The sequence below is a fragment of the Vipera berus genome, assembly GCF_964194415.1.
Source record: "Vipera berus genome assembly, chromosome: 3".
Lineage (NCBI taxonomy): Eukaryota > Metazoa > Chordata > Lepidosauria > Squamata > Viperidae > Vipera > Vipera berus.
The window spans coordinates 8478509-8550597 of record NC_138204.1 but is presented as its reverse complement, the minus strand read 5'-3'; the positions used below and the strand labels follow the sequence as shown (position 1 = coordinate 8550597).

Sequence of the window (72089 nt, the reverse complement as noted above, 5' to 3'; positions counted from 1 at the left end):
ATAAAACACCCAATGGAAGTTCTTAATATAGATTTAAGCTAGTTTGAAAAAAAGGAGGTCCTAGTTATCTCCAAAATTCAGGAAATTAAAAATAAAACTAGTTTAGGCCACAGAAGACTCTAAACTTCCCCCAAATTCAGAAAACATAACAAAAGTAGCTTTTTAAAAAAACAACAAAAAAAACGAAGGTCTAAAATTCAGGAAATAAATGCAACAACCCTTATTGTGTAGTGGGTTCAGGAACGCAGGAAGACTCCAGGCGGAGGAGTACAGCAAGCAGCTCTTTATTGTAGGTGAAACTGTACTGAGAAATCAGGGTTACCTGTGCCCCTTATATACCTGGCCAGGTACGCATTCAACCAATCATTTCAAACCTCAGATTTCCCGCCGAAAGCTGATCCCTGCCACAGCAGTTTCGGTACAACGCCACCTGGTGGTATTGGCTACGCAGCTGCTGCAATTGTTCCCATTTAACCCAATACATAACAACCCTAATTAAAAATGTTTTTGTTTGATTAAGAAGAGATGTTCAGGTTCTTTCCAAAATTCAAAAAAATAAGTGTGTACATGCCCAAAAACGCAGACACACTGCCCATTCTTGACCCTGTTAATGGTGCCACTCCCTTTGCATCTTTTGTGGTTTTTTGCCCAACTCCTCCAAAGTTGAGCGGGACAACCCTCAACATGGGTTATGTGATCCTGCTCAAGAGAGGGGATGGGGAGAGAGAGAGACACCTGATATGTTTTACTTGCATTAATGATTAGTTTAGTGAATCATTTCATTTATGTATATGCTGCCTTTATTATTTTTATAAATATCTCAGTGTGGTGAACGTATCCAACACATTTTCCTCCTCCTATTTTCCCCACAACAACTTTGTGAGGTGGGTCGGGCTGAGAGGACACCCAGCTGGCTCTAATGCTTAAGGTGAAACTAGATCTCTTTGTCTTCTGGTGATTGGCTCAAAGTCACCCAGCTGGCTTTCATGGCTAAGGCGGGACTAGAACTCACTGTCTCCTGATGATTGGCCCAAAGTCACTCAGCCCTTCATGGCTAAGGTGGGACTAGAAGTCACTGTCTCTTGGTGATTGGGTCTAAATTACCCATCCAGCTTTTATGCCTAAGGTGGGACTAGAACTCACTGTCTCCAACTGATTGGCCCAAAGACACCCAGCCAGCTTTCATGATTTCGGCGGGACTTGAACTCACGGCCTCCTGCTTTCTAGCTTGGAGCCTTAAGCACTAGACCAAACTGGCTCTCTGTTTTCTTTATCAACAACAATACAACCCTCTTCGACTTGAAAAGGGACACATTATCCCTCCCAAAGACATATTTAGCTACTTATTCAGGGCTGTAATGAAGCCGCTTAATGAAGCCGATGTCCTTGAAAATTCTTCATCAATTTTGCCCCTCATCTGTCAGCGGGTCCACTCGCCGACACAATATTAATTAAACACAACATTTCCCGAAGTGCCTAAGTGAAACCCCAACGTTGGTAATGAACAGGTTTAGGAGAATCACATCCCAACAAAATTACTTTTTAAACCAGCCTTATTAAGCAGAAAATTAGAGCTAAATTATCTACACCACCCTCATTAAAAGCCAGTGATCCTTAGCCGCTTCCATGTTCTAACATCTTTAATTAGCAAACTGCGAGTCTGCGTGACATGATAAATGCCATTCATCTTATCCTTTTTTTTGGTTCCTTTTCTTCCCTAAATACCATTGTCTCTTTTTGGGGGGCAGTCCCATACAGAGCCTCACATGTTCTATTTTTACTAAACACTGATCCCATATGCACATTTGGGCTGTTCTGTTACATCTTTCAACATAACACACTTGGAATACTGCCTCCAGTTTTGGTCGACATGATATAAAAAAGATGTAGAGGCTCTGGAAAGAGCGCAGAGAAGAGCAACAAAGATTGTTAGGGAACTGGAGGGTAAAGCATAAGCAAAACGGTTGCAAGAATTGGACATGTCTCAGTGGCTCAGTGGGTTAGGACGCTGAGCTTGTCGATCAGAAGGTTGGCAGTTTGGCGGGTGGAATCCCGAGTGCCGCGTAACAGAGTGAGCGCCTGTTACTCGTCCCAGCTTCTGCCAACCTAGCAGTTCGAAAGCACGTAAAAATGCAAGTAGAAAAATAGGGACCACTACGGTGGGAAGGTAACAGCGTTCCGTGCGCCTTTGGCGTCTAGTCATGCCGGCCACATGACCACAGAGACGTCCTCAGACAAGCGCTGGCTCTTCGGCTTTGAAACGGAGATGAGCACCAGCCCCTAGAGTCGGAAACGACTAGCACATATGTGTGGGGGAACCTTTACCTTTAGTCTAATGGAAAGAAGGACTAGGGGTGATATGATAGCAGTGTTCCAATATATGAGGTGCTGCCACAAAGAAGAGGGGTCTGTGTGTTTGTGAACCTATTCCTCAAAGCACCTGAAAGCAGAACAAGAAGCAATGGATGGTAACTAATCAAGGAGAAAGCCAACCTAGAACTAAGGAGAAATTTCCGGACAGTGAAAACAATTAATCAGTGGAACAACTGGCCTCCAGAAGTTATTGATGTTCCAATACTGGAGGTTTTTAAAAAGAGAATGGACAATCATTCATCCGAAATGGTATAGAGTCTCCTGCTTGAGCAGGGGGTTGGACTAGAAGACCTCCAAAGTCCCTTCGAACTCTTGTTATTCTGGAAAAAAAGTGACTTAGAACTGTTTTTTATGCTCGCAATCATTGTATACCCCCCATGTTCATTTTATCAAAATTTGGACACTTGGCAACTGGACCATATTTATGATGGTTGCAGAAAAACCATTTGTCTGAAATAGTATATAGGCCCTAGGGCAGTGATGGTGAACCTTTTAGAGACCAAGTGCCCAAACTGCAACCTCAAACCCACTTATGTATCGTTGGGTGCCAGGTGGGTGTGGCCTATTGGGTGGGCGTGGCCAATTGGTGGGTGTGGCTGTGGTGGTAACGGCAGACTGGGTGGGACTAAAAAGTTCAATCAATTCCAACTTTGCAAGATCTTTATTTTCCCTGCGAGAAGTTGAAACTGATTGATTGAACCTTTTTTTTTTGGCACACGGCGGCTGAGGCCTAGAGCGAAAAGGTTTTATAAAACCCAGCTGAAGGCCTAGTACTGGGGCGATGGCACGCATGCCCACAGAGAGGGCTCTGCATGCCACCTGTGGCCACCACTGCCCTAGGTTTCCCTGCTTGAGCAGGATGGGGGGGGGTTGGACTAGAAGGCCTCCAAGGTCCCTTCCAACTCTTATTCTGTTATATCCTGTTTCTTAGTTCTTCTATTAGAAATTTTCAAACTTCTTCTCTGAAATGCTGCTTAATCTGTGTTATGTATTGGGCTTGTGGTGTTATACCACGTTGCTGGAGCAGCTAACGGCTCTCCAGCAACCCAGACAAGCCGTCTCCGGTCCTGCAATTGGTTAGCCCCAGGCGGCAAGAGTGGGTTCAAACCTATGGCTGCCACCTAGGGGCTAGACCAGGGGTCAGCAACCTGAAACAGTGAAAGAGCCACTCGGAACCGGTTCCCTCACAAAAGGAAAAACTGGGAGCCGCAAAAACTGTGTGCGCATGCACGTACATGCGTGCATGCTCAGAACAGGGTTTGACTGAAGAGTGAAACCAAGGCGAGATATGCACCTACCCTGCATATTTGAATTGATTGGTTGAACTTTTTTAGTCCCACTTTTTTTTTGGGGACTGCACATGGCAGAGGACTGGGAGCCGCAGGAGACGGCTGAAAGAGCTAGACTATATATTGTGGCTGGTTGTGGCCCAAGTTCCAGTACAGTTCCAGCAAGAATAAAAGAATGAGTTTTCCTGTACTCAGCCTCGTGTCATCATTCCTGCTCACCAGAGCCCACGACTTAACAATCTGGATCTTGATCCCTTTTGGTAAGATAATTGGTTGGCTTTTTTGAATTACAGTGATTGTTGTTACCTGCAGTGCTTTGGACATCCGTACCTGTTTAGCTGATATTTCAACGTTTATACATGTAGTCCCTGCTTTTTGACCAGAACTGAGCCCAAACTTTCCATGGCTAAGCAAGACAGTTGTTAAGTGAACTTTGCCCCATTTTATGACCTTTTCTTGTTTTCACTTGTTAAGTGAATCATGGCAGTTGTTAAGTTAGTAAAATGGAGATTAAGTGAATCCAGCTTCCCCATTGACGTTGCTTGTCAGAAGGTTGAAAAAAGGGACCATAGGATCCCGGGACACTGCAACTGTCATAAATGCATGCCAGTTGCAAGTCATTCTACTGATTAATTGTTCCCACTGCCAAGAAATTTCTCCCTATTTCTAAACTGGTTCTCTCCTTGATTAGAATCTTAGAATAGAGCTGGAAGGGACCTTGGAGGTCTTCTAGTCCAGCCCCCTGCTCAAGCAGGAGAACCTATACCATCTCAGACAGTGACTGTCCAGTCTCTTCTTAAAAATCTCCAGTGATAGCGCCCACGATTTCTGGAGGCAAGCTTTTCCACTGATTGATTGTCCTCACTGTCAGGAAGTTTCTCCTTAATTCCAGGTTGCTTCTCTCTTTGGTCAGTTTCCAACCATTGTTTCTCGTCCTGCCTTCAGGTGCTTTGGAGAATAATTTGACCCCCCTCTTCTTTGTGGCAGCCCCTCAGATACTGGAATACTGCTATCATCTCTCCCCTATTCTCGTTTTTAGACTAGCCAAACCCAAGTCCTTAGTTTCGTCCTTAGATTAGTTTCCATCCATTGCATCATTAAAGATATACTTTGAGAATTTCTAGGGAGGAACCATCTTAACTCTTTCTCCCAATCAAACTATCTACACTTTGCTTTCTCTTGGCCCTCTGGAATGTAGCCCCCCACCGCCCTCATACTCCATTTTCCACATCAGTGCCCAGGAGCATGGTGGCGCAGTGGTTAGAATGCAGTATTGCAGGCTAACTCTGCCGACTGCCAGCAGTTTGATTCTGACTGGCTCAAGGTTGACTCAACCTTCCATCCTTCTGAGGTTGGTAAAACGAGGACTCAGATTGTTGGGGGGATAATAAGCTGACACTGTAAACCTCGTAGAGAGGGCTGTGAAGCACTATGAAGTGGTCTAAAGTGTCATTGCTATTCTTCAAGGCTCAGCGAACCTCATTCTTTATGTTTTTGCTCAAGAACCATAAACCAACTGCACAGATCGTGTTAGCACACACATGAAGACACATATACGTTCTCTGTGGGTGCACCGGATTTATGGAACCATCTTCCGGTAGAGCTCCGGATGGCGCCCGATCTCCGCTCCTTCCGGCGCGACCTTAAAACCCATCTCTTTAACGAAGCGGGCCTGGCCTGATGGGACGGGGTGGGATTGTTACTATGATTTTAATTTTAAATTTGTATTATTATGGGCACTGTTTAATCATGTTTTAATAATTTTAATTTTTTTGTACCTGTTTTTATGTATTGCCCTGTTAACCGCCCTGAGTCTCTTGAGAGAAGGGCGGTATATAAATTAAATTAATAAATAAATAAATTAATAAATATGTGTCCTAGAATAATGTTGCAGGATCCAATCTGGGTTGGTCACCAGGACCAGGAGTTTAATCTTCCGAGCTTTCGGACTCGTGCTGAAGCCCATCCTCATGGAGCTTCTCTCTCACCAGAATGAAGTGCCTAAGTGAAACCTGGATAGTGAACCATCATGTCTTGGGAAGAGGGATGATGTTCCACAGGATGACAGAAAAAGGATGACATGACAGAAAAAGCTCTTCTCCTGTGTCCTGCCAGTTGACCTTCTCTCCTGGACAGGCCCTGAAACATACATTTTGTTTCTCCCACCCTGCAAATCTCTCGTTGATTCAAGGTTCGCTAATTCCCTGAACACACAGCTTTACACGTAATCCTTGGCTTATAACCATCCTCATAGGTTCCTTGAGGATAGGTCCCAGTACGAGTCCGAAAGCTCGGAAGACAAAACCTCTGGTCCTGGTGATTGACCCAGATTGGAGACTGCAGAGTTAGCACAGTACGCTAGATTAAAATGCACGAGGTTTGTTTGTGTTTTAAGTGCGTTGTGTAAATAAGGTAGATTCCGTGTCGGGACATTTTAAAGAAGTGAGATCTGGATTTAAACTTGATTTATGTACCAAGACTTGCACACATGTCTCTTGCAGGAGCTGCATTAGCTGCCGATTTGCTTCCGGTTCCAATTCAAGGTGCTTGATGTCATCTTTGAAGCTCTACATGGCCTGGAACCAGGTTCTTTGAAGGACCATCTTTTCCTGGTCACATCTATCTGAGCCACCAGAGCAGGGAGGCAGGGTACAGGTCTCTTGTCTTAAGGAGGTCCTTTGGGTGGGACCAAGAAGGGCCTTCTCCATGGTGGCTCCCTCCCTATGGAATATCATCTCTGTGGAAATAAATTTGATCTCCATTTTCAAAAGGCCTTGGACATGGTTTGGCCAGTGGGCCTGGGAACCCCAAGGTGATACGGAGCCCATCAAGTGCTATTGGGATTAGTATTGGGGTTTTATTTCTGTAAGTCACCAAGAGCTAGCAGGAGTGAGTTGGGCAGCCATATAAATTTTTGTAGTAAATAATAAAGTAAAATAAATACCGTTAAGTCAGGTCAACTCCTAATAACCACATAGATTTTTCTCCCCAATGATCTAACCTGGTGTTTCATGTCTTCCAATGGAGGCTTCAATGGAGCTCCAACAAATTGTCGACTTGGAGTGGTTCACGGTTAAAAAACTACCTTCACTTACATCACGGTCTGGAAATCTGAAATCTGTCTTTGGTACTCTGTGAGTTTGGTTGTTTTCTTCCAGACATTTCATTACCGAAGCTAACTAACATCAGTGCATAATCAGTGATGTTACCTAGTTTGGGCAATGAAATATCCACAAGAAAACAACCAAGCTCAGAGAGTACCAGGGCCCCACAGTTCAACCCTGAGCTACAAATATTCTCCTTTATCGGCTTCTATTGGCTTTGGCATAAAACTGAAGTGTAGACAACATCATGAAAAGACGACGACACCAATACAAAACTGGCTCTCCTTGACTATCTTTCCATTTACAGAACAAGCATGATTTGCCCTGAATCTCATTTTTATATATCTTTTGGGCCATGCGAGGTGGAAATCTTATTCTCAGCCAAGATGCTCCTTCGGCAAACGAAAGAAAGCAGCAAAAATGTTAACGTAATGCACCAGTTAACGCTGCGAGCAATGTTGTATCTCTTTGGCCTCCCACTTGATGTTCAGTGTTGCAGATTTCTGCTCTCCTGGCTGGCTCAAACTATTCTTTCGGCACTGTATTATTTGTCGTCCTGCCACACTGGATCACGAAAGAGCATTGTCAGAGTAACAGAGCTTGTGGTATAAAAACATAGCCTCCCATAGTTTTCTTCTCTCGAATGTTTGAGAAAGGGATTGAGGCAAAGATGGCAAGAATTATAACAGAATTTCTAACAATAATGTTTAGATTATTTTCTCCAGACATTTTAGACTCTGGAAACGCAAGACATGAGCTGTAGCGTTTCAAGTTAAAAATATCTGCAAGATTTTTGCACCTGCTCCTCCTAATAATTTTCTTTCCCCCCCCCCACCTCTTTCTAGCACACCCTTCTTCACTGTTAGTGAACACTAGTTCACTTAAGGACTGCAGCCTTTGTTTAACAACTTTGGTGGCTGCTTTATGTTTAACAACCACCACAAAAAATGTGGTAACATCGGGTCAGTCATGTGATCAACCCATTTTAAAATTGACATGACTTACGACCATGATGGGCAGGCTCTGTGTCAAACACAAGGGAAATCAGAAGATCCAGGCAGTTCAAATGAGTATAAAGATTTATTGCAAGCTTAAGCTCTCTACAAAAATCTGAACTACTAACAGTCAGGGGAAATTAGCAGGAGTTAAGAACAGAAAAGAATTCAAGGTGGGCTGGACTTAGATCTCTAGTGGTGGCACAGGAACTCATGACTAATGATATGTTTGATCCCTCCCTCAGGCTCAGCTTGGTCATCTCCTACATTCTGTGACAGTCATAAGTCAAGGACTACTAATATATGTATTAGCTTTTGCTAAGGGCATGGATGGCATGGGATGTGCCAGTTGGGGACATTGTTATATCAACACACCAATGGGAAAAAATATTAGTGAAAAGTGAATGCCACTGATGTTACCTAACGGAATGACAATGGAGGTCTTCCAGCCCATCCCCCTGCTCCAGCAGGAGACTATACCATTTCAGATAAACAGTTGTTCAATCTCTTCTTTAAAAGCTCCAGTGTTAGAGCATGCACAACTTCTGAAGGCAAGTTGTTCCACTGATTAACTGTTCTAACTATCAGCAAATTTCTCCTTAGTTCTAGGTTGCTTCTCTTTGATCAGCTTCTGTCCATTGTTTCTTGTCCTGCCTTCACATGCTTTGGAGAATAGGTTGACCCCCCCTCTTCTTTGTGGCAGCCCCCTAGATATTGGAAGACTGCTATCATGTCACCCATAGTCCTTTTCATTAAACTAAACAACTAGGCATTCACTAAACCAGACACCTAGTTGAATAATGAAACATCTGCAAGAAAACAAGCAAGCTCAGACAGCACCAAGGTTACCCCTTGGTTACAACGGTTAGCTAGCTGGCTTTTTCCAAATGACCAGCTGGGACACCAGAACGTATGTCTATCTATGGGTGAATCTATCCGGGTCGGTGTTGAATCAAGCCTTTCAAGTTTCTGAGTTTGTAAACATTGATATCTCTTTTTGGGGAAGAGGATCAGCTGTGTCTAATTTGGGGGTGGGGGTGGGAAGGAAGCTTTTCTGCAGTGTATTCACACACAGAGCAATTTTAGCTGCACTCCTCTCATTCTCACATTGTTTCTCAAGATTATTTTACACTCAAAATAATCTCCCATCCACCTAATTTTTGTCAAGGTATTAACAGTTAACCAGCTCATGTAATGTAAGATATAAGATGTAATGATGGGAATGACTCAGCAGGGTCTGTGTCTCTTTAAGAGCCTTTGCATAAAGGGACGGTTCTGCTGATGTGTACTCTCTCTTCCGTTTCCTGCTGTAACTGTAGTTTGTTGGATCCTGCTGTATTAGCACGTGTATGTAATATTGTTCCCGGTGTATGATATTGTAGATAGTGTAAGATAAACCACCATTTACTATAGACTACTATTTACTCCTGGGTTATCTCACACAATAAGACTGTGCACGCTCTGACAATTTTGAAGGTCAGAAAACTGGACTGGCTTTCTATGGAGATAAGACCTTTTCCCTCCTGAAATCTCCATTGCATCACTTCTATGGAGATTGTCTTTTTTTTTTTCCCGGAGGGCAAAAAAACTTTTTTTATTGAAAAGTTTTAAAGTACAATTTTCCTTTAAAAATCCCCCCTTCCCCCTCCCTCCTCCCCCCCCTACCTCCCCCCCCTCCCAGAGCTAAATACAAGGTATATATATAAAAAGCAATCATAAACAATCATATGCTAACAACTATAAACTCTAAAATCCAACACTCTCTAGCTTATATAGGATAAGACAAGCCTTAATAATATCAAATATGTGTAAAAAGAAGCTAAAATAAGAAAAGAAAAGAAAAAAAAAAGAAAAAAATACGAAAGAAGACTCATTCAAATGCTACATAAAACTTGTTAACCCTATACTTGATCTGGATAAACTCAATCCATTTTCTCCATTCCATAATATAGCGTTCTTGCGAGTGATCTTTCAAATAGGCCGAAATCTTCGCCATCTCTGCCAGGTCGGAAACCTTTAAAGTCCACTCTTCTATGGTCGGCAGTTCCTCTTTCTTCCAATATTGGCCTATCAAAAGTCTTGCTGCCGTAATTAAGTTCAACATCAACTTAGTGTCCACAACTGTAGCGTCTGCAATTATTCCCAACAAAAAAAGTTGCGGACAAAACTTTATCCTCTGTTTAAAAATCTTCTGCATATTCCACCAGACTTTTATCCAAAAAGCCTTAACCTTCTTACATGTCCACCATATGTGAAAATATGTTGCATCTTCCTCTCCGCACCTCCAACATTTAGGCTGATAATTCGGATACATACTTGCAAGCTTTTTAGGATCTAAATGCCATCTATAAAACATTTTGTAAAAGTTCTCCCTTAGATTTTGAGCTTGAGTAAATTTTACGTTCCTCACCCAAATCTTTTCCCAAGTGTCCATTGTGATAACTTCCTGGATGTTTTGGGCCCATTTTATCATACAATCCTTAACAAGCTCTGTTTCTGAGTCAATCTCTATCAATGCAAGATATATCCGTTTGATATGTGCTGGTCCCTGATTTCTAATTTGCTTTATCAAATTTTCATCAGTCATTGTAAATCCATTTTTCTGATCTTCTTTCCACCTGGCCTGTAACTGAGTATATTGAAACCAATTTTGAACAACCTTCTCATCTTCTATGGAGATTCTCAATCATCCAGGTCATGGTTGTCCCAAAGGTGCTTTTGAAAAGAAACACCCACTCAAAGCACCCCCACCTCCAGTTGCCTTTTGAAAAGCTTCTTTGGGTTTGCATCACTTCATTGTAACTTTCAATCCACTGGATTTTAAAGTGAGCTTGAAAACTTCATGGGGAAACCAATACCACCTAGCACCTTTGGATGTCCAACTACTAGACAGAGGGCAAAATAAATGGGATCTACATTCTGATAGAGAGACGTTCTCTGAGGATGTACTCCAGCACGGGTCCGAAAGCTCAGAAGACTTAACCTAAACAACAACAATAAGTTGGAAGGGACCTTGGAGGTCATCTAGTCCAACCCCCTGCTCAGGCAGGAACCCCTATACCATTTCAGACAAATGGCTGTCCAGTGTCTTCTTAAAAAACCCCGTGATTGACCCAAATTGGATCCTAAAGTGATGGTGAGCCTTTTAGAGACCAAGTGCCCAAACTGCAACCCAAAACCCACTTATGTATCGTCAGGTGCCGGGTGGGTGTGGTCCATTGGCTGGGTGTGGCTATGGTGGTAAGAGCAGATTGGGTGGGAGTAAAAAGTTCAATCATTCAATTCCAACTTGGCGAGAACTTTTTTCCTGCGAGAAGTTGAAATTGATTGATTGATTGAACCTTTTTTTTTTGCACACGGCAGCGGAGGCCTAAAGCTGAGCTGATGGCGTGTGTGCCCACAGAGAGGGTTCTGCATGCCACCTGTGGCACCAATGCCATAGGTTCGCCACCATGGGGATAGGCTTTTAAAAATGCTCCCTACCCTTGTAGAACAGGCAAGAACATGTGGATGTATTGATCTCAGCTTGTTTGGGTGCCTTTAGGGCATTTTTCCATCAGAAGAAGCCATATTACCGCCTCCTCAGTCAAAAACATCACTCCTATTTATTTCTTTAATTATTTTTTTTGCATCCTGCCTTTATTATTTTTATGAATGAGTCAAGGCAGCAAATATATCCAACACATCTTCCTCCTCGGCGAGAAAGTAACCAACATCAGAGCACCAAGGATGCCACAATATTTCCCATGTTGGAACCCCAATTCGGAGGAAAAAACAAACAAACATGTGGATATCAAACTAATCCTGCTAATTTGAAAGCAGGAAACACTGCCATCAAGCACTGGATTGAAGCAGTCTTGGTTATAATCAGGGTTCTGAAATAAAACGCTAAGATAAACCACAGTACTTTATTGATCTGAACAGAAAGCGCTTTGGTTGATTTGATTTTCATCCAGGGATCGTCTTCCAAACATCATCTCAGAAAAATAATTTGGGGTTCCAACTCAAGCTGGGGTTGCACAAGAACAAATCAAAATGAAATCCAGACAGCTATGAGGAAAGGAGATTTATTTATTCCCCAAAGCCAAGAAGTTTTGCCTGTGGGGAAAGAGAACATGAGGTACAAAAGGGCCGTTTTATAAGGGAACTTGTCCTTGGTGTGGGCCTTGAGGTGTGTGTGTGTGTGTGTATTTGCTGGCTCTCGGTGACACTTGAGGGGTGTGGGGGAATGTCATCTACGATGCTTATTCTGGTGAGCATGCAATTCCGCTGGGAGACAGTTTTAATTAACTCTATTTGTGTTTACAGACCTTCTCCTTTGCTATGTGGATTAAGTCTGGACAACCTATTTGCGGGTTTAAGGAAGTTTGAGTAAAAGATTTTCCCCCGTTTGCTATTTTTACCTGATTAACTTAGTTTCAAGCTTGATTGTCAATTATCTAGCAGACGCCGATTCTCAGTCCTCTGTGGATCCTGTTAATGTTTAAGGGGAGACAATACAACGAATACAATATATATTGATCTAAAACTTCCCACAATCATTTACATTTCTGTGCCCACCATGGAATGAACGGTAGTCAATTGCTGGAAGGAAAATGCACAAACCTCTTTTTTTCTTAGCTGGTTATTCTGTTCCATAAGCTTCGCAAAAGCTCACGTCTTGAGATTTCCAGAACCCCATTATCATGATTACCTTCTCTTTGGGGATGTGTCTGCCCCACTGTCATTTTTCATACGATGTCAAAAGGAAGCCAGGCCATTTTCCCCCAGTAATATTGCCTAAGTATGACCTTTTTCCGGTGACTGTGCCTGGATCCTGGTTAAGGGTTATTCCCCCTTCCTTCCTTCTTCCTTTGCGAATGCATTAACAACGTGGAAATTGCACATCCCCACCTCCTCACCCACCCAGCCCGGAAGTTTAAAATATGCTTTCTCGGTTTTTTTTTTTTACAATTTTGTTGTCACTTGTAGCAACTGGGGAAGGGAAAAGAGCATCTCCCGATGTGGCAAATGTGGTTACGCCAGATAATGGCGGCGATCCAAATCTAACCTGTCATCTGCCTTGTGGCCATCAGCAAGCATTTCTCCTTCTGCTTTGCATGTTAACAGTTTGCAGCTAAGGAAAACCTGATTTACCAGTACCTCATTAAAATAATGCAGGCAGGAGGAACAAAGCTGCCGTGCCTGACTGTACGTCGCACTAAATCATGACGCTCTGGGGGAAGCAATTGACTATGGCCTCATTAGTTTAGACAAAAGTGGGCTTGGAGGATAAAAACCCCCAAACCCTCCACGCTGAGGGGTGATGCATTTTTTTTCCCCAGCCAGGTTTTCTTTCATGTACTTCAGGCAAAAAGAATTGCCGGCATAAAATAAAATAAAATAATAAAATAAAATAAAATAAAATAATAAAATAAAATAAAAATCCCACAGAACCGCTCTTATTTATTTTCCAAATAAACCCTTTTGGAACAACACAGCAACGATAGAATTTCCCAGTTGCTTACATGCTTTTTGGGGTGTTTTAAATTTTTAAATTTGTTCTCCAGAGTCAATTGGCCTGGGTGATAGAATTACTAGAGTATTGAAAATATCATGTAAACAGAGGAAAAAACTCGACAGAGATTTAAGAATAGAATAATAAGAAGGTGATTGGCATTTTAATAACTGATTTTACTTGCATGTGGGAGAACCGTGATACATGCAGGTGGTTTTTTTTTGTTTTAGTCGCGTCTTTATAAAACATTAGCAAAACACCTTCAAGTAGCTGAAAAATAGAAAGTGAATGGGTGAGATCTTAAACTTACTAAAACATACCATTGAATGTCTGTGAATACAGGTGGTTCTTGACTTACGGCCACAATTGAGCCCAAGATTTCTGTTGCTAAGTTGTTGTTTGAGTTTTGCTCCATTTTATGACCTTTCTTGCCACAGTTGTTAAGTGAAAACATTTGTTAAGTTATAGTAACATGACTGTTCAGTGAATCAAACGTCCCCATTCACAAAAAGGGACCACATGATCCGGCACTGGACGTTTTAAAGAAGCGATTGGACAACCATTCGTCTGAAATGGTACAGGGCTTCCTGCCTGAGCAGGGGGTTGGACTAGAAGACCTCCAAGGTCCCTTCCAACTCTGTCATTCTGTATGAGTCAGTTGCCAAGCATCTGAATTTCCAAAATGGGGATGCTGCAAGTGTGAAAAACGGACACCGGTTATTTTTTTCAGAGTGGCGTAACTTTGGTCAGTAAATAAACTGGTGTAAGCCAAGGTCTTATCTGTACCTAAGAGGGGAAAAAAACCCCAACAACCCCAGAACTTAATTCACAATCATTCTTTCTAAGAATTTTATCCATTGTGGGTGGAAATGAAAATAGCTCTTCTGGACATACGTAAATACTTTTGTTTCCACTTGGAAACTGCTTCTGGACTTTGTGCTTGAGGTGGAAAAAAAACCCTTTGATTTTGGGTTTTACTTCTTAGGTTGATTTGCTATTATAGAACTGGTGAGTTTATTGTATTATAGAAAAGTAAAAAGTTGAGGTTCGACGTTAATGCCTTATTCTACTGCAACAGAGTTGGAAGTCAATGCCTTTTTTTTTCCCTTCCCCCCCCCCCGTCTTCCACACTTCTCTTTCCCTTCCCTTCCCCCTTGTTGCCCACTGCTTGCTTTTGTATTTTTGAATTTTATAAGTTAATAAAAAATATTTTGGAAAAAAGAGAAAAAGAGAAGATGGCAGCCATAACCATGTAACTGAAGCCCCACCTCTGCACATAAACATCCTTTAGTCGCAGCTGCCATCTTGACCTTTTTGACCACCTTCCCATGAACGGCCCTTCTCTCACATTTACATTAAAAAATAATAATAACAGGGCACGGTTAAACATGATTGTTCTGCCTGCATGTGCCAACAACTGAGCCAAGACTGCATATATTTATTTATTTATTTATTTATTATTATATTTATATACCGCCCTTTCCCGAAGGACTCATGTTTGATTTAGATATTCCTGAGATATTTTTATGCTATGATCCTTTAAAAAAAGGAGGAGAAAGTAATAACCAGCCGCAGAATTGAAAGCAGAATAAATCCTTCATTTTCCATCCTGCCCCCTCAACAAAGGAGATTAAAAAATGAAAGATGTATCATAAATAAAATTTGTATGATCAAAATTACGGTAGTAGAGTCTTCTTGGCATTAACCTGGATTTAGGAACTTTTGTGCTCTATAATATGCTTGGGGGGGGGAGAAACCCCCCACTGGGGCTGCCACTAACATAAATGATACGATTTGCAGTATTTGTCTTCCCTTTTTAAAAATGTACTGTTCTTTGTGTGTTGTGTATGTGTTTGTGTGTAATTTTTATTGGGAGAATGAGGTTTTACAAAGATGGAAGCTAAGAAGAAAAAGAGAAAACATAGAAAAAGAGAAGAAAAGGTGAACGAGGAACACAGAAGTAAAAAAGAAGAAATACTTAAAGTGATTTCTAATTACCAGTTATAAATATAATATAAATATAATTAAGGGACGCGGTGGCTCAGTGGGTAAGGATGCTGAGCTTGTCGATCAGATGGTCGGCAGTTTGGCGGGTCGAATCCCGAGTGCCGCGTAACAGAGTGATGAGCGCCTGTTACTCATCCCAGCTTCTGCCAACCTAGCAGTTCGGAAGCACGTAAAAATGCAAGTAGAAAAATAGGGACCACTACGGTGGGAAGGTAACAGCGTTCCGTGCGCCTTTGGCGTCTAGTTATGCCGGCCACATGACCACGGAGACGTCCTCGGACAAGCGCTGGCTCTTTGGCTTTGAAACGGAGATGAGCACCGGTCCCTAGAGTTGGAAACGACTAGCACGCACGTGCGGGGGAACCTTTACCTTTTTAAATATAATTAAACCCTATTTTCACCCTCTCAAGATTACATAACCTAATTCCCTTCTCATACTGTATACAGTACATGCCTTTTTAGTTAGTCACCAAGTCATTTCTATCCATTTTCAGCAAAAAGTCCATAAAGAGTTTCCAGAGAAGAGGGAGTCAAGCCATTCTCCAAAGCGCCCGAAGGCAGGACAAGAAGCAACGGATGAAAACTCATCAAGGAGAGAACCAACCTGGAACTAAGGAGAAAACTTCCTGACAGTTAGAACAATTAACCAGTGGAACAGCTTGTTTTCAGAAGTTGTGGGTGCTCCAACACTGGAGGGTTTTAAGAAAAGATTGGACAGCCATTTGTCTCAAATTGTATAGGTCGGGGATGTCAAACTGCCGGCCCACGGGCCAGATGCGTCATACAGAAGCCACGCCCACCCCATTGCTGGCAATGGCAAAACCGTCCTGATACGTTGTGCGACATCACGCGACATTGCGAGTTTGACCTGTCTGGTGTAGGTCTTCTGCTTGAGTAGGGGGCTGGACTAGAAGATGTCCAAGGTCCCTCCTGGCTCTGTTATTCCGTCTTTTCTAAAAGTAATTGTTGTTCCCTCCTTAATCAAACAAGTCAAGTTAGCCATTTCGGCAAGCTCTGCCATCTTCACGAACCATTCCTCCATGGTTAAAAAACTGCTTTCTTAGATTCAAAATATAAAAATGTTGAACCTTCCGGCCAACATTGTGAACAATGCAGTAGGTTGCGAATATTTCATACAAATATTTTACAGAGTAGGAAGAGTAGTGATACTTTTCAACTTTGGTGTCAGAGAAGTGTTCTGTACCAGCCTACTACCGGCCCTGCAGATAAGGCAGGGACAACCCCTTTACAAGAAGGCAAGAGGCTGGAACTAAGCCTGCCAAATTTATGGACACAAAAGCAAACAGAGCAAAAACAAGACATGAACCATGAAACAGGAGCTAATCAAACGGTTGCCTTCAGCAAACCAGCCCTCCCACGCATTCCCCTTTTAAACAGTTCAGGGCGTGGCTTCTCTCTGCCTCCTTCCGAGGTGCCCCATTGCCTTCCTCTGTTTACTCCTGATTGACTGCCTCCTGCGTTGGGCGTCCTTGAACAGGGCCAGCTGTGGGTCATCTTCATCCACGCTGTCAGGCTCACACAGCTGGGTCTGCGTCATAACCAGGTGGGAGGGGCCTGGCTGAGGGCTCTCATCAGCAAGCTCTCCAACACCCTCAGCAACCTCTCCAACACCCCCCCTCCTCCTCCTCTGAATCGTCCGACCCAAATGCCGAACCCACAGGCTGACCCTGAATCACAACAGAAGTCTCCTAAAAATACTGCAGACAGCCAAGCAAAACCAAGCAAAGTTCTCACTTGAGGCATAAATGATCAGGCTCAACTTAACCTACTCTGGACACATTATTCCAAACCCCAGCTCTCTCATGTTAGAAAAGGTGGAAGGAATGACCAAGACTAATACCACTTTACAATGCTTTGGTAAGGCCACACCTGGAATACTGCATCCAGTTTTGGTCACCACGATGTAAAAAAGATGTCGAGACTCTAGAAAGGGTACAGAGAAGAGCAACAAAGATGATTAGGGGGCTGGAGGCTAAAACATATAGGGAACGGTTGCTGGAATTGGGTATGTGTAGTCTAATGAAGAGAAGGGTGAGGGGTGACATGATATCAGTGTTCCAATATCTCAGGGGCTGCCACAAAGAAGAGGGAGTCAAGCTATTCTCCAAAGCACCTGAAAGCAGGACAAGAAGCAATGGATGGAAACTAGTCAAGGAGAGAAGCAACCTAGAACTAAGGAGAAACTTCCTGACAGTTAGAACAATTAACCAGTGGAACAACCTGCCTCCAGAGGTGGTGAATGCTCCAACACTGGAGGTTTTTAAGAAAAGACTGGACAGCCATTTGTCTGAAATGGTATAAGGTTTCCTGCCTGAGCAGGGGGTTGGACTAGATGACCTCCAAGGTCCCTTTCCAACTTTATTATTATTATTATTGTTATTATTATTATTATTATTATTATTATTATTATTATTATTATTATTATTATTATTATTATTATTATTATTATTAATTTATTTATTTATTTATTTATTAAATTTTTTATACCGCCCTTCTCCCGAAGGACTCAGGGCGGTGAACAGGGCATATCTTAAAACTACAAAAGTACAAAAGTTAAAAAAGAATTAAATTATTGCCCACAATAAAAACAATAAAAATATATATATAAATATTAAAACCCTAAGTGATTCCCCATCAGGCCAGGCCAGCTTGTTCAAATAAATGGGTCTTTAACCCGCGCCGGAAGGAGCGGAGATCCGGTGCCATCCAGAGCTCAACCGGCAACCGATTCCATAAATCCGGGGTGCCCACAGAGAAGGACCTCCCCCTGGGGGCCACCAGCCGACATTCTCTGACTGGAGGCACCCTGAGGAGGCCCTCTCTGTGGGAACGCACGGGGCGGAGGGGAGTCGACGCCGGCAGCAGGTGGTCCCCGAGGTATTCCGGACCCATTCCATGTAAGGACTTAAAAACCATCACTAAGACCTTGATGGTTTTATTATTATTTATTTATTATTATTTACTACTACTACTACTACCGTGGCCAGCAATGGTGATAGGAGCACTATCACCTGGAAGACCAGGTTAGAAAATCTATCCATGTGGTTGCAAAGAGTCAGAATACAGAGTAACAGAGTTGGAAGGGACCTTGGAGGTCTTTTAGTCCAACCCTCTGCTCAAGCAGGAATTTACACCATTTCAGACAAATGTCTGTCCAATCTTACCCACAACTTCTGGAGGCAAGTTGTTCCACTGATTAATTGTTCTCACTGTCAGGAAATTTCTCCTTATTTCTAAGTTGGATCACTCCTTGATTAATTTCTATCCGTTGCTTCTGATCCTGCCTTCAGGTGCTTCGGAGAAAAGGTGGACCCCTTCTACAAAGTACCTCCAAAGCAAAGAATCAACATCAATTTGAGGGGTGAAATCAATCAATCAATCAATCAATCAATCAATCAATCAATCAATGAATCAATCATGTGCAGATTGGGGCTTGTGTGTATGCACGTTTATTTATTGCATACTTCCCCAAATTTTGCAATAGACCACAAAACATAAAACAATTGCTCAGAAACCTTTCCTAATTAATATTTTTGGCCGAGGATATTTTGAAAGGAATGTGATTTTGGGTAGACAGCCAATTCCTATAGACTATGTTCACCCAACATAAAATACATTCAGAATCAAGCTACTCTCAAACCTCTAAAACAGCTAAGCCTGATCAAGGCGCAAGAGTCACACAAAGGTTAATTACATTAAATGACAACAAGTAAGGAGTTAGGGTAGAGAATCTTGGAAACTGGCTGAATAAAATTCCCACCCCAATTTATGAATGAATTTATGAATATGGAGGAGGGGTTGAAGCTCGTTTTCCCAGATCGCAGAACTGAAGGACGAACTGCGCTTTCCCCAGAGAAATCTCAAGCTGAAACCTTCACCTGCTCTTTCTCAGCGATGTTTTGAAACAGGGGTGTCCTATCTTGGCATCTTTAATACCTGTGGACTTCAAATCCCAGAATTCCCCAGCATGGCTGACTGGGGAAATTCTGGGAGTTGGAAGTCCACAGGTCTTGAAGTTGTCAGTTCTTTAAAGCCTTCTTAAAGATCAGCAAGGTTGAGACCAACTAAATACTGTGGGAATAAGGAGACTATTTTATAGGCAGGTGCTATGACAGAGACTCAACATTAAAAGATTGTGGCACCCAGTTCCATCACTTCCTGGCCAATAGAAGGAGAAGAAATGGAAGCCGTGACAGGTTTTATTTCCCTGGGCTTCGAAATCACTGCATGTTGTGATTCAGGGTCAGCCTGTGGGTTCGGCAGTTGGGTCGGGCGATTCAGAGGAGGAGGAGGAGGAAGAGGAGGAGGGGTTTTCTGGAGAGCCTGCAGAGGACAGTCCTGAGTCTTCGCAGAGCCCTCAGCCAGGCCCCTCCCATCTGGTTACTATGCAGACCCAGCTGTGTGAGCCTGACAGTGTGGATGAAGATGACCCACAGCTGTCCCTGTTCAAGGACGCCCGACGCAGGAGGCAGTCAATCAGGAGTAAACAGAGGAAGGCAATGGGGCACCTTGGAAGGAGGCAGAGAGAAGGCACGCCTTGAACTGTTTAAAAGGGGAATGTGTGGGAGGGCTGGTTTGCTGAAGGCAACTGTTTGAATAGCTCCTTTTTCATGGTTTTGCTCTGTTTGCTCTGTTTTGTGTCAATAAATTTGGCAGGCTTAGTTCCAGCCTCTTGTCTTTTTGTAAAGGGGTTGTCCCTGCCTTTTTTGCAGGGCCCGTAGTAGGCTGGAACAGAACACTGCATTTGGCAACTGCAGCCATGAAATTAAAAGACGCTTGCTCCTTGGGAGGAAAGCTATAACAAACCTAGACAGGATATTAAAAAACAAGAGACATAACCTTGCTGACAAAGACCCGTATAGTCAGAGCGATGGTTTTCCAAGTAGTAATGCATGGCTGTGAGAACTGGACCATAAGGAAGGCTGAACACCAAAGAACTGAGGTTTTCGAACTGTGCTGCTGGAGAAGAGGCTTGAGTGTCCCTTGGACCACAAGAAGATCAAATCAGTTTAAACCTAAAAGAAAATCGCCCTGACGGTTCTTTGGGAGGACAGAGAATGAAGCTGAAGCTCAAATACTTTGGCCACCAAATGAAAAGAGAGGACTTCTTGGAGAAGACCCCGATGTTGGAGAAGATGGAAAGCAAAAGGAGAACAGGGGGGAGGGGGGAGCAGAAGAGGAGAAAGTGCAAAGAACATGATTTTGATAAACTGTGAGAGACAATGTACGATTGGGGGTGTGTGGTGTGTTTGCTGGTGTGCTATAATCCATGGGGGTTGTGAAGAGTCAGACATGACTTAGCGACCGAACAACAACAAAATATTAGTAGGTAACAATAGTCTAATAGCAGAAGGAGGCTCTGCTTTCACTACATGGGTATTCCTTAGTGGGGTTACAGTGATGAGCTAGGGCCCCACTACCCCTGCTGAGAGGAGGTGCGTGCCAAAGACTTAAGAGATTCTGCCTTCTCACCCTCAACAATGACCACTTCTACCACTCTCTCCTCACAATGGACCTCTTTGGCATTTTGTTGTTGTTGTTGTTCCTAACGTAGCCCCCCAAAACCCTTTGAGGGATTGCTTTTGTTATTTATCTGACGGGCCTCAACTCCATCTGAGGAGACTTTCTGACCGTGGCTACACCTTTTGGAACAGTGATTCTCTAGAATGGAATGAAATAGAATAGAACAGAACAGAATAGAACAGAACAGAATGCAGAATGGAATGAATAGAATAAATAGAATAGAACAGAACAGAATAGAACAGAACAGAATGCAGAATGGAATGAATAGAATAGAATAGAATAGAATAGAATAGAATAGAACAGAATGCAGAATGCAATGAATAGAATAGAATAGAACAGAATAGAATAGAATAGAACAGAACAGAATGCAGAATGGAATGAATAGAATAGAATAGAACAGAACAGAATAGAACAGAACAGAATGCAGAATGGAATGAATAGAATAGAATAGAATAGAATAGAATAGAATAGAATAGAATAGAATAGAATAGAATAGAACAGAACAGAATGCAGAATGGAATGAATAGAATAGAATAGAATAGAATAGAATAGAATAGAACAGAACAGAATGCAGAATGCAATGAATACAATAGAATAGAACAGAACAGAATAGAACAGAACAGAATCCAGAATGGAATGAATAGAATAGAATAGAATAGAATAGAATAGAATAGAATAGAATAGAATAGAATAGAATAGAATAGAATAGAACAGAACAGAATGCAGAATGGAATGAATAGAATAGAATAGAACAGAACAGAATAGAACAGAACAGAATGCAGAATGGAATGAATAGAATAGAATAGAATAGAATAGAATAGAACAGAACAGAACAGAATAGAACAGAACAGAATGCAGAATGCAATGAATACAATAGAATAGAACAGAACAGAATGCAGAATGCAATGAATAGAATAGAATAGAACAGAATAGAACAGAACAGAATGCAGAATGGAATGAATAGAATAAATAGAATAGAACAGAACAGAATAGAACAGAACAGAATGCAGAATGGAATGAATAGAATAGAATAGAATAGAACAGAATAGAATAGAACAGAATGCAGAATGCAATGAATACAATAGAATAGAACAGAACAGAATGCAGAATGCAATGAATACAATAGAATAGAACAGAATAGAACAGAACAGAATGCAGAATGGAATGAATAGAATAGAATAGAATAGAACAGAACAGAACAGAATGCAGAATGGAATGAATAGAATAGAATAGAACAGAACAGAACAGAACAGAACAGAATGCAGAATGGAATGAATAGAATAGAATAGAATAGAATAGAATAGAATAGAATAGAATAGAATAGAATAGAATAGAATAGAATAGAATAGAATAGAATAGAATAGAAGAGAAGAGAATAGAATAGAACAGAATGCAGAATGGAATGAATAGAATAGAATAGAACAGAACAGAATAGAACAGAACAGAATGCAGAATGCAATGAATACAATAGAATAGAACAGAACAGAATGCAGAATGCAATGAATAGAATAGAATAGAACAGAATAGAATAGAATAGAATAGAACAGAACAGAATAGAACAGAACAGAATGCAGAATGGAATGAATAGAATAGAATAGAATAGAATAGAATAGAATAGAATAGAATAGAATAGAATAGAATAGAATAGAATAGAATAGAACAGAATGCAGAATGGAATGAATAGAATAGAATAGAACAGAACAGAATAGAACAGAACAGAATGCAGAATGCAATGAATACAATAGAATAGAACAGAACAGAATGCAGAATGCAATGAATAGAATAGAATAGAACAGAATAGAACAGAACAGAATGCAGAATGCAATGAATAGAATAGAATAGAACAGAATAGAACAGAACAGAATGCAGAATGGAATGAATAGAATAGAATAGAACAGAACAGAATAGAACAGAACAGAATGCAGAATGGAATGAATAGAATAGAATAGAATAGAATAGAATAGAACAGAACAGAACAGAATGCAGAATGGAATGAATAGAATAGAATAGAACAGAACAGAATAGAACAGAACAGAATGCAGAATGGAATGAATAGAATAGAATAGAATAGAATAGAATAGAATAGAATAGAATAGAATAGAACAGAACAGAATAGAACAGAACAGAATGCAGAATGCAATGAATACAATAGAATAGAACAGAACAGAATGCAGAATGCAATGAATAGAATAGAATAGAACAGAATAGAACAGAACAGAATGCAGAATGGAATGAATAGAATAAATAGAATAGAACAGAACAGAATAGAACAGAACAGAATGCAGAATGGAATGAATAGAATAGAATAGAATAGAATAGAACAGAATAGAATAGAACAGAATGCAGAATGCAATGAATACAATAGAATAGAACAGAACAGAATGCAGAATGCAATGAATACAATAGAATAGAACAGAATAGAACAGAACAGAATGCAGAATGGAATGAATAGAATAGAATAGAATAGAATAGAATAGAATAGAATAGAATAGAATAGAATAGAATAGAACAGAACAGAACAGAATGCAGAATGGAATGAATAGAATAGAATAGAACAGAACAGAATAGAACAGAACAGAATGCAGAATGGAATGAATAGAATAGAATAGAATAGAATAGAATAGAACAGAATGCAGAATGGAATGAATAGAATAGAATAGAACAGAACAGAATAGAACAGAACAGAATGCAGAATGCAATGAATACAATAGAACAGAACAGAACAGAATGCAGAATGCAATGAATAGAATAGAATAGAACAGAATAGAACAGAACAGAATGCAGAATGCAATGAATAGAATAGAATAGAACAGAATAGAACAGAACAGAATGCAGAATGGAATGAATAGAATAGAATAGAACAGAACAGAATAGAACAGAACAGAATGCAGAATGGAATGAATAGAATAGAATAGAATAGAATAGAATAGAATAGAATAGAATAGAATAGAATAGAATAGAACAGAATAGAACAGAACAGAATGCAGAATGGAATGAATAGAATAGAATAGAATAGAATAGAATAGAATAGAATAGAATAGAATAGAATAGAATAGAATAGAATAGAATAGAATAGAATAGAATAGAACAGAATGCAGAATGCAATGAATACAATAGAATAGAACAGAACAGAATGCAGAATGCAATGAATACAATAGAATAGAACAGAACAGAATAGAACAGAACAGAATGCAGAATGGAATGAATAGAATAGAATAGAATAGAATAGAATAGAATAGAATAGAATAGAATAGAATAGAATAGAATAGAATAGAATAGAATAGAATAGAATAGAACAGAACAGAATAGAACAGAATGCAGAATGCAATGAATACAATAGAATAGAACAGAACAGAATGCAGAATGCAATGAATAGAATAGAATAGAACAGAACAGAATAGAACAGAACAGAACAGAACAGAATGCAGAATGGAATGAATAGAATAGAATAGAATAGAATAGAATAGAATAGAATAGAATAGAATAGAATAGAACAGAACAGAATGCAGAATGGAATGAATAGAATAGAATAGAATAGAATAGAGAATAAAATTGAATAGAATAGAGCTGGAAGGGACCTTGGAGGTCTTCTAGTCCAGCCTCCTGCTCAAGCAGGATACCATTTCAGGAAAGTGACTGTCCAGCCTTTTATTAAAAACCTGGGGAATTTTGGGAGCTGGAAGTCCACCCATCTTAAAGTTGCCCAAGCTGAGAAACACTCTTTTAGAGACTACCTGTATACTGAATGTCTATTTTCGTTTTCCATTTCCTATAGAAGCTGTTTTCTCTCTTCAGAGAGCTCTGAGTGTAGCCCAGCTGCAATATATCTTCTTGTAGGAGCTGTTTGTAATTGCACCTTCACTCCCTCATTTTTCACGAACAAAGAGGGCAGAGAAGAGCAACAAAGATGATCAGGGGCCTGGAGGCTAAAACATATAAGGAACGATTGCAGGAATTGGGTATGTCTAGTTTAATGAAGAGAAGGACGAGGGGGGACATGATAGCAGTGTTCCAGTATCTCAGGGGCTGCCCCAAAGAAAAGGGAGTCAAGCTATTATCCAAAGCACCTTTAAGGCGGGACAAGAAGCAACGGATGGAAACTCATCAAGGAGAGAAGCAACCTAGAACTAAACTTCCTGACAGTTAGAACAATTAACCAGTGGAACAACCTGCCTCCAGAAGCGGTGAACGCTCCAACACTGGAGGTTTTTTAAGAAGAGACTGGACAGCCATTTGTCTGAAATGGTATAGGGTTTCCTGCTTGAGCAGGGGGTTGGACTAGATGACCTCCAAGGTCCCTTCCAACTCTGCTATTTTATACTATTCCCCATCCTTCCTGGGTCGTTTTCTCCTTCAGCGTTTCATGTCACTGGATCTGATCTATCTTCCCATGGATTATATCCAAATTTGCTCTTTTGAAGCCCAGGGTGTGAATGTATCTCCTCTCAGTTCTCCTCTCTGAATATCTTAGCGGAAAGAAAAAGGCAAATCTCTCTCCCACAACGCCATCTCTGCTCTGCCGCTTGCTTATTTATTTTTAAAAACCACTCATGGAGTTGCTAATTGCAGGTAATTGCAGGCATTTCCTTCATTTGCCTTTAAGCTGCTGTCAGGACAGAAATAGGAAAAATGCAACTGGATGGATTTCCCCCCCCCCCCCCCGAATAATAGTATTCATCATTCTTGCTTTTTTAAAAAAAAATTAAGAACACCAAATTAATAAAACAGTACCCAAACGTTCATATTGCCATTTCAAAAAGACCACCTGTTACTGTCTTTCAATTACATTTCTTGCATTTCATTTCTAAATACCAAAATCTGCTCTGTTAAACATGCTTAATGGGAAATACGTTCCACTGAAATTAATATGAATCAGGTTGTAGGTCAAAAACATTCACTTCAGAATGGGGATTCTGGAGTCACATTTCACTCTCTCTTCTCCCAATACCAAGGCTTAGTGCACACGGAAATAAACATGAATAATGAAACAGGGATCCGAATTAGTACAGCACTGTAAAACGTGGCAATATTCTTGATATGAAAGAATATCAGGAATAATGATAGAAACCAGACGTGAAATTTTTCTGCAGATTGGAAGCATGTTATAATAATAGTAATAATAATAATAGTAATAGTAATAATAATAATGTTGGAAGGGACCTTGGAGGTCATCTAGTCCAACCCCCTGCAAAGGCAGGAAACCCTATACCATTTCAGACAAATGGCTGTCCAGTCTCTTCTTAAAAACTTCCAGTGTTGGTCCTGATTAATGACTAAATTTATGACTCTATGGTCCCGATTAATGACTAAATTTAACCCACACCCACAGACATATATTCTGTCAAACATACGTATTGCATTTACAGAAATATATCTGGGTAGATTATCGTACAAGGGCACAGAATTTATGCATAAATCGATCAATCGTTCATATTTCAAATTGCTCTTGCTGCCCTTTCAATTGTTGAAATAAGCTTAGAAATCTTCTATAATTAAAGGGAAAAAAACCCTCTTCACTTCACACAGGAGAATGACTAGAAAGTATAATTAGGAATCCCTACAAGAACACGACTGATATATTTGTAATCTCTGTTTATATGTAAACAGGATATTGGGGAATTGTAGGCTCAGTCCGAGAAAGTAATTTTTGCCTTCTCTCTGTCAAGTGCAGTGAACAATTGTGAATTCAGACTCATTTTCTAAAACCACTTTTTCTCCTAAGAATAATACCAAAAACAGCAACCAAGATGAAAACGACAACATTCACTCTGTGTCTTGGGAGAGCACTGGATTTTGCTTTCTGGATCCGCACAGTTTCTTTCAAAAATACATTAGTTAAAGTTTCGAATCTTGCAGAAATGTCTTAAGATTTCTGCTTATTTGAAGGATCATTCACAAGAAAGATATATTTCAGTTTGGAGGAGATGGATAGATTATATTCAGAATAAATATGGGACTAAAAAGTTCCATTTAGCTTATCAGTAGATTTTAGAGGGATATTGTTATTAATTTTAGTGTTAGTACTTTGTATGTATCTATGTTAAAGGGGAGTTAAAGCACATCATGAATTTGGTTAATTTTATATTATGGATAATCTTTAGTTAGAATATGATTATTATAACTATAACCCTGTATTCAGCTCTGGGAAGTGGGGGTGGAAGGGGGGTGGTTTGGGGTGGGTGGGTTTTGGGGATGTATTGTAAAATCTTTTTTTGTAAAACTCTTTATTAAAAAAAAACATTAGTAAAACCTTAAACCTATTTAGCCATGCCGACACTCACACACAGACACACACGCCTGCTTATGTTACAGATGTTCAAGTGGAAATGAAATCCATTCCATTCCATATTATCCTTCTTCTTTTCTTAAAAGAACAAAAACCATCTGCTTATTTAATCCATTTTTGTCCACAATTCCTATTTAAATGAAAAATAAAAAGAAAGAGAATACAGCCACTTGACCTCACTGTTAACGTTCCAATTCCACTTTTATTATTAATACAAATAGCTCAAGGTGGCAAACATATCCAACACACCTTCTTCCTACTAATTCCCCCTCAACAACAACCCTGTTAGGTGGGTCAGTCTGAAAGAGTGACTAGCTTAAAGTGACTTAGCCGGCTTTCATGCCTAAGGCGGGACTTGAACTCACGATCTCTTGCTTTCTAGCCTGGTGCCAATAAAAACAGACCCCCACAAAAGCTCATCACCAGAGTTTGCTAATGACTGCCCAAGAATTAAATAAATGTATGTATACTTTAAGGGCATGCCCAAATAATATTTGGAGTTTATTTATTTACAGGTGAATGTTAACCTTCAACAGATTTGGGATCGCATTTTATCAATTACCCCTATTAATAACATTTTAATTAAAAGGCATGCAACATATTCCTTTACACACAAGAAGTTTAATTCCAAAGCCACATCGAATTTTCACTTGGGCCAAACAGACAGGCATCCTCAAAACCTGGCGATCCAAAAAATTCCATTCAAAATTTACTTGACAAATAAGGTGAGGTTTTAGCCTCAGGGTAGAAAAATACACCATCTCAGCAAACGTTCCTCAGTCTGGGCGCTTGTTCTTTCAGCAGAAAAAGGAGGCACAGCTTAATTCTCTTTCCCTAATCTGCAAATTTTCATTTGCAAGCATCCATTGCTTTTCTGCAGCTGAATTTTCCTTTGGTTTCTGTAGCCTTGATGAAGGCTGAGGAAAAGAGATCAGCGAGAATGGGCACGCTTTCTTCGAACATAACTCTTTCATAGTCGCCATATTTGGTTGAACTATCTTTGTATTTTTTTAAGAAGTCAAATGAAAGGTCCTTGGTGCCCTCTGACTTTGGTTGTTTTCTGGCAGACGTTTCGCTATCTAAACTAGGCAACATCATCAGGCCTAGCAATGTTACCTCAGAGAATATCAAGGACTCTTCATTTCAGCCCTGAGCTACAAATATTCTTTGTTGATAACAAATTCAAGTTAAGACTCTTAGCTCCAGCTTCAGAAAACAGTGAGCATTGCTATACTCATAACTCTAAGCAGAGATATGCTACAAACCTACCTGTATATGTATTGCAAATGCACTCCATTTAAACTAGTAAGACATGCTTTCAAGCAAACCTTCACTGGATTCCACCATTTGACCCATAAATGAATAAATTTAGCTCAGAATCTGACTGCATTTAGCTCACCCGAAAGCCTCACCTCCCCAACTCGATTTAATCAACATTTATAAATTCGACAAGGTAATGGAAAACTCCCTTCACATTACCTCAGTATAGGCAGAGACTCTGACTTCCTTTAATACTACAGATTTTTCATAAACTGTCAGTTGTAGAACAATGCAGTCCTTCTGATCTAAGGAGAGAGCAGTTATAAATTCAACAGTTATTAGTAGAAGTCTGCAATTTAAAAAAAATAATAAAAGCTTGTTTCTCTTAAGAAGAAATTAACTCAGCAGCTTTTTCACTAGTGGGTGCTGAATAATTAAAAAGATTCCACTTTGAAATAATTCCGCCTAATGCTAAGACTTTAAGGCAGAAAAAGAAGTTGATCAGAATCTCATGATAGATTTCTAAATGATGCCACTGTTAAAATATACTCTAAATGTTTTGCCTGCACCCTATCAGTCTGCATACTGACAAATATTGTTAGCTTTTTATTCTGTTAGGTTCTCCTTTTTTTATATAATACAAACAGGTGTTTGTATTTAAATAAACACCTGCCTGTATAAAATGTAAATGTAATGTAGCTTTTAAAAAAAATAAAATTAAGAGATTTGAATGAAAAATGAGAAGCAGCTAACTTGGCATGTCTTTTTTCTTGAAAAGTTAATTACATATTTCTGTTTGCAAACACACAAGAGAAAAAAATGGGGGGAAAGGACAGGAATTAAAATAAAACGCTAAAGACAAGCAGGTTTGAATCCTTCTCACATTAGTCTTAATGCTGGCGACAGTCCTACAAATCAGTTTAATAACCTTAAACAGTTACACTCCCTCTCATCTGTAAAATAAAATAGCTTGGACAGATCAAGCCTGCAGGCATTCACTGGACTAATTTGCGTTTTACTCTAAGGATGAATGGCAAGCTTCTACTTTAATACAAGTCTATCTTGATTACCTCTTCATTGGAAGCACCAGCACCCCTTCACTCCATCCAACTGCTACTTGAAAAACCAACAAGCCGTACATTCATTTTGGGGGAAAAAACCTTACCAAAAGGAAAAATACTGGAATTTAACCAGAATGAATGAAAAGGAGGGTTTCCCCCCCCCCATGTCTAAGGCATCCATTTCACCAATCAAGTCAGCCAGATCCTGGTTTATTTTGTAGAATTATCAGAATTTCAGGCCTCCCTGCTACACCCCATTTAAATCAATAAATAAACAGGGTTCCCAAGCATCCTTAGGACCAATGATTTCAAACAGAGGGACACCACTTTCAGCTGGATTTCAGCTTCCAGCTACAATTTCACAAGCTGGCTCCATTTGGTGAACAGGATAAGCTAACAGGTAAAGAGTGGGAGGGCTCTTATCTACAATTAAAAGCCACCAAAATCAGGACTGAGCTCTGGGTGACCATTTTACCTGGCAGGTAAGCATCCTAAACTACAAAATGATAAGATGCGGAGGCAGCACAAATAACAACAGAATTTTAAACAAAAATAAAAAAAATGCCGGTTCACAAGTACAAACGTGTTCTGAATACCTTAAGGGACACACCTTTTAGCGAAAAGCTTACAACTTGTGCAAGATTTACGGATCGTCTTCTCCAATGATAGAATATCTTAGAACCTGCACCTTTTGCGAATTTAAAATCCATGTTTCCATGTGAATTTTGACTTTCAAGGAAGGAGACGAACCTGATCAACTTACCGAGCTAAAAAAAAAGAAAAAACAACCCCCACATCACTTTTTTTACATTATGTTTTTCTTTTTTTTGAAAAACAGGAGAAAAACAGGAGAAAATAGGAAAATAGGAGGAGGAAGTTGTGTTGGATATATCTGCCATTAAAATAATAAAGGTAATAGATATAGATAGAGATAAAATGTAGATATTATATACACATCTATTCCAGGCCACTCCCCTGAAACAATGCAATTATCCTTTATTTAAATATTCTCCCGCACAGCCACAAAACACTTTAGCTAATCTCCTATATCTAATTACTTTGTAGGTATCTAAAATGTACATTATCTATAGCGTCTCCTTCTACATATACAGGATTTCAGGATAAAGGCAATAATATAGTACTGATGTAGACCTCCCAGGGTTAAACATACATAATCTCCATGGAATTGAATAAGGCTGCAATGCTGAATCCTTAGTGAAATTAAACTCTTTTTATAGTACCACTGACTAGACATTAAAGTATCAACTGCAGACTCTGAATTCTTTCTGTAAGTCAAACCTCATTTTCTCCCAATAAAACATCCCCAAAATCTGCAAAACCTATTACTAATTTTATGTGGGTGCAATTAAACCCTTTAATATCTCATTCTAGGATCAAATTAAACCCTTACACATCTCATTCTAAGGAGTAGATTAATTAGAAAGAAGATTCCATAGCTTGAGAAACTTTCATTGCTTTTAGCTAAAAAACACACCCCAATTGTAGTTTTTTTTAATATTAGCCTGCTGAAGTCAATAGGATTTTAAAGTGTTTCAATTTGCTGGATTACCCATAATATATCTGTTATTATTCAGAATATACTCAGTTTGGTACCATCATTCGTCTAAAAAGGATCCCTGTTTACAGAGTTGATTCATATAGCAAACCGACATTGTGATAGATTTAGGAGAGAGCCACCTGAGTTAATTGATGTGGGTTTTTTTTATTTAATAGAAATACAAATAAATCAGCTCAGAGAATTTTAATGTCCCAGGTTACCAAGATAGAAAATGGTTCAACCATAATGGAAAAGCAAAGAAAAAAAAACATTGAAAAGAGCAGAGAAACAGCAGCTCACACTTAAAAGATTGTAGTTAAGACAAAGAATGCCCCCCAAGTTTTAAGATATGAATGTATCCAATAAACCAATCAACCCATTATCAAGCAAGCTTGTAATTCACAATCAGGACCCTAAATGAAAATGTAAAAATGAAGCATTTTCAACACATTCACTGCAAATTGGGGGAGACTGCTTAAATATTTTGTTTTTTGATTTTTTTCCAAAAGTAACTTTGCATTCACTAAACAATTGCATAGGTTTGTCCTCCAGGCGATTTATTCCCAAAAGGAATCTGGCGCAATTTCTTTTCCCAATTCCCCCCCCCCCCCCCCCCTACTCAAGTTATTCTTTCTAGAGAAAACAGATTTCACCATCCGGTTTACAACTTCACACTGCAGACAAGGTTTTTTGTGTTTTTTTTAAAGTTATGCACAAAAAGTAATTCAGGACAGAGTTGAGAAGGGGAAAAAAAAACCCGGATCCCGGTGTGTGTCTGTGCGTTTGTTTGAAGTCTTAACGAAAATCTCGAAAATAGGCGTTGCAGAAAACAGAACAAAGTGGTGGACGGGGAGAAAAGCATCCGGATTAAACCTGCCAGGAAGGGAAAGCGAAGGAAAAGAGCGGAAAGCAAAGCGGAGAAGTCCAATTAGGCCGAGAAGGTGGGCATAAAATAATGGAGAATTTCTAGGATGCGTTAGGGAAACCCCTCCCCATCCAAAATCCTGGATTTTTTTATTTTATTTTTTTGCAGAAGCGTCCCAAGGTCCCCCCATTCAGGGCTTCTCGCTGCAGTGTTTGCAAAGGCCCGAGGCGGCTCCGGCGAAGGCAGTAGTACATTTGTCGGGACAGTTCGGCAAGGCGGCGCCCGTGAAAGGGTAGACGGCGGCCGATTGTCCGAAGGGAGCCAAGGCAGGCGGGATGGAGGCGCCGAGCGTCTGGCCCTGGTTGAGGTAGGCCACCAGGCGCCGCATCTCCTCCAGGGCCTGCGCCTGCATCAGGATGTAGTTCTTGGCCAGGAGCAGCGTGGCGATCTTGGAGAGCTTGCGCACCGACGGGCTGTGCGCGTAAGGGATGACGGAGCGCAGGCCGTCCAGCGCGTCGTTCAGGTCGTGCATCCGCCGCCGCTCGCGGGCGTTGATGCTGAGCCGCAGCGAGCGCTGCTCCTTGGGTTTCTTGGCCCCGAGGGCGGCCCCGGCGACCGCCTTCAGCTTGGCCTGGCCGCCGCCGCCCCGCTCGAAAGCCGGACTGCCGGCCTTGGAGCCTTCGAAAGCTTCGTCCTCGTCGCCGCTCTGCTCGCCGCTGCTCTCCGCCGCCTTGCCCAGCTGCGCCGCCGGGAAAGCCAGCCCGCCCGCGCCCCCGGGGTAGCCGCGCCCCGCTTCGCCCGCGCCCCGCACGGCGCCGAAGGCGAAAGCCGTCTGGCTGTAGCTCTGCGCCAGGGCCAGGTAGGACTCGCCGCCCAGCGCTTTCAGCTCGGCCATCGTTGCCCGCGACGGGACGGACGGCGCCGCGTTTCTCCAGAAGGGCGCAGCGGCTGGGAGCGCGGCCCCTTCTCTCCCCAGCGCCGGCCCTGCGCGGATCCGGCTAGCCGTGGCGTCTCTCCGAAGACCGGGAGCCCCGGCGCGCCGCTTGCCACCCCGAGGAGAGCCGCTCGGACGTGGCGGGGGAAGCTCTTCCGGGAACCAGCCCTGCGCTCTTGCTCTTGGGAAGGACTTTGCGCCGCCGGGCCGCGCAGGCGAGGATCGGCTCTGTCCAGCTGCGCTTCTCGTTTCTCCCACCCCACCCACCCCTAAGCACGATCCGGGGAGCCTCTCCCGAGATCCGAGACCGGGGAGAGCGCGAGAGGAAGCGCCCGCCCTTGGTTCACCTGATCCGGATTCGCGCCGCGCAGCCGTCTAAGGAGCCGGTGGCGCAGCTGCTCCTCCCGGCCGCCGTCCCGAGCCTGCCTGGTGGCGAGCCTTTGGAAGACCGGCTGGGGGAGTCTCTGCTTTGGGATGGGCGAGACGGCGGCAGCTCTGCGCCCTGCCTGCCTGCCTGCCTGCCTGCCTGCCTGCCTGCCTGCCTGCCTGCCTGCGCCCGCCCGTTTTGCTGGAGCAGCTCGCTGGATTTGGAGCCAGCTGGCTCCGCGCACGGTGCCCTGACCGGAGGCGGGATATTAATCATTGCCCACCTCGCCCGTTATGTTGCGGCGTGGCCTCCGCTGGGATTGAGCGACCGCCCAATCAGAGCCATCGCTCTAATTAATGGCCTCTTTAAAACACACACACACACACACACACACACACAGACACACACACACAGACACAAACCTCTGGTCGTGGAAAGCAGGCGCGCCCAGTCAAGGTTGGCCGCCGAGCCGTTGCGGATTGAAAGGAACGGCTGCGGCTGCTTTGCGCTGAACTGGAGAGCGCATCTCCGGGCGGTTTCTTGGTGGGGAATGAACGGCTGCGTTCCCGCAACCACAAGCCTAACCAGGTCAGGTTAAAGGCCTTCTAGTCTTAATTCTAGGGGTGAAGTCTGATTTAACCTTATTTAGGGACGTGGTGACTCAGTGGGTTAAGATGCTGAGCTTGTCGATCAGAAAGTTGGCAGTTTGGCGGGTCCAATCCCGAGTGCCACGTAACACAGAGTGAGCGCCCGTTACCTGTCCCAGCTTCTGCCAGCCTAGCAGTTCGAAAGCACGTAAAAATGCAAGTAGAAAAATAGGGTAAGGTAACAGCGTTCCATGCGCCTTTGGCGTCTAGTTATGCCCAGCCACATGACCACGGAGACGTCCTGGGACAAGCGCTGGCTCTTCGGCTTTGAAACGGAGATGAGCACCGACCCCTAGAGTCGGAAACGACTAGCACGCATGTGCGGGGGAACCTTTATACCTTTACCTTAGGTCTCTTTACCGTATTTAGTGTATCGGTGACTTATCGTATTTAGTGTATCAATGTATAGGTTGCAGGAACTGGGTATATACCTAGGGGTGATGTGATAGCAGTCTTCCAATATCTCAGGGGCTGCCCCAAAGAAGAGGGAGTCAAGCTATTCTCCAAAGCACCCGAAGGCAAGAGGAGAAACAAGGGATGGAAACTAATCAAGGGGAAAAGCAACTTGGAACTAAGGAGAAATTTCCTGGCAGTGAGAACAATCAATCAGTGGAACTACTTGCCTCCAGAAGTTGTGGGTGCTCCAACCCTGGAGGTTGTTTTTTTTTTTAAAGAGATTGGAGAACCATTTGTCTGAAATGATATAGACCAGGGGTCTTCAAACTTGGCCACCTCAGACTTCAACTCCCAGAATTCTTCATTGAGCCCAAAATAAGAGCCTTGGTGGAGCAGTGGGCTAATGCCTCCTTAAGTAACACCAGCTGCCTGCAATTAGTGTAGGTTCGAGTCCCACCAGGCTCAAGGTTGACTCAGCCTTCCATCCTTCCGAGGTAGGTAAAATGAGGACCCAGATTGTTGGGGGCAATAAGCTGACTTTGTAATAATGCCACTTGGGGGGTGTATGAAAGCCCTAATAAGCAGGCATATACATAGAATGAAGGCTATTGCTAAGCACATTGATTTGTGCTTAGATTGTAAGCCGCCCTGAGTCTTCGGAGAAGGGCGGGATATAAATGGGATTTTAAAAAAATATATTGCTAAGTAAGACAGTTTTGCCCCATTTCATTACATTTAATAGAGAAAAGGAGAAGAAACATTTATACTTGACTGTTAAATACAGAATGAAGCAAAATATTTTAACATTGGACATATTGACGGCTATTTCTGAACAATAGATTCAGAACTTAGCTTTATAATATAGGTAGTCCTTGACTTATGAAAACAATGAATGCCTAAAATTTTCCTTGCTAAGCAAGACAGTTGTTAAGTGAATTTTACCCCATTTTACGACCTTTCTTGTGCACAGTTGTTAAGTGAATCACTAAGGTTGTTAAGCTAGTAACACGGTTGTTAAATGAATCTGGCTTCCCCATTAACTCTGCTTGTCGGAAGGTCGTAAAAAGGGGATCACATGGTCCTGAGGCACTGCAACAGTCATAAATATGAGTCATTTGCCAGGCATATTTTAATCATGTGACCAGGAGGATTTTGCAACAGTCGTAAGTGTGAAAAATGGTCATAAATAGCTCTTTTCAGTGCTGTCGTAACTTTAAATGATCACTAAACAATCTGTTTTTAAATTGAGGACTATTTGAATCAATCAAATCTTTATTAGGGTGATAGACCGGCAATAGATTTTTAAATATCTATTGCTGTAAGCAGTTTTTCTCAAACCATCTTCTTGCAGGGGGTCATCTTCCTTTCAAACTTAGCCTAGCACAGCAGCCAAGGATCAGAAATAAATTGAGAATATTGCCATCAATTCCTGTGGACAAATCAAGGCTCACCAGACACAGCATTTGCTCTTTAAAAAAAAGGAAGTAGCTAAATGGGGAACAAAAAAATAAAATACTGGGCGAAGTAAATGATCAGAATTTGAATGCAAGGAAAATGCAGATGTGCAGAGGAGGGTGAAGAACAACAGAATAACAGAGTTGGAAGGGACCTTAGAGGTCATCTAGTCCAACCCCCTGCTCAGGCAGGAAACCCTATACCATTTCAGACAAATGGCTGTCCAGTCTCTTCTTAACAACCTCCAGTGTTGGAGCATTCACCACCTCTGGAGGCAGGTTGTTCCACTGGTTAATTGTTCCAGCTGTCAGGAAATTTTCTCCTTAGTTCTCGGTTGCTTCTCTCCTTGATTAGTGTTCATCCGTTGCTTCTTGTCCTGCCTTCAGGGGCTTTGGAGAATAGCTTGACTGCCTCTTCTTTGTAGCAGCCCCTGAGATATTGGAAGACTGCTATCATGTCACCCCTAGTCCTTTTTTTCATTAAACGAGACATACCCAATTCCAGCAACTGTTTTCCTTTATAAGGAAGACATCAGGCCACATCTGGAATGAGAATTGCCATAGGTAAGAACTAACATGCACAAGCTTATATCGAGGTCAACAGATGGTTGAGAAGAGGGGTAAAGTGTGATGAACCCTGGTCATGAGGGATTAAAAGGAAAATTGTAAGGGATCTCATTTTGAGAGACTTTATTTGTGCATCCTTTATATCAAGAGTTTGGTGCCTGAATTCCCTTAAATCCTTTACAAATCTGGCCAATTTATAGTGGAGGAACCACGAGTAAAAACTTGTACAATGCTTTAAGCAAACTAATCAATAAAAGCAATGTAAAATAATTGATAGTTTGCATTCTCTCTTTGAGAATTGCAACGATAGATAATTCTCAACTTAGGACCACAGTTGGAACAAAAATGTCCGTTGCTAAGGAAGGCAGTGGTGAAGTTGTTTAGCGCCCAATTTTTTGACCTTCTTTGCCACGGCTGTTAAGCAAATCACTGCCATTGTTACTTGAATCACATGGTCGTTAAGTGAATCCAGCTTCCTCCATGGACTTGCTTGCAGGAGGTTGGCTGGGAAAGTCATGATCACGTGACCCCGGGACGCTGCAACGTTCACAAATAACCTGCTAGGTTGCCACGTGCCCAAATTTTGATCACGTGACTAAGGGGATGCTGAAAATGCTGTGCAGCTTCTGAGTTTTTGCTTGATAAAAAATACAGGAAACCAGAAGCTGCCTTCAAGCTTTACGTTTTTATTCAGCTGAACAAAGACGGGCTTCTCTAAAAAAAGAGAAAAAGCCCCAAAGATCAGAAAAGCCTTATTTTTATACCTTCTTTGATTACCGTATTTTTCGGACCATAAGATGCACTTTTCCCCCCCAAAAGTGGGGGGGAAAACAAGGGTGCGTCTTATGGTCCGAAGGTGATCCGTATGGCCAGCCCCAACCTCTGCAAGTGGAGCACAAATCGGCACGTGCTGAGAAACACCAATCTCACGCTCCTGCACTCTCCCTCGCTCGGTTTCAGCTTCCCTTTCTACAAGATTAAACAGGCTGAAACGGAGTGAGGGAGATTGCCAGGAATGCGAATCGGCTGATCTCGCGCTGCTGCAATCTACCTCGTTTCAGCCTGCTTTCTCTTGTAGCAAGGGAAGCTGAAACCAAGCGAGGGAGTTTGCAGGAGCGCGAGATCGGCCGATTCGCATTTCTGGCAATCTCCCTCACTCCGTTTCAGCTTGCTTTCTGCAAGAGAAAGCCGGGCTGCAGGGCTGCCTCCGCGGGTACTGCTCTAATGCAGAGAGGGAAGGACAAAGAGGGAGGGAGGGAAGAAAGGAAGGAAGGAAGGAAGGAAGGAAGGAAGGAAGGGACAATGGGAGAGGGAGGGAGAGAAAGAGAGAGAGAGAGAGAGGGAGAGAGAGAGAAGGAAAAAGAATTTTTTTCTTGTTTTCCTGCTCTAAAAACTGGGTGCGTCTTATGGTCCAGTGCGTCTTCCGGTCCAAAAAATACGGTACATAAGCAATCCACCTAGGAAAGCTGACACACATAAGATAAAGACTTCACCCTTCAAGGCTGGCACATGGTAGATAAGAAGGAAGAAAGCTGAAGTAGCTAAAAAAGTTCCCTTTTGGGTGTTCCCCCAAGGCACCAGATGTTCCCTTTTGGGTGGTTTAGGTGTCCCTAAGACAGGGGTAGGCAACCTCGGCTCTTTTATGACTCATGGACTTCAACTCCCAGAATTCCTCAGTCAGCATAGCTGGTTCAGGAATTCTGGGAGTTGACGTCCATGAGTCATAAAAGAGCCAAGGTTGCCTACCCCTGCCCTAAGACGCCACATTTTCTCAGGTGGGCCTAATACAGGGCTTTTCAACCAGTGGTACGGGTACCACCTGTGGTACATTGGCACCTGGCAGGTGGTACGCGACCATCCTAGAAAAGTGGTAGTAGTAGAGGGGAATGAGCTGAACTGGTGGCAGCACCGCACAAGCCTGAGCAAGAGACGGCTGGAGCTGCAGGGCCAGCATTCCATCTTAGATGATGGTCTATAAGACGCATCTAGGAGATTCACAAATAAATGAGCAAGACCACCATTCTCTCTCATTGTTGCTCCCAGTTACATAGTACAGGTAGTCCTTGACTTACAACCATTAGTTTAGTGACCATTTGAAGTTACAACAGCACCGCAACGAAAAAAGAAACCTATGACTGTTTTTTCACACTAACGACCACTGCAGCATTCCCACACTCACGTGATCAAAATTCAGCTTGGCAGCTGAGCCCAGAAGAAGCTCCGATCAGCTGGGATGTTGGAGCATCTCCAGGGTCTTGTGATTTACATTCAGATGCTTGGCAACTGATTCATATTTATGACGGTCACAGTGTCCCAGGGTCATGTGAAGTGACCAAAACCTGCTGCAACCACCCAGCAGAGGAGGGGGGAATAAAAACCAAACACCCCCACTCCACCCCCGCTGCCAATCCTCAACAGAAATGCTCACAACAATGAAAACCTCGGACAGGAGGAGGAGCACCGCCAGGTGGGCAGGCAGGTGTCTTGCTCACCTGTGGCTTGGGGTGCACTTTTTTCAGTGCCATTGTAACTTTGAACAGTCACTAAGCAAAACTGTTGTAAGTCAAGGACTACTTGTACTTCATCACTTTTTTCCTTTTTATTTTTTATTTTTTGGTTATCATTTTTTTCACACCTTGCTAGGCGACTGGTGGTACTGGTTGAAAAGTCCTGGACCAGAAGACCTTTTAGTCCTTTGATTCTATTCATTTTTAATCAGGGACTAAGGTTCATACTAACTCCGGGGAAAATTAATCACATAATTATTTCTTCGTATCTTCTTTTTTTTTTATTGAAAAGTTTTACAATACATTTTATCTTTTTTTTTATTGAAAAGTTTTAACATACATTTTCTCTTTAACAGTCCCCCCTCCCCCTCCCCTCTCCCTCCCTCCCTACCCCTCTCCCCCTCCCCCCCCCCGACTTCCCAGAGCTAAGTACAAGGTATAAAAACAAAAAAAAAACAATCATAACCATCCATATGCTAACAACCATAAACTCTAAAATCTATCACTCTCTGGCTCATATAGGATAATACAAACACTATTAATATTAATTATATATAGAGAAAACAAGAAAAAAAAGAAAAAGAAAAGGAAGACTTATTCAAATGCTACATGAAACTTTTTAGTCCTATATTTGTTCTGGATATACTCAATCCATTTTCTCCATTCCATAATATAACGTTCTTGCGAGTGATCTTTCAAATAAGCCGAAATCTTTGCCATCTCTGCCAGGTCAGAAACCTTTAAAGTCCATTCTTCTATGGTCGGCAGTTCCTCTTTCTTCCAATACTGACCTATTAAGAGGCTTGCTGCCGTAATTAAATTCAACATCAGCTTAGTGTCCACAACCGTAGCATCTGTAATTATTCCCAACAAGAAAAGTTGCGGACAAAACTTTATCCTTTGCTTGAAAATCTTCTGCATATTCCACCAAATTTTAATCCAGAAGGCCTTAACCTTTTTGCAAGTCCACCATACGTGAAAATATGTTGCATCTTCATCACCACACCTCCAACATTTTGGCTGATAATTCGGATACATACTTGCAAGCTTTTTAGGATCTAGATGCCATCTATAAAACATTTTATAAAAGTTCTCTCTTAAATTTTGAGCTTGTGTAAATTTTACGTTCCTCACCCAAATCTTTTCCCACGTATCCATTGTAATAACTTCTTGGATGTTCTGGGCCCATTTTACCATACAGTCCTTAACAAGTTCTGTTTCTGAGTCAATCTCTATCAATGCAAGATATATCCGTTTAATATGTGCTGGTCCCTGATTTCTAATTTGCTTTATCAGATTTTCATCAGTCATTGTAAAGCCAATTTTCTGGTCTTCTTTCCACCTGGCCCGTAGCTGAATATATTGAAACCAAGTTTGAACAATCTCTTCATCTCGCAAGAGGCTATATGGTTTCAAACACCAGACATTTCTTTCCAAGCTTAAAATCTCTTTATACGTAGTCACATCATGTTTAAAACCAACATTTATATTTTCTATTGCGTGTTTTGGAATTGCCCACAATGGTATCTTACAGTCTAACTTATGTCTATACTTCTTCCAAACTCTCAGCAATGCCTGTCTTAAAATATGCACTCTAAACACATTATCTACCTTCTTATCATACAACAAATATGCATGCCAGCCAAACAGCAAATCATGGCCCTCAAGATTTAATAATCTCTCTTGTGTCAAATTAATCCAATCACTTATACCTGCTAACGCAGCAGCTTCATAATATAATTTAAGATTAGGCATTTTAAGACCACCTCTTTCACGAGTATCCTGCATAATCTTAAGTTTAACTCGTGGCCTTTTCCCTGCCCAGACAAATTTGTTGATACCTCTCTGCCATTCCTCCAAATTAGAATCTTTCTTAAGAACCGGTATCATTTGAAATAAAAATAAAAATTTAGGCAGGACATTCATTTTCACTGCTGCGATTCGCCCCAACAACGACAATTTCAGTTTTTCCCAACTCTCCATTTCTTTTTGGATTTTTCCCCATAATTTTTCATAGTTATTTTTATATAGTTTTGTATTAGAGGGCGACAAAAGCACCCCCAAATATTTGACCCTTTTAACAATCTCAAATCCAGTTAACCCTTCTAAAAGGGCCTTTTGCGATGCTGTCATATTTTTAGCCAGAATTTTAGTTTTTTGTACGTTAACTTTAAATCCAGAAACCTTCCCATATTGCATTATTATCTCCATCAGGTCCACAACAGAACTCTTCGGCTGGGTCACTGTAACAACCAGATCGTCTGCGAACGCTCTCAATCTATAATCCTGATCTCTAATTTGTATACCCTTAATTCTTTCCGAGTTCCGTATTTTTACCAGTAATATCTCCAATGTTAACACAAATAACAAAGGCGATAACGGGCACCCTTGCCTTGTACCCTTCTCGATATTACATGCTTCTGACAAGCTATTATTAACTATTATTCGGGCTGTTTGTTTTTGATATAATGCCCTAATTGGTTGCGAAAATTTATCCCCAAAATTCATTTTATCTAAAACTTTCATCAAAAATTGCCAGTTCAATTGATGAAAGGGTTTTTCAGCATCTAAAAAAATTAGCGCCGCAGGGATCTGGTTGTTCCTTTCCAAAAATTCCAACACATCAACTACCGTATATACTTGAGTATAAGCCGACTCGAGTATAAGCCGAGACCCCCAATTTCACCCCCAAAAACTGGAAAAAGTTATTGACTCGAGTATAAGCCGATCCGCCGTTCTGCAAGCCTCTGCCGCCAGCAGAGGCTCGATCCGCCATTTTGCAAGCCTGAATACACAGGAATACCCTGTGTGGCCAAGGCTCGTCGGCAGGTCTCCGTTCCTCCTGCCGACCTTTGGGGAGGTTTGGGCGCCTCCCCAAACCTCCCCAAACCTCGGCAGGTCTCCGTTCCTGTTTGGGGAGGTTTGGGCGCCTCCCCAAACCTCCCCAAACCTCGGCAGGTCTCCGTTCCTCCGCACAGACCTGCCGACCTTTGGGGAGGTTTGGGCGCCTCCCCAAACGTCCCCAAACCTCGGCAGGTCTCCGTTCCTGTTTGGGGAGGTTTGGGCGCCTCCCCAAACCTCCCCAAACCTCGGCAGGTCTCCGTTCCTCCGCGCAGACCTGCCGACGTTTGGGGAGGTTTGGGCGCCTCCCCAAACCTCCCCAAACCTCGGCAGGTCTCCGTTCCTGTTTGGGGAGGTTTGGGCGCCTCCCCAAACCTCCCCAAACCTCGGCAGGTCTCCGTTCCTCCGCGCAGACCTGCCGACCTTTGGGGAGGTTTGGGCGCCTCCCCAAACCTCCCCAAACCTCGGCAGGTCTCCGTTCCTGTTTGGGGAGGTTTGGGCGCCTCCCCAAACCTCCCCAAACCTCGGCAGGTCTCCGTTCCTCCGCGCAGACCTGCCGACCTTTGGGGAGGTTTGGGCGCCTCCCCAAACGTCCCCAAACGTCCCCAAACCTCGGCAGGTCTCCGTTCCTGTTTGGGGAGGTTTGGGCGCCTCCCCAAACCTCCCCAAACCTCGGCAGGTCTCCGTTCCTCCGCGCAGACCTGCCGACGTTTGGGGAGGTTTGGGCGCCTCCCCAAACCTCCCCAAACCTCGGCAGGTCTCCGTTCCTGTTTGGGGAGGTTTGGGCGCCTCCCCAAACCTCCCCAAACCTCGGCAGGTCTCCGTTCCTCCGCGCAGACCTGCCGACCTTTGGGGAGGTTTGGGCGCCTCCCCAAACCTCCCCAGGTCTCCGTTCCTGTTTGGGGAGGTTTGGGCGCCTCCCCAAACCTCGGCAGGTCTCCGTTCCTCCTGCCGACCTTTGGGGAGGTTTGGGCGCCTCCCCAAACCTCCCCAAACCTCGGCAGGTCTCCGTTCCTCCTGCCGACCTTTGGGGAGGTTTGGGCGCCTCCCCAAACCTCCCCAAACCTCGGCAGGTCTCCGTTCCTCCTGCCGACCTTTGGGGAGGTTTGGGCGCCTCCCCAAACGTCCCCAAACCTCGGCAGGTCTCCGTTCCTGTTTGGGGAGGTTTGGGCGCCTCCCCAAACCTCCCCAAACCTCGGCAGGTCTCCGTTCCTCCGCGCAGACCTGCCGACCTTTGGGGAGGTTTGGGCGCCTCCCCAAACGTCCCCAAACCTCGGCAGGTCTCCGTTCCTGTTTGGGGAGGTTTGGGCGCCTCCCCAAACCTCCCCAAACCTCGGCAGGTCTCCGTTCCTCCGCGCAGACCTGCCGACCTTTGGGGAGGTTTGGGCGCCTCCCCAAACGTCCCCAAACCTCGGCAGGTCTCCGTTCCTCCGCGCAGACCTGCCGACCTTTGGGGAGGTTTGGGCGCCTCCCCAAACGTCCCCAAACCTCGGCAGGTCTCCGTTCCTGTTTGGGGAGGTTTGGGCGCCTCCCCAAACCTCCCCAAACCTCGGCAGGTCTCCGTTCCTCCGCGCAGACCTGCCGACCTTTGGGGAGGTTTGGGCGCCTCCCCAAACCTCCCCAAACCTCGGCAGGTCTCCGTTCCTGTTTGGGGAGGTTTGGGCGCCTCCCCAAACCTCCCCAAACCTCGACAGGTCTCCGTTCCTCCGCGCAGACCTGCCGACCTTTGGGGAGGTTTGGGCGCCTCCCCAAACGTCCCCAAACCTCGGCAGGTCTCCGTTCCTGTTTGGGGAGGTTTGGGCGCCTCCCCAAACCTCCCCAAACCTCGGCAGGTCTCCGTTCCTCCGCGCAGACCTGCCGACCTTTGGGGAGGTTTGGGCGCCTCCCCAAACCTCCCCAAACCTCGGCAGGTCTCCGTTCCTGTTTGGGGAGGTTTGGGCGCCTCCCCAAACCTCCCCAAACCTCGGCAGGTCTCCGTTCCTCCGCGCAGACCTGCCGACCTTTGGGGAGGTTTGGGCGCCTCCCCAAACGTCCCCAAACCTCGGCAGGTCTCCGTTCCTGTTTGGGGAGGTTTGGGCGCCTCCCCAAACCTCCCCAAACCTCGGCAGGTCTCCGTTCCTCCGCGCAGACCTGCCGACGTTTGGGGAGGTTTGGGCGCCTCCCCAAACCTCCCCAAACCTCGGCAGGTCTCCGTTCCTGTTTGGGGAGGTTTGGGCGCCTCCCCAAACCTCCCCAAACCTCGGCAGGTCTCCGTTCCTCCGCGCAGACCTGCCGACCTTTGGGGAGGTTTGGGCGCCTCCCCAAACCTCCCCAAACCTCGGCAGGTCTCCGTTCTTCCTGCCGACCTTTGGGGAGGTTTGGGCGCCTCCCCAAACCTCCCCAAACGTCGGCAGGTCTGCGCGGAGGAACGGAGACCTGCCGAGGTTTGGGGAGGTTTGGGGAGGCGCCCAAACCTCCCCAAACAGGAACGGAGACCTGCCGAGGTTTGGGGAGGTTTGGGGAGGCGCCCAAACCTCCCCAAACGTCGGCAGGTCTGCGCGGAGGAACGGAGACCTGCCGAGGTTTGGGGAGGCGCCCAAACCTCCCCAAACGTCGGCAAGTCTCCGTTCCTCCGCGCCCTGCCTGCCTGCTTCTTTCCGCTGCGGAAAGAAGCAGGCAGGCAAGGCACGGAGTTTGGGGAGGTGCGCGTGCACCTCCCCAAACCTCCCCAAACTTCGGCAGGTCTCGGACGGCGGTGGCTTGGGAGAGGTGCGGGCGATCCCGGAAGCACCAAAGCCTCGGCCGCGCACAAGTCCTCGGTAAGTTTTTTTGTTGACTGGAGTATAAGCCGAAGTGGAATTTTTCAGCCCAAAAAGTGGGCTGAAAAATTCGGCTTATACTCAAGTATATACGGTATATGCCTCACGTTATTTTTCATTTGCCTACCACTAATAAACCCAGTTTGATCCCCATGAATCACCTGTTGCAGAACCCTCATCAATCTATTAGCCAACACCTTAGCAAATATCTTATAATCTGTATTTAATAGTGATATCGGTCTGTAGTTTTTTACTTGAGTAACATCTTGGTCTTCCTTCGGAATCAAAGAAATAAAAGCAGTTCTCCAAGACGGAGGCACCTTTCCCCCTCTCTGGATTATCTGGAACAATTCCTTTAACGGTTTTATCATCTCTAATTGTAAATTTTTGTAGTAGGCCGCAGTCAGACCATCTGTACCTGGTGCTTTATCCACCTTCAACTCCTTAATTGCTGTAAGTATTTCTTCTTCTGTAATCAGTTGATTAATCTCTTTTTGTACTTGCGTAAGAGCCGGAATGCTAGCATTCTCCAAATATACATCAATGTCTTTTTCGTTAATCTTCTCCTTAGCATATAATTTAGAATAAAAATCCACAAAGGCTTCCTTAATAAGATCCTGTTGAAACACTACCTTTCCCTTATATTCAATTTTGTCTATATTAGAAGCCCTCTGCTTTTTCCTTAGTCTATAAGCTAACCATCTACCTGGCTTATTAGCATTGCAAAAAGTGTTATGCCTGGCAAACCGCAAATTGGTAGCCACCTGGTCAGCCATTAGTTTATCAAATTGTCCTCTTAATAACTTAATACCCTCCTTAGTCTTCACATCCAATGGATTCAGAATCAAGGCATTCTCTTTTTCCTTAATTTCATTCTCCAATTCTTTCCTTCTAGCTTCCAAAGTACGTCTGTGTCTATTATTCATATATATCAACACCCCTCTCATATAGGCCTTGCTAGCATCCCAAACCATGTCCATAGAAGTATCCTTATTCATATTAATTTCAAAAAAATCCTTCATTCGCTGTTTACACTCTTCCACATTTTTCTGATTTCTAAACAAGTTCTCATTTACGCGCCACGAGCGCCTATCTCTATTGTCCTTATTAATCTCTAACCATACTGGACTATGGTCAGAAATAGCTCTTGCACAAATCTTTACCTTCTTAATCCTAGAAAAAAAATCGTTAGTCAACAAAATGAAGTCAATCCTGGAAAAAGATTGATGTCTATCAGAAAAAAAAGTATAATCCTTTTCATGCGGGTGTGTGTCACGCCAAATGTCTCGCAATTCCAAATCATCCTTCATTTCAAAAAAAGATTTAGGCAGTCTGGCATGACACGGAACACGCTTAAAAAAACCAGCCTTATCCATCTGTACGTCCAAAACACCATTCCAGTCCCCCATAAAAATAAACGATTTGTAATCCAACTGAGTAAGCTTTGTATGAAGTAAGCTAAAAAAGTCAGGTTGTTGTTGTTGTTGATTAGGAGCATACAGTCCAACTAAAAGCGTTTTTTTGCCTTCTAACAACAAATCTATCATTACGTATCTTCCATGCTTATCTGCTTCAATTAAGTCCGCTGTTAAAGCACTTTTAACATAGACAACCACTCCGTTTTTCTTATTCATTGCAGAGGCGACAAATTGCGTACCCAACCTTGAGTTCAATAAAAACTTTTGGTCCATAGCCCTAATATGCGTTTCTTGCAAGCATATAACATCAATCTTAAATTGTTTTAAATATTGAAAAACTTTCTTTCTCTTCTGAGGCGAGTTTAGTCCATTAACGTTCCAGGTTAGAAATTTAGTCGCCATGCTTGTCATCCCGAAGCTGTTGGAGCACATCTTTAATAGCCCCTCTGTCGCCTTTGGGCCGCGCTCCTCCCACTGCCTCGCTATAAGTACGCTTTGAAATTTCCATAAACTTCTGCTGGTCTTGTTCTTTTATTTGTTTTGCTCTTTTTAAAGCAGCACGCGTCACCCTCAGCTCTCCAACATCAGCCAACAAAGTTATAGTTTGATCCCCTCCAGCACCATTCTCCTCTGTCTGTCCATCTTCTTCTCCAGATCCCTTTGCCGCTTCCAGAAGTGATAGTGGGGTTGCTTTTAAAACATTATTGTAGAAATCACGCGCCTGTGTCACAGTAACCAGACGGTATCTTTTACCTTCATGCATCGCCACCAATCCAACTGGGATCTCCCATCTGAACCTTATATCACGTTGCTTAAGTTCCTGCACAAGAAATGCAAAGTCCTTTCTTCTCCTTAAAATCTTTGGAGGAATTTCCTTTAAAACCAAAACTTCTTGGTCAGCAACCATTACTTTAGTATCATAGGCGGCTTGAATAACTTCATCTCTAGTTTCTCTCTTTGCAAAATAAACCACCACATCTCTAGGTAGCTTTCTCTGTCTAGCAATCCATGAATTTACACAAAAAACTTTATCCATGCATCCCTTTATTTCAGATGCTGGCTGACCCAATACTGCTTCCAGAGCTTCAGAAATCAGCTGCTTTAGGTCTTCCTTAATATTTTCTTTTAAGCCTCTGATTCTAACAGCATACTGCATCTGATGAAACTGAACAAGACTTAATTCTCTGTCCATTTTATCTCTTAACTCTTCATTCTCCAATACCTTTACTTCTAATATAGCATTTTTTGAGTCAAATCTTCCACTTTTTCTTCCAAACCTTGCACACATTCAGCCACACTTTCCACTGTAGACAAAATGTCTACCCTCATCGCACTGAATTTCTCTTCCATCCTCTCTTCTATCCTCTCCTCCATTTTCTCCAATTTCTCCTCCACCTTTGCCAATTTATCACCCAGTGTTTCTAAAATTACCTGGGCATGTTTTTCAAGAGCATCTTGTAAATCCTTCGATGTCAATGCAGCAGGAGGAAGCAAGGCTTGCAACGATGTCTGTTGCACCGGGGAAGTTCCAGCACTCCGAAGAGTTTTTGAGGGAGGTTTGGCCGCCATCTTTTTACTTTTACTTATTACGCACTTTCACTTTAAGTTTAAAAAGTCCATTAAGCTAGAGAGTAAAAATAAAAGTCCTCTTCACCTCTTCCTCCTGTACCGCTCTGCCTGCTCCTTTTATTCCAGGGTCTTTCCTTCTGGCAGGGGTGGTCGCAAACGCCTGGCTCTGCTCCAAGAATCCCGGAGCAGAGACGCTGAACAGCTGGGAGCAACCCAGGCTACGGGGGAGTTCAATCCTTCAGCCGCCCAAGCTTTAAGCTCAGGCGGCCCCGGAGAACTCAACCCCTACCTGGGGCCTCTCCCCCTCCTCTTCTCCCGAGGAGGGGGCTTCAAATTCACCCGAACAGCTGATCGGCGCTGTTTCGGGTGAAAACAACACAGCTGAGCAGCGGGCAGCCCGAAACGGCTGTCTCCGGTGCCGCGCCGCCACCGGAAGTCAATTATTTCTTCGTATCTTCTTTTTTTTTTATTGAAAAGTTTTACAATACATTTTATCTTTTTTTTTATTGAAAAGTTTTAACATACATTTTATCTTTAACAATCCCTCCCCCCTCCCCCCACCCAACCCTTCCTAACCCTCCCTAACCCTCCCCCCCTTCCCCCCTCCCCCTCCCCGACTTCCCAGAGCTAAATACAAGGTATAAAAGTAAAAACAATCATAAACAACCATATGTTAATAACAATAAACTATTAAGTCTATCGCACTCTAGCTCATATGAAATGACTACAAGCAATACTAATATCACATTAAAAAAAACTTATACAAATGCTAAATGAAACTTTTTGGTCCCATATTTGTTCTGGATATACTCAATCCACTTTTTCCACTCCATAATATAACGTTGTTGCGAATGGTCTTTCAAAATTTCTTCGTATCTTCTAGAAGCGTGTTTTAAAGGACTGTTCCCCAACGCCCGGTCCGTAGACCAGTACCGGTCTGCAGCATGGCAGCAGCGGGCTACACAAACAAGCAAAGTCTCCATCCTCGGGATACAGGCAGTATTCAAAACCACACCCCCTCTGCTCCACAGAAAATCCTTTTTCTCCATGGCAACAGGCTCCGGTGCCCAAAAAAGGTTGGGGACCTCTGCCCCGTCCCATTTCAGACAAATGGTTGTCCAATTTCTTCTTAAAAACTTCCAGTGTCGGAACACCCACAGCTTCTGGAGGCAAGATTGCCTTCAGGAAGTGTGAGCTCTCCATCACTGCAGATTCTCAAGAAAAGGTTGGAGAACCATTTATCCGGGATGGTATAAAGCCTTCTGTCTTGAGCGGGGGGTGGGGGGTGTTGGACTAGAAGACCTCCATGGTTCCTTCCAGCCCTCTGATTCTATGAGTCTAAGTGACGGATGGTGTTAACAACAAAGAAACAATTTAGAGGGAGCAGAAGACGGGGGGCAAGTTGACTGATCCCGGAGTTGTCACAAGAACATAACGGATCTTCAAGGAGAGTTAAGCTGGCATGATAGCAGGCAGGTATCAACTACAGTTCTCAGAACTGTCCTAATGAGTTGTTTTATTTTAAGTGCTTAGTAAGTGGATGAAGCAAAGAGGGGTTGGAATAATGAAGCAGGGAAGGAAGGCAACAGTGTTGTGGCCTAGGGCTGGGTTTTAACTGGAAAAGAGTAGGTTGATATATTGAAATGCAGCGAGGTAATTAAAAGTTGTGAGATAGTAGTAGTTTTATTTATTATGAGATTATCGCTAAGTGCAGTGGAGGCATGGAATGAAATAACAACTCATGCAATTATGTATTGCAATTAATTCTAGAATGCTAAATCAGGAGTCTCTCAACTAAAACGTCCATGATATGCAATAACATTTACTGCTATATTTTCCAAAGCTCCACCTAAGAATTAAAACTTGAGAGTCAGTTTGGTATAGTGGTTAAAATGCTGGTCTAGAAACTGGGAGACTGTGAGTTCTAGTCCTACCTTAGGCGTGAAAGCCGGCCAGGTGACTTTGGGCCAATCACCAGGAGACAAGGAGTTCTAGTCCTGCCTTAAGCATGAAAGATGGCTGGGTGACTTTGAGACAATCCCTAGGAGACTGTTCTGGTCTGCTTTAAGTTATGATGGCTGTGGTCACATGATCTCATTGTGGGTGCTTGACAACCGACTCACCTTTATTACTGTTTGGAGCATTCACACAGACTCAAAAAGTTCTTTAGACTCACTCAAAAATTGTTGAAAAATCCAGTTATGGGATGCCTTGACTTAACGACCACAACCTTATAATTGAAACATTCATTAGGGTGAGTTACAATCATAAGTCAAGGATACCTGTATGACTTTGCCAATTATAATATACACATTTAAAAGAGAAATTATAAAAGTTTGAAACATATTTTAAAACATTTTTGAATACCAATTTGTTGCGGTTTTTTTTGTTTTTTGTAGAGTTTTATTTGGGGAGAATTCACTGTAGTCTCTGGACCCTCAGCAGAGCTGCTAAGATGATTTTTCAGATCAAAAACCTCTTTTGGAAATTGCAGGACTTGTGAAGGCATCTCAAGTTTGATTTTCTTCATCCTAGAATACAGCAATTGAATTAGTGGACTCAAGTTCAGTCCAAATTTATTCAAATAACTATTTTTTTTAAAATTAAGAACAAGTGGATTCAACTACTGGGTTCAAGATTTAAACTACTGCATCAACAAAGATCTTGTGAAGTGATAATACTGCTTTATACCACACAGGTGAGACCACACGTGGAATACTGTATCCAGTTCTGGTCCCCATGATTCAAAAGCGAATTGTTGAAACCTTGGAAAGAGTGCAGAGAAGAGCAACGAAGATGGTTAGGAGACCAGAGGCTAAAACATGAAGAACAGTTGCAAGAATTGGGTATGTCTAGTTTAATGAAGAGAAGGACGAGGGGTGACATGATAGCAGTGTTCCAATATCTCAGGGGCTACCACAAAGAAGAGGGAGTCAAGCTATTCTCCAAAGCACCTGAAGGCAGGACAAGAAGCGACGGACGGAAACTTACCAAAGAGAGAAGCAACCTAGACCTAAGAAATTTCCTGATGGTTAGAACAATCAATAGAATGGCTTAGTTCTGGAAATGGGTGGATGGGTGCTCCATCATTGGAGATTTTAAAGAAAGGACTGGACAGTAATTTGTCCGGAATAGTATCTCCTCTTTGAATAGGGGATTGGATTAGAAAACCTGCAAGGTCTCTTCCAACCCTAATTAATCTGTAAGTTAAATTAGACAGTTTCTAATTGAAAGCCAAAGAAACCCCCCTCAACTCTTCATAGCACTAAGAGCTGGGGTCTTCAAACTTGGCCCTTTTATGACTTGTGGACTTCAACTCCCAGAATTCCTCAGCCAGCTTGCCTGGCTGAGGAATTCTGGGAGTTGAAGTCCACAAGTCATAAAAGGGCCAAGTTTGAAGACCCCTGAGTAAGAGCATCAACAGCAGAATAAAAAGAGGATTATGGGCTTGCTTGCACTGGTTCTCTATAAGGAAAGGTTTTAATTTGTATTTTCTGCTCAGAGTCAGAAGAGGGACCTGACCTAGATGGCCCTTCCAACTTGGACACTAACAAATCGGGATTATTGCAGTACACTGAAATATTTTTAAAGTTTCTATAATTCAGTCTCTTGCCTAATTTGTGTGTGGCACTAAAGCAGGGGTCTTCAAACTTGGCCCTTTTATGACCTGTGGACTTCAACTCCCAGAATTCCTCAGCCAGGCATGCTGGCTGAGGAATTCTGGGAGTTGAAGTCCACAAGTCATAAAAGGGCCAAGTTTGAAGAGCCCCAGCACTAAGGTCTCAGAGAAACCCACTGTTGGTGCTGGTGTAGAAGAAAAATTTTCGCTATCAGTCTATAGAAAGTTAAGTGCTGACATCTAATGGCAATCTAGTAAATTGCAGGTTTTTTTAAAAAATAAATAAATCTGTGGAACTTTATTTCTCTGATTAGAAAGATTTTGGAGACACGGTTTTCTGTTCTGCAAGTCATTCAGAATGTAAGAGATACAGAAATAATAATTAGTGTTATCACAGTGGTACATGATAGGAAGTCCTTGACTTACAATAATTCATTTAGTGACCTTCAAAGTTACAACAGCACGGAAAAAGTGACTTATGACTGTTTTTCACACTTACAACCATTGCAGCATCCCCGTGGTCACATGATCAAAATTCGGAGGCTTTGCAGCTGGCATGTTTATGACAGTTGCAGTGTCCTCCTAGGGTCATGCAAACACCTCTTGGCATTTTCTAACAAGCAAAGAGGGATCTCACTTAAATATGAGCCAGCCGTGTGCTGCAGCTGCCAAAAAACACAACACAGGGCTAGGCTGCATTAACAGAGGGATAGAATCAAGATCAAGTGAAGTACTAATACCACTTTACAATGCCTTGGTAAGGCCACACTTGGAATACTTGCATCCAGTTTTGGTCACCATGATATAAAAAAGATGTTGAGACTCTAGAAAGAGTACAGAGAAGAGCAAGAAAGATGATTAGGGGACTGGAGGCCAAAATATATAAAGAACGGTTGCTGGAATTGAGTATGTCTAGTTTAACGAAGAGAAGGACAAGGGGGGACATTATAGCAATCTTCCAATATTATAGGGTCTGCCAGAAAGAAGAGGGAGTCAAGTCATTCTCCAAAGGACCTGAAGGCAGGACAAGAATCAACGGATGGAAACTAATAAAAGAGAGAAGCAACCTAGAACTCAGGAGAAACTTCCTGACAGTTAGAACAATTAACCAGTGGAACAGCCTGCCTCCAGAAGTGGTGAATGCTTCAACACTGGAAATTTTTAAGAAGAGACTGGACAGCCATTTGTTTGAAATGGTATCAGGTTTCCTGCCTGAGCAGGGGGTTGGACTAGATGACCTCCAAGGTCCCTTCCAGATTCTATTCTATTCTATTCTATTCTATTCTATTCTATTCTATTCTATTCTATTCTATTCTATTCTATTCTATTCTATTCTATTCTATTCTATTCTATTCTATTCTGTTCTGTTCTGTTCTGTTCTGTTCTGTTCTGTTCTGTTCTGTTCTGTTCTGTTCTATTCTGTTCTATTCTGTTCTATTCTGTTCTATTCTATCCTATTCGTAGTAACGGTAAACTAAAGACCAAGATTTTTTTGTAGATTTGAACCAATTTTCTTCTCTTCCAGGACTCCAGCAACACCACAGTGAACTAAGTCTCCTCTGTCTGTGGAGATTCTGAGTCATCCAGGTCATGGTTGTCCCAAAAGGTGCTTTTTCATGAGGCAACTGGACTTTCTTGTTTTTCTTTCAAGACATTTTGCTTCTCATCCAAGTACTGGAGCTGAAGAGGCTTCTTGGATGAGAAGCGAAATGTCTTCAAAGAAAAACAAGAAAGTCCAGTTGCCTCATGAAAAATCACCTTTGGGATAACTCTCCTCTGGCCCTTTTTATTTCCATCCCTTGAGGAAGATCTTCCTTGTTTCGCCTCTTTCCCAGATTAATTTCCTACTCATGCTCAATATAGTACACTAAGAGCATGGATAGCTAGGAATGCGTGTAACAGATTTGCAGTCTGTCTTAATAATAATAATAAGTTGGAAGGGACCTTGGAGGTCATCTAGTCCAACCCCCTTACTCTTTTCTCTGTTCTGTCACAGTTATTGTTAGGATCAGTAATGTTAATTCAACTTCCATGCTAGATGATTTCAAACCCTGTTTTGGCTCTGACGTATTGATGCTTTTTGTTGTTGTTAGTTGCCAAGTCGAATCCGACCCATCGTGACACCATGGACAATGTTCCTCCAGGCCTTCCTGTCCTCTATCCTCTTCTGGAATCCATTTAAGCTCACGCCTACTGCTTCAGTGACTCCATCCAGCCACCTCTTTCTCTGTCGTCCCCTTCTTCTCTTGCCCTCAATCTTTCCCAGCATTGGGCTTTTCTCCAGTGAGTCCTTCCTTCTCATTAGGTGGCCAAAGTATTTAAGTTTCAGCTTCAGGACCTGGCCTTCTAAAGAGCAGTCAGGGTTGATCTCCTCTAGGACTGACCGGTATGATCGCCTTGCAGTCCAAGGGACTCGCAGGAAGCATGCTAATGTAGAAGAAATGGATCCTGGGGGCGGAGTCAAGAGAGGAATCAGCCTAGAGTTGTTAAGTTCCCACAAATGATCCAAGTCCAGCCCCTCTTGAATTCTGTGAATTCTTATCTAGTGTCATTTTAGTGCTGACCATTAATTGACTAGATTCTTATGTCAAGGCATGAGCAATACGTCATCTTAACTGGAACTTAACGTGTCCTCCCGATTCTTCGTCCCTGACAGCTACCTAATCATATCAGACACAGAACAACCCAGGGGAGTAGGTACAGTAGGAAGCTATGTAAATAGATATATTTGAGGCTTTGAGTCATTGTTCATTGATTGAATCCATAGCTCAGTTCTTGACTGCAGAGGCCTTTCCAGAAAGGCCTCTGATGGTGAAATGCAGGCCGGAGCTCCATTCTCAGCAGCAGAATTGAGCTGTTCCTTTGGCTGCAGAAGTGGACTGGCGGGGCAAGTGTCGATCCATGGAAAACCTGGCTGCAATGGTAAGCTTCATTCCCCCTCCCCCCCCCCCCCGGCCTAGCTTGATTTTTTAGTGTGCACCTCACCCCAAAATAGGGCTTATTTTTGGGGTGGAGCTTATGTTAGGCCAACCTCCCGAAATTAAGCTAGGTCTTATTTTTGGGGAAACACGGTAGTCGGGCCTCCTATGACGTGGGAAGCTGGCCTGCATTATGTGACATCATGTATGGTCACCATACATGAGAGGTTGAAGATGTGGATCTGAACGCTCAGAAAGAAGGGGAGAATGCCGTACGCCGAGGATCCCTACAAAAAAGGAGGTTGGGGCTTCATCCCTCCATCAATACTGACTAGAACCAACCCAAGAGGAAGGAGGAGAACCAATGAGATAAGACAAACTTTATTGTCATTTTTTTGACTGTGAGCACACTGGCCCACATTAAAAATGAAATTCTGTTGCCTGCTCTGAAAAGAAAATATATATCTACCCATACACATACATAAACACACATATACACATGCTGTAAGTATGTGTATATATATATGTGTGTGTGTGTATGTGTATATATATATATATATATATATATATGTATGTATGTATGTATGTATGTATATATATATATGTATGTATGTATATACATATATATACATGACGGATGAGATTTCGTCGAAACGTTGCTCTTATACCTTCAATTCTACGTGGGAAAAAACCCGAATGACCAAAGATCTACATACAAACACCCGCAAAAACCTCAGAAAACATATATATATTTGCTTTCGTAGATGTTCACGGGTATAGGTATGTAGGTCTTGGCGTATTCGGGTCTTTTCCCGTGTAGGATTGAGGGTGTCTTGGCGACGTTTCGCTCGCACAAGCACGAAACCGAAGACACCAGCCTGAAGATGACGAGTGGGACCTCGTCGAAACGTCGCCAAGACACCCTCAATCCTACACGGGAAAAGACCCGAATACGCCAAGACCTACATATATATACATATGCACTTGTGACCTCTCGTCTTGATTACTGCAACGCTCTCTACACGGGGCTACCCTTGAAGACCACTCGGAGGCTCCAACTGGTACAGAATGCAGCCGCAAGAGTTGTGTTGGGAGTTTCCCGACACTCCCATGTCACACCTTTGCTCCGCGAGCTGCATTGGCTTCCAGTTGTCTTCCGGGTGAGGTTCAAAGTGTTAGTAATGACCTACAAAGCCCTACATGGCATGGGTCCGGAATACCTTGGGGAGCACCTGCGGCCGGCGTCAATTTCCCTCCGCCCAGTACACTCCCACAGAGAGGGCCTCCTCAGGGTGCCACCGGTCAAAGAATGCCGACTGGTGGCCCCCAGGGGGAGGGCGTTCTCTGTGGGTGAACCGGATCTATGGAACCATCTTCCGGTCGAGCTTCGGATGGCGCCCGATCTCCGCTCCTTCCGGCGCGATCTTAAAACCCATCTTTTTGAACAAGCTGGCCTGGCCTGATGGGACGGGGTTGGTTTTTATAAATGGATCTTAACCCAGATTGTTGGGGGCAATAAGCTGACTTTGTAATAATGCCGCTTGGGGTGTGTGTGAAAGCCCTAACAAGCAGGCATATACATAGAATGAAGGCTACTGCTAAGCTTGTAAGCCGCCCTGAGTCTTCGGAGAAGGGCGGGATATAAATGTAATAAAAAAACAAAAAAAAAACTTTTAATTTGTATTAATTTATTACGGGCATTGTTTAATTACTTTTTAAGAATTTTTAATTTTTGTATCTTGTTTTTATGTATTGCCCTGTTCACCGCCCTGAGTCCTTCGGGAGAAGGGCGGTATACAAATTAAATATATATATATATATATATATATATATATATATATATATATATATATATATATATATATATATATATATATATATATATATATATATATATATATATATATATATATATATATATACACACACACACACACACACACACACACACACATCTATATACTTACATATACATCTATACATTATATACACACACATCTATACATACATTCATATGTGTTTGTGTGTGTGTGTGTTTACACATAAAAAGGAAACTAGTTTTTCTGGTTTTTACTTTTATTTGTATTTCAGTGATTTAATGGTTTAATTTAAACAATACAAAATAGAGTTGGACCTTGGAAGTCTTCTAGTCCAACTCGCTTCTAAAGTATGAGATCCTTTACCATTCCGGACAAATGGGTGTCCAGTTTCATCTTGAAAACCTCCAGTGGTGGGGCACCCACAACCTCTGGAGGTCAGCCATTCCATTGATTAATTGTTCTCCCTGTCACGAAATTCCTCCTTAATCCTAGGTTGGATGTCTCTTTGATAAGCTTCTTTTCCTGTCTCGAGATGCTTTGGAGAATGGATTGACACCCCTCCCCCCCTTCTCTGACAGTTGTTGAGGCCAGCTGGAGTTTTATCTTTGTTGTCAGGGTCACCTGAGTAGTGCAAATGGATGTGGAGCCTTCTTGGAACTGTTGAAAGATAAACCTCCAAGTGGCCTCAACGGCTCTCTAAAAGAAGGCAAATGACCAGCTGTCTGCAAGGGGTATAAATCTTTCCATTCCCCACCATCCAGTCAGAGCTGAAGAAGCTTCTGGGATGGGAAGCGAAACCTCTTCAAAGAAAAACAGGAAAGTCCAGTTGCCTCCTGAAAAAAGCATCTTTGGGATAGCTAGTCCTTGACTTCATTTAGCAACTCTTCAAAGTCACAATGGCACTGGAAAAAGTGACTTATGACTCGTCTTCACACACTTAACGCCCGTTGCAGCATCCCCATGGTCATATGATCAAAATTTATACTTACAACAGTTGCTACATCCTGGGGTCACATGATCACCATTTGCGATCTTCCCAGCTGGCTTCTGACAAGCAAAGTCAATGGGGGGGAGCTGGATTTGCTTAAAAAGCCGTGTGATTCACTTAACAACTGAGACGATTTGCTTAACAACCGTGGCAAAAATGGTCATAAAATCAGGCATGGAAACTGCCTAGCTTAGCAATGAAAGCTACTGAAAGACTACATTTACTCTGTTTTGGAGTTTCTGATAAGAGGATAACAGATGTGGGAGGGACCTTGGAGTTCTTCTAGTCCAACCCCCTGCTCAAGCAGGAGACCCTGTACCATTTCAGACCAATGGCTGTCCAATCTCTTCTTAAAAAACTCCAGTGTTGGAGCACCCACAACTTCTGGGGGCAAGCCGTTCCACTGATTAATTATTGTAGCTATCAGGAAGTTTCTCCTTAATTCCACATTGCTTCTCTCCTTCATTAGTTTCCATCCGTTGCTTCTTATCTCGCCTTCAGGGTGCTTTGGAGAATAGCTTGGCTCCCTCCTCCTTTGTGTTGTTGTTAGCTGCGAAGTCGTGTCCGACCCATCGGGACCCCATGGACAACGTTCCTCCAAGCCTTCCTGTCCTCTACCATCTTTTGGAGTCCATTTAAGCTCACACCTACTGCTTCAGTGACTCCATCTAGCCACCTCATTCTCTGTCGTCCCCTTCTTCTCTTGCCCTCCATCTTTCCCGGCATTAGGCTCTTCTCCAGTGAGTCCTTCCTTCTCATTAGGTGGCCAAAGGATTTGAGTTTCAGCTTCAGGATCTGGCCTTCTAAAGAGCAGTCAGGGTTGGTCTCCTCTAGGACTGACTGGTTTGATTGCCTTGTAGTCCAAGGGACTCGCAGGAGTCTTCTCCAGCACCATAGCTCAGAGGCCTCAATTCTTTGGCGCTCGGCTCTTCCTTCTTCGTGGCAGCCCCTCAAATATTGGAACACCGCCATCACGTCACCCCTAGTTCCTTCTCTTCGTAACAGTTGTCTCGTGTATTGGAAAAAAAGAAAGAAAGAAAGAAAGAAAGAAAGAAAGAAAGAAAGAAAGAAAGAAAGAAAGAAAGAAAGAAAGAAAGAGAGACTCTTTTCCACCATCGGAGCTATGACAACTGTAATGTGACAACAAATGTCCTTCTTTTTTCTGTTCTCCGGCATCCGGATCAACCCACCAGATGGCAGCCTTGCAACGTCTATGGAAGAACGAAGGAAAGCCATGACCACATTTTGCCCACTTAACAATCCCTTTTGGGTCTCCACTGCATAAAGGAAGCCGGGGAAGGCTTGCCTTGTAGCCCGCAGGAGAAAAAAAAAATTGCAAAGTCATCTTTGTCCTTCATAAATGCCTTTTGGAGTAATTTAGGAGATTACTTTGCAGCAGGGAATGAATGAATGAATTAATGCACTGGAGGGCATGCCTGAAACCAAACGGGAAAGAGATTTTTTTGGCCTTCAGAGAGAGAACTGCCTCCCGGCGTATTTGAAGCATCGCCCTTCAGCCGGTGTGTGAGCAAGAGACACCTTCAGCGGTGGGAGATCCTTCAATTATTCAGACATCGTTGTGAGTTAATGGGGCCTTTTTATTTATTTATTTAGCGTACGGCAAACGTTAAGAAGCGTGTCACAATGGTATTCTCAATGAGCAAAGGTGAGACTATTTTATTTACAAGTTCAACGGTAGCCAATTTATACCAGCAGCTCTCAACTTACGACCACAATTGAGCCCAAATTTTCTGATGCTGAGTGATACGTTTGCTATTTTACGACCTTACTTGCCCCAGTTAACTGAATCGCTGCGGTGATTCAGTTAGTAACACGGTCGTTAAGGGAAGCCGGCTTCCCCACTGACGTTGCTTGTCAGGAGGTCGCAAAAGGGGATCCCGTGACCTCCCAGGACACTGCAACCGTCATAAATATGAGACAGTTGCCAAGTGTCTGAATTTTGATCACGTGACTGTGGGGGGGGGCTGCCGTGGTTGTAAGTGTGATAAACGGTTGTAAGTTGATTTTTCAGCGCCGCTGTAGCTTCAAATGGTCACTAAATGAACTGTTGTAAGTCGAGGACTACTTGTATAGTCAATGCATGATGGAGTTGCATACAGAATCTCTCTGGGGTTTCCCTGATATGTGCTTAGAGGTTATTTTTTACACAATATGTTGCATTGTCTACTTTGGGGCATCACAACTACCATTCTGAAAAGGAGAGCTTTCCCCAATTTATGTACTGGAATAGAATAATAATAGAATAGAATAGAATAGAATAGAATAGAATAGAATAGAATAGAATAGAATAGAATAGAATAGAATAGAATAGAATAGAATAGAATAGAGAATAGAATAGAATAGAATAATAGAGAATAGGATAGGATAGGATAGGATAGGATAGGATAGGATAGGATAGGATAGGATAGGATAGGAGGATAGGATAGAACAGAATAGAATATATGGAATGGAATGGAATGGAATGGAATATATGGAATGGAATAGAATAGAATAGAATAGAATAGAATAGAATAGAATAGAATAGAATAGAATAGAATAGAAGAATAGAATAGAACAGAACAGAACAGAACAGAATAGAATATATGGAATGGAATGGAATGGAATAGAATAGAATAGAATATATGGAATGGAATAGAATAGAATGGAAGGGAAGGGAAGGGAAGGGAAGAGAAGAGAAGAATATATGGAATAGAATAGAATAGAATCTTTATAGAAAATATAGAATAGAATAGAATAGAATAGAATAGAATCTTTATAGAGAATATAGAATAGAATAGAATAGAATAGAATAGAATAATAATGGAATGGAATAGGATAGGATAGGATAGGATAGGATAGGATAGGATAGGATAGGATAGGATAGGATAGGATAGGATAGGATAGGATAGGATAGGATAGAGCTGGAAGGGACCTTGGAGGTCTTCTAGTCCAGCCCCCTGCTCAAGCAGGAGAACCTATACCATCTCAAACAAGTGACTGTCTAGCCTCTTCTTAAAAATCTCCAATGATGGAGCGCCCACGATTTCTGGAGGCAAGCTGTTCCACGGGTTGATTGTCCTCAATATCAGGAAATTTCTCCTTAATTCCAGGTTGCTTCTCTCTTCGATCAGTTTCCAACCGTTGTTTCTTGTCCTGCCTGCAGGTGCTTTGGAGAATAATGTGACCCCCCCTCTTCTTTGTGGCAGCCCCTCTGATACTGGAACGCTGCTGTCATGTCTCTCCTCTTTCTTCTTTTCTTTAGACTAGCTGCCAAACCCAAGACCTGCAGCCGTTCTTCGTATGTTTTAGTCCCCAGCTCTTGGATCATCTTAGCTGCTCTTCTCTGAATTTTTTTCCAAACTCTCAACAACTTTTTTTGTGATACGGTGACCAAAACTGGCTGCAGCATTCCAGCTGTGGTCTTACTAGGGCTTTGTAAAGCGGCACTAATGCTTCGCGTGATCTTGATTCTATGCCTCTGTTTATACAAGCCAGGATTGTGTTAGCTTGACTCCCTTGGCGCACTTGCAGTGTTAAGTATTAATCCTATTGAGGATTGGCTAGGTTTTACGGGGTAGATTGAATCCTTTTGGGTCAGCTGTAAAGCAGGGAATGTTTTGATCCTCTGGAGGAGCAGTAGAGGACCTTTGTTGTGTCCAGGCCTGAAGCAGATTGAAGCTGTAATCCAGTAGGTTTCTGACAGTCCTAATGGATGTCTGGAGCAGAGCCTGTTGTTTATAGCATCAGTGATATCTGCATTGATTGGCAATTACACCTGCCAGTCAATGGGACTAATTCCGTGGGATATACGTGAAACAAAATTAAAGCTGACAGGAGGAGGAGGAGGAATTATTTCTTCATGTGATGTGGGGTTAATCTATGAATGTGGAATATGGCTGCTAATGTAGATGGCTTCCGAAGGGAACTAGGTAAATTCCCAGGTCACTCAATGGCTATAATGATAGAGTAGAGCTAGAAAGGGACCTTGGAGGTCATCTAGTCCAGGGTTTTTCAACTTTTTCACCCAATGTACCCCTTTTAGGATATGGCGACATCCGAGTACCACCAGTCGCCTAGCAAGGGGTCAAAAACCTGATGATGACCAAAAAAAAAAAAGGAAAAAAGTGATGAAGTACAGGTAGTGCTCGACTTACAACAGTTCGCTTAATGACTGTTCGAAGTTACAATGGCACTGAAAAAAGTGCCCCCCGAGACACAGCCGAGCAAGACACCTGCCCGCCCGCCCGGCGGCGCTCTGCCTCCTGTCCGAGGTTTTCATTGTTGTGAGCATTTCTGTTGAGGATTGGCAGCGGGGGTGGAGTGGGGGGGTGTTTGGTTTTTATTCCCCCCTCCTCTGCTGGGTGGTTGCAGCAGGTTTTGGTCACTTCACATGACCCTGGGACACTGTGACCGTCATAAATATGAATCAGTTGCCAAGCATCTGAATGTAAATCACAAGACCCTGGAGATGCTGCAACATTCCAGCTGATCGGAGCTTCTTCTGGGCTCAGCTGCCAAGCTGAATTTTGATCACGTGATCGTGGGAATGCTGCAGTGGTCGTTAGTGTGAAAAAACAGTCATAGGTTTCTTTTTCCGGTGCAGTGCTGTTGTAACTTCAAATGGTCACTAAACTAATGGTTGTAAGTCAAGGACTACCTGTACTATGTAACTGGGAGCAACAATGAGAGAGAACGGTGGTCTTGCTCATTTATTTGTGAATCTCCTAGATGCGTCTTATAGACCATCATCTGAGATGGATATGCTGGCTAAATGCTAGGCCTGATCCAGCAGGGCTAGCCTTGTGTATTTATAAGAACCTTACAGGGTTCTTATCAATCAAAGGGAAAAATATATTTTGAAATATGAGGGAGTAGGTAGTATTTTCCAGAGCTGCCTGAATGAAATGCCCTTTTATTCCTCACAAAAAGAAGCAGTTGCTTAAGGAGATGTCAGGAAGTATTGGGAATCAGGGTGTTAGCATAGAGGTTATGCCATGGGCACGTATGTGATTAGTGATTTTGTGGTTTTACCCGGCCTTGATAGATTTATTTGGTTTGGGGTTTAATGGCATTCTTGTTTTTTTATCTTATTTGCTACATGGGGCTGCCCTTGAGATCCACTCGGAAGCTTCAACTGGTGCAAAGTGCAGCGGCACGGACACTCTGGGGAGCCTCCCGATACTCCCATATCACACCTCTCCTCCGTGCGCTGCACTGGCTTCCGGCTGCCTTCCGTGTGAAGTTCAAGGTGCTAACAATGACATACAAAGCCCTACATGGCATGGGTCCGGACTACCTACGGGAGCACCTTCTGCCAATGTCAACACCCCACCGCCCTGTGCGCTCCCACAGAGAGGGCCTCCTCAGGGTACCACCGCTCAAGGAATGTCGGCTGGTGGCCCCCAGGGGGAGGGCATTCTCAGTGGGTGCGCCAGCCCTCTGGAACTGCTTACCAACTGAAATCCGGATGGCCCCCGACCTCCGCACCTTCCGGCGCGACTTAAAGACTTACCTATTCCAACAGTCCGGCCTGGCCTGATAGCTCTGATAGCTCTAATTGGGGTCCCAGTTTGTTTTGTTTTGATTATTGTTTTTCAATACTGTTTCATTATGTTGCCTATCTTACTCTGTACACCGCCCCGAGTCCCTCGGGAGAAGGGCGGTTTATAAAAACAAACAAACAAACAAACAAACAAACAAACAAACAAACAAATAAATAAATAAATAAATAAAAGGTTTTCTTTTAGACAGTTAGGTGACTAAATGAGATAGGTAGGTAGGTAGGTAGGTAGACAGACAGACAGATAGATAGATAGATTTAGATTGGTAGAGAGAGTGGGAGAGAGAGAGAGAGAGAGAGAGAGAGATTGGTAGAGATAGATAGATAGATAGATAGATAGATAGATAGATAGATAGATAGATAGATAGATAGATAGATGTAGACTGATGGGATAGATAGATAGATACATAGATAGATAATAGATAGATAGATAGATTTAGATTGGTAGAGATAGATAGATAGATAGATAGATAGATAGATAGATAGATAGATAGATAGATAGATGTAGACTGATGGGGTAGATAGATAGATACATAGATAGATAATAGATAGATAGATAGATAGTTATAGATTGGTAGAGATAGATAGATTTAGATTGGTAGAGAGAGTGGTAGAGAGATAGATAGATTGATTTAGATTGGTAGAGATAGATAGATAGATAGATTTAGATTGGTAGATAGAGATTGGTAGATAGATAGATAGATAGATAGATAGATAGATAGATAGATAGATAGATAGAGATAGGTGGATGGATGGAGAGAGAGAGGTCCTTGGTGCTCTCTGAGCTTGGTTGTTTTCTTGTAGATGTTTCATTACCAATCTAGCTAAGATTGTAATTGTTAGTAGGGACTGGGGTTTGCTCTCATTTTATATTCTAGTGCAGGGGTGTCAAAGTGCCAGCCCGCCGGCCAGATGCGTCATGCCAAAACCACGCCCACCCCACCTCCGGCAATGGGGAAAAAGTGGTGATACGTTGCGACATGTCACGTGACGTTGCAAGTTTGATCCCCCTGTTCTAGCGGTTCTCCTGATTGAGGGTTGATTAGAAAACCTGCCAAGTCTCTTCCAACATTATTGATCTGTGTTCTATATGTTCTAGTCAAGGATTTATGGTAACCTGATAGATCCCACCATATCATTTTCTTGGCAACCCTCAACGAAATACTTTGTCACTGCTTTTTGTTTTCGCCATTGTGTTTTTTTAAAAAAAATATCTTGATTTTTCTTCCCAGGTTACTCTGCAATCCTGGTAGCTCGCCACTTCGCTATTATCCATTTTCAGCTCTGCTTTACTTTCTCAGTCAAGGCTGGTGTGGAATTTCAGCCTGTGGTGATAGATCTTTGGGGGCATCTTGAAATACGATTGCAGCCCGGCTGAGCTGGGGAAAATGGAAGTAAATAGATTAATCTCTTTCTTCCCCAGAGATTATACAAAGGATTTAGAGAAGGCACTACCGATTACATTTCTTTTGTCCAGGTAGTCCTCGACTTACAACCGTTCCTTTAGTGACCATCTGAAATTTACAACAGGGCTGAAAAAAGCGACTTATGGCTGTTTCCCCCACTTACCACTATTGCAGCATCCCCACGGTCGTGTGATCCAGATTCTAACGTTTGGCAACTGGCTCGTATCTATGACGGTCACAGTGTCTCGAGGTCATGCGATTCCCCTTTCGCGACCTTCTGACAGGCAAAGTCAGGGGGGAAAGCCCGATTTCCCCTTAACGACTGTGTTGCTAACTTAACAAGTGCAGTGATTCCCTTAACGACGGCGGTCAGACAGGTCGTAAAACGGGGCAAACCTGGCTGAACAACTGTCTTGCTTAGCAGCGGTAATTTTGGACTCAGTTGTGCTTGTAAGTCAAGGACTTGGCAACTTTTAAGATATTAGGGCAGGGGTGTCCAACCTTGGGAACTTTAAGACCTGTGGACTTCAATTCCCAGAATTCCCCAGCCAGCCATGCTGGCTGGGGAATTCTGGGAGTTGAAGTCCACAAGTCTTAAAGTCGCCAGAGTTGGACACCCTTGCCCTAATATCTGAATAAAGGACTTCACTACTCATTAGCAGGAAGGATGCTGCTAACCTCCTTTTCTGGAAAAACAACAACAACAACAAAAAACCCCCGCCATTCTTTCGCTCCCCAGATGCTAAAACTTCAGCAAATAAGAGGCTTTTATTAAGTCGTTCATAAAATTTCATTCTCTGGCTAATGCCCTCGCACTTCATTATTAATTTAAAAGCGTATTTAGTCCTGCGTGTTGGATGTGTTGTGCCTCATAATTAATGCATGGGGTTTGCCTCTGTTGTTTAATTAAACACCATCATTATGAAGGCCTGATGTGGCTTATTGATAGCGAGCCGGGAGCTGTGAGATCTTTGCCTAAACTTAGTCCTCTCCTCAAATTCACACGGTCCTTATAGTGTTTTATCGTCCCTGAAAGCGCCGTTGCTCTTCCTTGCAAAAAGAAAAAGCAGAATTGATGTGCATGATTGCTCAGGAATAACAATTTGCGTTTGTAGGTAGCTCTCAACCTACGGATGCAACTGAGCCTAACATTTGTGTCGTTAAGCGAGAGACAGCTGTGACGTGGGTTTTGCCCACCTTTTAAGGCCTTTCTTGCCACAGTTGTTAAGCGAATCACTGCAGCTGTTAAGTTAGTGACGCCGTTGCTAAGTGAATCTGGCTTCCCCCCTGGACTTTGCTTGCCGGAAAGTTGCAAATGGTGATCATGTGTCCCTGGGACACTTCGGCTGTCGTAAATATGAGTCGGTTGCCAAGCACCTGAAATTTGATGACCCGACCGTGGGGATTCTGCAAGGGTCATAAGTGTGAAAAATGGCCACACGTCACTTGCTTCAGTGCTGTTGTAACTTTGAGTGGTCACTTACAACGAATAGTTGTCAGTTGAGGACTACCCATATTGTGGATTAATTTTATTTATTTTATTTTTATTTATTTTAATTCCATTTATATCCCGCCCTTCTCCGAAGACTCAGGGCGGCTTACAAGCTTAGCAGTAGCCTTCATTCTATGTATATGCCTGCTTATTAGGGCTTTCACACACACCCCAAGCGGCATTAATTTTACACATTAGGGGTAGTCTACATCCAACTGAAATTGCAATACTAGGATTTTTTTTTATCCACTTCTTGAGTCCTTCCCAATAGGAAGATAGGCAGATGTTGTTTCATGGTGTAAGGGTATCTTTGCGGGATGTCAGCTGTTCCAAGTCACGCTGTCTTTTGCAATTGACTGATGGTGATTTTGACAATGCCAAGGGTGTTGCAAGTGGTGCTTCAGATGTTTTGGGATTGCACTCAAGGTGCTTATTACTATTGGTATTACCTTTGCTTACTTCTGCCACTGTGTTCTGTACCAGCCTGCTACCGGCCCTGCAGAAAAGGCAGGGACAACCCCTTTTACAAGAAGGCAAGAGGCTGGAATTACGCCTGCCAAATTTATTGCTACAAAAACAAATAGAACAAGACACGAACCAAGAAACAGGAGCTTTTCAAGCGGTTGCCTTCAGCAAACCAGCCCTCCCACGCATTCCCCCTTTTATACAGTTCAGGGCGTAGCTTCTCTCTGCCTCCTTCCGAGGAGCCCCATTGCCTTCCTCTGTTTACTCCTGATTGACTGCCTCCTGCGTTGGGCGTCCTTGAACAGGGCCAGCTGTGGGTCATCTTCATCCACGCTGTCAGGCTCACACAGCTGGGTCTCCGTCGTGACCAGGTGGGAGGGGCCCAGCTGAGGGCTCTGCGGAGCCTCAAGGCCATCATCAGCAAGCTCTTCAACACCCCCCTCCTCCTCCTCCTCTGAGTCGTCCGACCCAACTGCCGAACCCACAGGCTGACCCTGAATCACAACACACCGTTCTATTTCCGATCTGCAGGTCTTTCTGTACTGCCATTTTCTCCACTTCTTTCTAATTTGCTCTCTCCAGGCGCTGCCATGCCCACTGTCCAGACATTTTTGTCTTTCTTATTGACAATTGTTAAGTTATGTGGCAGAGGCTTGTCAGTTTGAATCCTAACATCCCAGAGCACTTTGGCTTCTTCATTTTCTATAAGTTATGTCTATTTTGTAATCCCACCAGTTCTTGCTGGAAGGCTAATGGTAATTCTTGCAGATCTTCCAATATACCATTGTTGCAACTTTGCCACGTCGTCGTTTGCAGTCAGTCTGGGCAATCTTCTTGCAGCAGCTAATTAAGTGCTTGACTGCTTCTTTAGCTTCTTTGCAGAGATGGCGTTTGTTGTCATCTGTTTTTGTTGCTGTCTGCTTTCCTTCCTTCCTTCCCTCCTCCCTCCCTCTTTTCTGTTCCTTCCTTTCCTCCTCCCTCCCTCCCTCCCTCCCTCCCTTCCGTTCCTTCCTTCCCTCCTCCCTCCCTCCTTTCCTTCCTTGTTCCTTCCTTTCCTCTTTCCTTTCCTCCCTCCCTCCCTCCCTCCTGTTCATTCCTTCCCTCCCTCCTCCCTCCCTCCTTTCCTTCCTTCCTCCCTCCCTTCCTCCCTCCTTCCCTCCCTCCCTTCTGTTCCTTCCTTCCTCCCTCCTTCCTCTTCCTTCCTTCCTTCCTTCCTTCCTCCCTCCCTCCCTTCCTCCCTCCTTCCCTCCCTCCCTTCTGTTCCTTCCTTCCTCCCTCCTTCCTCTTCCTTCCTTCCTTCCTTCCTTCCTCCCTCCTTCCCCTTCCTTCCTTCCTTCCTCCCTCCCTCCCTCCCTCCCTCCTTTCCTTCCTTGTTCCTTCCTTTCCTCTTTCCTTTCCTCCTTCCTTCCTCCCTCCCTCCCTCCCTCCTGTTCATTCCTTCCCTCCCTCCTCCCTCCCTCCTTCCCTCCCTCCCTTCTCTTCCTTCCTTCCTTCCTTCCTTCCTCCCTCCTTCCTCTTCCTTCCTTCCTTCCTTCCTTCCTCCCTCCCTTCCTCCCTCCTTCCCTCCCTCCCTCCCTCCCTCCTTTCCTTCCTTGTTCCTTCCTTTCCTCTTTCCTTTCCTCCTTCCTTCCTCCCTCCCTCCCTCCCTCCTGTTCATTCCTTCCCTCCCTCCTCCCTCCCTCCTTCCCTCCCTCCCTTCTCTTCCTTCCTTCCTTCCTTCCTTCCTTCCTTCCTCCCTCCCTCCTTCCTCTTCCTTCCTTCCTTCCTTCCTTCCTCCCTTCCTTCCTCCCTCCTTCCCTCCCTCCCTTCTGTTCCTTCCTTCCTCCCTCCTTCCCCTTCCTTCCTTCCTTCCTTCCTTCCTTCCTTCCTTCCTTCCTCCCTCCTTCCTCTTCTTTCCTTCCTTCCTTCCTTCCTTCCTTCCTCCCTCCCTCCCTCCCTCCCTCCTTTCCTTCCTTGTTCCTTCCTTTCCTCTTTCCTTTCCTCCTTCCTTCCTCCCTCCCTCCCTCCCTCCTGTTCATTCCTTCCCTCCCTCCCTCCTTCCCTCCCTCCCTTCTGTTCCTTCCTTCCTTCCTTCCTCCCTCCTTCTTCCTTCCTTCCTTCCTTCCTTCCTGCCTTCCTGCCTTCCTGCCTTCCTGCCTTCCTGCCTTCCTCCCTCCCTCCCTCCCTCCCTCCCTCCCTCCCTCCCTTTCCTCCTTCCCACTCACTTCCTCCAAATTACACAAAAAGCTGAGATGGAAAGTGCCATTTTGGTATATCTAAGAATCCATGACTGTCCAACACAATGCTCCACCTTTTATCCCTGCTACTTGAATACAGCTACTTAGGCATAGTCCAAAATGTTTTATTAGGATCGTGAACATTTCACTGCTCAATGTTTTCTGACCACATTCTTACGCCTTTCAGCTTTAAATAACCGCATGGATGAGTAATGCATTATTAAATTTGAAAGGTAGAAAAGAAGTAAGAAAATTCACAAATGGCACGGACTAAAAGAAGGCGTTGACTCATTGACTCATGGCTGATTTCTGAAGGCCAGTGTAGGTATGGAATGAAAGTTCATGAGTAGTTCCAAAATTTCTTCCAAATCAATGCTCTCTGAATAGAAAAAAAAGAATATGTCCAGAGGGAAGGAGCTATGTGCTAATTTCAGCACTCATAACTTAGAGTGGTATCAGATCTGAGATGGAGGATAACTGACAAATAAAATCCAGATTCTACAAATGTTGGAAGTGGGTTATGAAGCCAGAGAACCATGCTAGTCATCCAAGATGAAGACAATTGGAAATTGCTACATGACAGAAAGAAAATTAGAAATTCCCAGAGCTTTTTTTTTCTTATAGAACGCTCAGAACGGAGTTCCGGCACCTTTTTTTGGATGGATTTTTTTTTAACTTTTGCACAAGCTGTGCTACTCCCTCTATTGGCTTTCGAAAGCCAATAGGAATTGCTGCTGAGTGTGCCAAAAGACCCAGCTGGCAAACATTGCACATGCAAGTTGTCTGCAACGAAGGTGAGTTGGCAGAAACTTTGTACCCCTCCCTGCTGCCCAACTACACCATCTCCTAGTTGTAAGTAAGAGAGGACCAGGAGTGGGAGGTGGGGAGCAGCACTTAATTCTGCCCTGTTGAAAAAGTGGAGTCCATGTGCACTCCTGCCTCGTGCCCACCCGTGTCAGCCAGGCTCTCCATGCCGTGCTGCAGCATGGAAAGCCTAGCACCGAAGCATGGAAAATGTGCGCGCCTGCCTCGTGCTCATCTCATGTCAGCCAGGCTGACCACAAGTCAGAAGGAGAAAACGCAGTGGCAAAGAAACCCCCTCCTCCAATAACTCACATTTGTCAAGTCCACCCTCCCCTCTGTGAGACCCTTGGCCCAATGGGGAGGCGAGGCCTGGCGGACACAATTTCCCTCTCCACCTCTTTTTAACGGTAGTCCTGAAGATACCTGGAGGAGACAGGAGCGGCAACGCCACGGTGCTGTGGGAGCCATGGGGCCCGATCTACATGGGGCTGCGTGGGGCAGAGGCAGCGCTGGTGGGGCGGCTGTGGGTGCTGGGTGCGGAGGTGGCATGCATGGGGTACGGTGGGCGGCTGACCTTTCATGGGCTGGGCCAGCTGGTGGCCTACTTGGTGCTGGACCTGTGCTGCCACTGCCTCGCCCTGTGCACCTACTTGGCTGGCCTGCAATGCCTGCTGCTGCCTCGGCCTGCCCACGCCCTCCTGCCACCTCACACTGGTGTCTGGCTCGGTGACTGCATCGGTGTGCATTGCGGCTGGTGCTGTGGGAGCCATGGTTCCCACTCTACACGGCAGGGCTGCGTGGGGCGGGCAGAGGCGGCACTGGTGGGGTGGCTGCAGGCGCTGGCCGTCGAGGTGGCGCGCATGGTGCATGGAGGGCGGCTGACCTTCCACGGGCCAGGCCAGATGGTGGCTGGACTTGCCTCCTCGCCCTGCACACATACGTGGCCACCCTGGAGCACCTGGCCCGCGACGCCTGCCGCCTCCTCAGCCTACCCGCCGCCCTCACCCTCCTGCCACCCCGCACCGGCGTCTGGCTTGGCGACTGCAAGCTCTGCGACATTGGTGTGGATTGCAGGAGACACATCACCTCGCACGATTGGCCCTGAATTGTGTGGATTGCAGGAGACACATCACCTCGCACGATTGGCCCTGAACTGCTGCACTGATTTAACCTGGTTTGACCACCTCATCCCGTGTGGCCTGGAGGGGCTGGGGGTCACCTCCCTCAGTCTGAAACTGTGTCTCATGGCTACTATTTTAGTGGTTATCTGGAGTCTTGCAGATTTTGTATGTCTATCTGAAGTGGTTAATCTTAAGCATTTCTTTCATAAATTACTTAAGGATATGCAACTATATTTTCTCATATTTATCTAATGTTACTTTTGCATCTACTTTTTTTCAATCCATTTTCTTTCTGTCATTCCCCAAGAATAAGAAATGTAAATTGTAAGCTCCTCAGCACAGTTCTATATCGTTGTTAAAATACACTGGGCAATTATGGACATATTCATTCATATTCATAAATAGATTGAATTGTAATGCTTTCCCCCTCACCTAAGCCTGTTCTCTTGTGTGTATAATTTGAACATAGCCAGGCCATTTTTTATCAGCAGTTGTAAAGAAATAGAAACAAAATGTTTAACTAAATGTATTAATAACAATTTCTTTGCAATTCATTATCTTGTCAGTAACATGACTCCATCAATTAAACACGTATAAGTTGAAGGCAGCATATGCACTTGTATTAGATATCTATTATCTCCCACTGTTAGTCCTTCCAAAAGGAACTCAATATATGTCATACTATATATGCAAAAGTTGTCTCCTCTATTAAAGCGCAACAAATCATTTTCCAAGTAGACAAAAATAAATAATATTCCATCTTTACTATACCCACCTGCAGTATATAAAGATGGGGAAGCTATCCCACAATTTTTCACCCCTATGGCAGTCCACTATGCTGTCTACATGATAAATTTGATAAAACAGACCTTAGTGTTCTAAGTTCATCATGAACTAAGTCTGATGAAAATAACTATTTTGACACGGATGAATTAATAGCGTGCATTTTGGGTTATAGGAGCATCTCATTCACTTGGACCAATGTGACCATATCTTTAAAATGGTATGCACAAGCCATCAATAATGTGGTTGCTAATATAGATAGGTCTGGCTTATGAGCTGTTTGTATTTAAGGAGAGGCTCACAACAAATTCTAGTTTATTTGGTGAATGCCTGAAAGATGAATTACTTCATCCAAGCCAAAAACAGATGAAAAAACTAAAGGCAATTATGAATTAAACTTGGCTCAAATCTCAAAAGATTTGCCAGACGAGAATTGTACAAAACTTTGGAATTTATTATGAACATTTGCCTTAAATATAATAAATTAAATTTATGTTAAGAATTATATGTGTGTGTGTGTATGTATGTGTGTGTGTGTATATACACACACACACACACACACACACACACATATACATATACATATACATACATACATACATACATACATACATACATACATACATATATATATATATATATATATATATATATATATATATATATATATATTGTAAAGGTAAAGGTTCCCCCGCACGTGCGTGCTAGTCGTTTCCGACTCTAGGGGCCGGTGCTCATCTCCGTTTCAAAGCCGAAGAGCCAGCGCTTGTCCGAGGACGTCTCCGTGGTCATGTGGCCGGCATGACTAGACGCCAAAGGCGCACGGAACGCTGTTACCTTCCCACCGGAGTGGTCCCTATTTTTCTACTTGCCTTTTTACGTGCTTTCGAACTGCTAGGTTGGCAGAAGCTGGGACGAGTAACAGGCACTCATTCTGCTACGCGGCACTCGGGATTCGACCCGCCAAACTGTCGACCTTCTGATCGACAAGCTCAGTGTCCTAACCCACTGAGCCACCGCGTCCCTATATATATATTATATATATAAATAAAAGATTAACAAGATGAGAGTTCTGGCACCTTTTTTTTTTAGAAAAAAAAGCACTGGAAATTTCTATAAGTGATGGTGAAAATTTAAGGGAGATATTGTTGACTGCCAATCTGCACAGCCAATGTAAGATTGTGGATGCTATAATTCAGCATCTGGGCAGCCACAGCTTCAACGTCCATGGGTCAATGTCTTTAATGATAAATTGGTAATGCTGATCAAACTCCAGCTAGTATTCAAACCAGACCAATTCAGGGTGCTAGTTATCACCTTTAAACCCTTATATGGTTTGGGACCGGGCTATTTGAAGGACTGCCTCTTCCCTATTACATCCACCAAGTCCACCAGAGTGGGGAGGTAGGGCATCTACAGGCCTCATAGATTAGGGATGTAGAGTGGATGGGACCATGAAAAAGGGTATTCTCTATGGAACATCGTTCCCCCTGAGGTATGTTTGGCCCCCACCTTGTTGCTTTTCTGAAAGGCTCTGAAGATGTGGTTTTTTAAGTGAGT

The 72089-nt window shown here is 43.3% G+C and overlaps 1 protein-coding gene across 1 annotated transcript; it reads right to left on the bottom strand.

The window, feature by feature from the left end:
* Positions 1-32029: 32029 nt before the first annotated feature.
* BHLHE23 (basic helix-loop-helix family member e23) lies at positions 32030-32737 on the bottom strand (the record flags this gene model as incomplete). Its single annotated transcript, XM_081323876.1, has 1 exon — positions 32030-32737. The coding sequence occupies exon 1, from the start codon at positions 32732-32734 to the stop codon at positions 32030-32032; it is 705 nt and encodes a 234-aa protein (XP_081180002.1). The 5' UTR covers positions 32735-32737.
* Positions 32738-72089: the final 39352 nt, after the last annotated feature.